The 72,089-nt window shown below is 35.0% G+C and overlaps 3 protein-coding genes and 1 long non-coding RNA gene across 4 annotated transcripts; 2 read left to right on the top strand and 2 right to left on the bottom strand.

Moving 5' to 3' along the window:
- The first annotated feature begins 27,078 nt into the window (after window positions 1-27,078).
- LOC128548549 (uncharacterized) lies at window positions 27,079-36,515 on the top strand. The gene is made up of 3 exons (XR_008367156.1): window positions 27,079-27,347; window positions 33,677-33,786; window positions 35,457-36,515. It is a non-coding gene; the product is annotated as an uncharacterized LOC128548549 (long non-coding RNA).
- A 5,544-nt stretch (window positions 36,516-42,059) lies between these two features.
- On the top strand, window positions 42,060-47,188 carry LOC123562849 (perlucin-like). The gene is made up of 5 exons (XM_045355445.2): window positions 42,060-42,186; window positions 42,447-42,544; window positions 46,126-46,207; window positions 46,663-46,879; window positions 47,033-47,188. The coding sequence occupies exons 1-5, from the start codon at window positions 42,153-42,155 to the stop codon at window positions 47,052-47,054; spliced, it is 453 nt and encodes a 150-aa protein (XP_045211380.1). The 5' UTR covers window positions 42,060-42,152; the 3' UTR covers window positions 47,055-47,188.
- Window positions 47,189-50,973: 3,785 nt separating this feature from the next.
- On the bottom strand, window positions 50,974-58,584 carry LOC123562303 (uncharacterized). Its single transcript, XM_045354944.2, has 11 exons — window positions 58,411-58,584; window positions 57,266-57,469; window positions 56,459-56,571; window positions 55,981-56,110; window positions 55,107-55,306; window positions 54,295-54,394; window positions 53,497-53,698; window positions 52,689-52,870; window positions 52,160-52,315; window positions 51,804-51,949; window positions 50,974-51,557 (listed from the first exon to the last, which is right to left on the bottom strand). Exons 1-11 carry the CDS (start codon window positions 58,582-58,584, stop codon window positions 51,116-51,118), a joined length of 2,049 nt encoding a protein of 682 aa, XP_045210879.2. The 3' UTR covers window positions 50,974-51,115.
- A 2,274-nt stretch (window positions 58,585-60,858) lies between these two features.
- LOC123562302 (uncharacterized) lies at window positions 60,859-62,699 on the bottom strand. The gene is made up of 5 exons (XM_053526749.1): window positions 62,520-62,699; window positions 61,874-62,004; window positions 61,482-61,590; window positions 60,987-61,181; window positions 60,859-60,888 (listed from the first exon to the last, which is right to left on the bottom strand). Exons 1-5 carry the CDS (start codon window positions 62,697-62,699, stop codon window positions 60,859-60,861), a joined length of 645 nt encoding a protein of 214 aa, XP_053382724.1.
- Window positions 62,700-72,089: the final 9,390 nt, after the last annotated feature.

The raw sequence follows: 72,089 nt of genomic DNA, 5'->3' as shown, positions 1-72,089 counted from the left end.
CATTGGGACAGCCCTTGTCACATTCTTTAATCAACTTCCCAAGGATTCTTTTTCATCTGCGGTCTCACCTGCCAGGGCTGAGTTGCTGTAAAATAATCCAAATTGTATACATTGCATGTGGTATGTAAAACATGTGGGAACTATATGTTGACACGTGCATGAGTGACTTGAAATGCGTATAATTTATCCCCAACTCATATAGAAGAATTCTCATTGTGAGCCTTATTTAAAGTACTAGATGATTGGAATGATATTCTATAAAATATGTCAGCAAAGTCAATCGCATCGAGAACACTATTCTGATGTGTAAGCATATGCCATAAATGGGGTTTACAGGAAACCTTATATGTATATCTGAAAATACATGTATAATTTTGTGTACACTGTTATTAGTAAACGTACCTTCTTTTACGCTTCCCACTCTCTTATATGAATTCTATTATGACCTCAGATACATCTTTTTTCTTCTTTGACTTCTTTACCTTTGGAGGCAAGGCGGGACTAGTCTTCCTCTCGCCGCCTTCTTTCAAGATACCCAAGGAACCTGACTCACCAAGCGCCACCTCCAGCTCATCTGTTGCATCTTCCTTGTCATCAGTATTTATATGTCCGTAGGCAGCTGAAGCAAAGAAAAGTTCATTAAATACATGTATATAATTTGCTTTTGAAGCAAGGAAATGTTCATTAAATACATGTATATAATTTGCTTTTGCAAAACTATATAAGCTAGTTATACACGTGTAGAGATCCCATTAGGACATTGCCATTGTGCTGGCAAATGTTTGAATACGCGGGAGAAAAACTGAATATTCCCTATATACATGAATACATGGATAGGGAATCACCATGAATATAGCGAAACTGTGATACATTGTACTAGCAAATATTTCTATATATAAATTAGAGCGGTGATCCGGTGGTATGACGTGGCGGGCTTCGTGATCAGAAGGTCCCGGGTTCGAATCCGTCAGGGGCACCGCTACTTTCTATATCCTCACCCTAGGGTTTTAACTGGTGCTTGATGGGATATAAAAGTCAATTAGCTGTGGCTGCCACAGGCGTAAAATTTTAACAGACGACTTGCGAGTCGATGGTCAGGGCATTTAATGAAAAGTCGGAATGTCTGAAACGTGGCGCAGTGGTAGCGCGTTTGCCTTGAGATCGCAGCGTCACGGGTTTGATCCCTACCACCGCCATTTTGGTAGTGTCTTTAGGCAAGACAGTTTAATTCCACAATGCCTCTCTCTTCCCTTCCAGGTTGGTTCCAGCTGAAATGAATCTCTCTGTTAACACACGCTTTCTCTTCTATACCCCGAAGTGACCAGAACGGCCGGTTTATGCTAGAATGTTTGTTTTCGGTTTAACGCCGTTTTCAACACGGCGGGCAGTTAACCTTACCAGTGCTCTTGGATAAACAGTACAAACCTGTTCTCTGCAAGTATCTACCAACTTTCCCACATGTATGAATCAGAGGTGGAGAACGAATTGTCTTTTATCAAATCGTCACGGAGAACATACACCGCGCCCGGGGAACGAACTCACGACCGTGCGATCCGTAGATCTGCGCTCTCTCTGTTGAGCTAAGCGATTGGACTTTATCACAAAATATCACCATGGTTATATATAGAGTATAACCATGTTTTTAGAATATTTATAGTGAATGAATGTAATTAAAAACTGTAAACATTTTGATGCATTTGAGAAAGACTAAAACATAATTGTATAATACTTATTTGTTAAAGTCTAATATACCTTTAAGGCTTTAGGAATACGCTATTTTATGAAAAATAATGTTGAATGCTGTCGAAATTTCATTATTTCTAATACTATTTTGCAAATCACTTGAATGTTATATTATATGTTCATGTGACTGATAACACTATTCAAATCATGTGTTATGTATTAAATAATATTGCTTTACCGCTTATCTTTGGATGCAATGCAGTTTGTGCTTGCTGCACTGCAGTTGTGCCAAGTATAGTCATTATAAAATGCCTGGCGGTATCACATTATATTAGAATTGCATGTGGCTAAGCCCCCCATCACACCAAACTAGTTCTCAAAACGTTCCAGCCCGTCCTAAAATATTGTAAAACGGGCTGCGATCTGGCTAGAACGTTTGAAATTTGGCAGGAAAATATCCACAACGCGATCATAGTTAGTTCTTAAACAGTTCTCGATACGTCCACTGCGTCTTTATCCCGTCTGAAGTACGTTTATAGTAAGTTCATTTCGGAAAAAAAGCCCGTTCACCTCATGTGAACACCGTTTGTAGGCAGTCCAAGTCCGTCTGTAGTCAGATTGAAGAAGTATGTAACTAGTCCTACTTCGCTTTGAGTACGCCGAAATACGTTCTAAGTAGTTGTTAACTCGGCCAACTCGTTCACAGACAGTTTAACTCGTTCTGGTTACGTCCTTATCTCTCCCTAGTACGTTCAGAACGTAAATTGCAATCACGTTCTGGCCCGATGGCTATTAAAAGCCATCACGTTTCGCCCAGTTCTCATTCTCGTTTGTCTCTTCAACCTGTCAAGACACAAAAAACTACAACAATAGGCAAGTAACAATATGACTCCAAAGAAAAGTGAAGCCAGACAGACAGGGTGTAAAGTGTTAAAGCAGCAAAAGACCAATGCCGATACAGTCTCCTGAGTCAGTCTCTGAACGTGAAAGTCGAGAGGATGAGTGTCGTAATATATTCCCTGCACCTTCTGACGACTCTGTCTCCAAGTCCGAGGATGAAGGAGGACAGAGTCCGAAACCAAAAGGCATAAACTTGGCTAAACCTTGTGCCCAAATCTTGAACCTGTACGACAACGGCATGTATTTATACCCTAACTTGTGTTATTATACTTCAGACGGGATCGACGTTGTAGGAACTGTGAATAAACGTACTAAAGGTACTAAAAACGTGCGGAGCGTACTGAGAAAGTATTGTAAACTCTTAGAACTGTTTTGAAACGTATTGCAAACTTAGTATTTTATTTTGATCGTATTCAGACGGAATAACGACGCACTAAGGATGTAATGCGGTCGAGTTAAGTCTTTCTGTGAACGGGTTAAACGAGCTAGAAACGGATCCGGTCGGTGTGCACACCTACTTAAATTGACCCCCGATCGCATTACGTCATACCACGTCTCTAGTACGATCGAAGTACGACGGTTCATTTTTTAGTACGTCCATCTCGTTTTAAGTACGCTGTCAGTCCGTCTAACTGCAGGACGGAATGATCAGCAGAAATTTTTGGGTAGGCTCAAAGTTCTGGAGCACCATTCCCGTTCAACCCCGTCCGAGCCAGTCCATAAAGTTCTTAGACAGACTGTAGAACGTCGCTACTACGTCTGTTCCGTTACCACACAGTTTGAGCCCGTTCGGTTACATTTTTTAGAACGTACTGAAAACGAGCTTGGTGTGATGGGGGTAGTCTCACACTTAAATTATCTTGCTTCATCGTTCGCGCAGAACTTTGGACAAAAATACAAATGTAAGTGATTATCAGAAAAACTTTAGTATTTGGCAGAGGCAAACGAGAGGGTCAAACACGATTAACTCTACATAAAGCATAGCTATATTAATTAGTATTTTTGTGTCTATAAGTAGGATGAAAGGTAGTTAAATACCACCATGATTAAAACAATGATTAACCAGTTGCATTATTTTTTGTCTTATATCTTTTGAATAAATTCTTTTATGTTGGAGCGTACAAAGGTATTCTTGATGAAAGCTTTTTATTTCAGAACATCAAAGAAAGCTTACTGGCTCACGTTCGATTAATATGTGTACTGTACCAGTGTTCAATATTATACCATTCAGAAATTGAATTCAATGAATGTGTAAAACCAACGTATATCAGACGAAAGATATTACATGATGAATTTTAACGGTAATTTTTGAAGTTTTATTTGTAGAAATGGAAAGATCATTAATATTAGGTGATGAGAAAGTAATCATGTTAATGTTTTTTTTTTTGTTTTTATATTGTTTTTATTTTTAAATTGGGACACTAGCGTGCTGTTGTCCGTACGTCCCATAATCTTGTGTATCCAACTCCTCACACACTATAAGCATGATTTGCTTCAAACTTTCACAGCTAAACAACCTTGATGTGCAGATGACCATAAAGGAAGAAACTGTTTTCCTTGACTATTTTTACTATGTACAGTTATGGCCTATGATAGTTTGCTATATGGAATATAGAGAAAAATCTTGTGTGTCTAACTCCTCCCCACTATTAGCCTGATTTGCTTCAAACTTTTACAGATGAACAAGTTTGATGTACAAATGATCATAGGATGGAACTTTCCTTGACTGTTTACTGCAGTTATGCCCTTTGTATTTTGCTTTATAAATAATAGAGGAAATCTGTGTGTAACCTCAAACATATGAAAGGATTTGAGCACCGTTATTTGAAGATGACCGTAAATAGTGGACTTTTTTCTGCGGCTATTTTTCTACTTTCTTAATTTCATAAAATAGAACATAGTGAAGAAATGTGGTGTGTACAACTACTCATAGACTTTTTGAAGTAATAAATTCAAAATTGCTCAGATGCACAACCTAATCTGAATACAAATTTCATTTCTTCAAAGTTTTAGTTGAACATTCTTCATGTGAAGTTGGTCTTTACTAAAGACTTTGCTATTTAGAGGATGGTACACTATGTGGGGACATCCGTGTCCAATGGACACTGTTCTAGTATTTTTTAAAGTTAAAATCTATAGTCGTTACATCTTTTTTCATTTCTTTTTTTTTTTTTTTGCCTTTAAGGCCAGATACTAACCCGAGTTTTATGTGATTTAACGAACGTATGGTACGGTATCATGGAATCACATTCATCGGTACTTTCTTTAAACTGTTGAATATTTCATGCGCTCTATTTTTATCAAAATACTTTTTGTTTTGTTGACACTTTACTTTGCCTGAATAAGTCCGGGACACATAATTTGAAAAAGACATGTGTATATAGTTTTAGATGTAAAGATAAGTTATAAAAGAAGTTATGATACCTGCAATTTTAAAAGAGAAGTTTTAGACTTAAATTGATTATGTCTAAGAGCTCCGATCATGTCGCGAGCGGCAAGCAAGCTCAAATGAAAGAGCTGTTAAACTTCAGTTCACGAAAAAACTGAATCCGATTTGGTGTATCATTTGGAATACTCTGTTTTATAGGTGTGGAATTGGCTCTCTGTATTAAACTTATGTAATTAGAAATAGTCCGTCTGTCGACCTGATCTTAGTATATGATTCTCATTATTTCATCCCGGCTCGAGTCAACGACACATCTTCCTTAGCATTTTCTTATTTCAAAATCAACGAGTCAAGCTTCTGACTTAAGTCCATTCAATATTTCTGAACACCAAACAATCCCACGTTCTTAATGACCTAAAAATGAATGTGTTTACGTTTCTGATAGCATATGTAGAAAACCCATTCCGACAATCAATTTGCTCTGAGTGCACTAGAAAGTGCCATAAGTCTCGAGCAGCACGGATGAAAAAATAACCTTCGATATTATTCTCACACCCTATAACGATATAACGTGACACCAGATCGGACAACGCGACACTCTAAGGAGATTGTTGTCGTTTTGAAGTAAGTATTTTCAATTTTTTCTATACACAATGTGAGTCAATGAAAACCAGATTCCTACCATGTTTCGAGGATAGAAAGAGGCATCTAAAGGAATGCTTTCTGAATTGAAAAGACCACCAAATAATCATACAGATGGCTTATCCACGGCCAGATTTTCATTGTTTTGGATATTGAACCGAGGATTTTTTTCTCATTTCTGAAGCAACAAGCTTGGCATTTCCCTCAATAAAAAGTCCAACATTCTCTCTCTTTGTCTGCCAAATATCCCGGCGAAATCTCCAGTACTTTCGAAAATACGAGGTGTTAAAGTCGGATGGGTAGACCAAAAATGTTCTGTCTGACACCACATGATTCCCATGGAAGGTTCTTACTGACACCAATTTTTTGTGATAAGATGTTCTGTCTGACACCAACATTTGATCATACATTATTTGCTTTTATTTCGCTCGGTTTGCAGTATTTTATCGAATATGTAAATGTTTACACCATAAGTTTGACAACATCGTATTCAGATTTGCTTGAAATTTCTTCAATTTCTTATCGGACAGTGCCAATGAAAAGTGACGTGAGGACGATTTTACTATACACTTTGAATCGCTCTTACAAAACACAGCATTTCATGTGCGTTTCTATTTTCAAACAGATTGACAGGTTTCATTATATCGTTCAAAAACTTTCTGTAAAAAAATATATCACATTTAGCTCAAAATTATCAACACACATAAAGACTTATGTTGCGATTTTTCTGTCAAAGCTAAAATGATATGCATGATGCATGGAGTATCCTTCAATGTTTAGAAATGTGTATGATTTTCCTAAAAGCCATTACTCGTACTTGTACTATCCATCGTTTATCATTAACAAAATTGCAGGAGAAATATCATCTCTGCATAGATTCTGGCAAACGCATTCATTACACAAACGGCTTAATTATTGTACATTAATTTTCTATTCAACTTGACTTTCACAAATACGGTTTTTATAAGAGTAGTAATTTTTGAGAAGATTTGTACAAACATAATTACCACGTTAAAACCTTCAACATGGAAGTAATTCGTGTTTTCTTGATTGCATATTAATTCCTTTAAAATACCGATTTATTTTTTATATCCCCTTTTAGTTCCGATATTTCAGATATGTTTGTAGAAGTGAGTCGTAAAAAATCTTAAGTATGAGCACTTAATCTGGATTAAAAGAACTATGTAATCTGTTGACATGCAAACACTTATAACATGTAATTATCATATCATTCCCAGTTATACCAGACTTTTCCGCATGTTACAAGAAATAGCAAGGATATAGAAATTTCTTCATTTCGCAAGATTCTTATAAGAATAATTTGTTGATTTATCAGCAATATATTTGTTGCTTATTAAAAACATAAACAGACACTCCATTTGGAATGCGCGAATTTTTCAGGTTCACAAAAAGCACGTGTATATTGTTTGGTTTAAATACGTGCATGTGTATGAGTGTGTGCATGCGTTCGTTTCTCATGACACAAAATGAAAAGTTTTTCTTCAGTTGTAAGATAGGTGATGGTTGAGATACCTTAGAATTATTGTAATACGTATTTGGTATTCACATTTTATTATCCATATATTTGCTCATTTGATAAATTCTCAATATATGTATGAAAATATGGGATTTGTTTTGTCTATATTGCCAGGTGATTGGAACCACTGGAATTCTTACGAGACTTGGATAGAGAAAACGACAGTTAGTCGACAGTCAGTTCTTTCACTGTTTTAATTTTATGAGTTGTAAGATACTATATAGAAGATCCTTCTTAAGAAAATGGTACTAGAAGGTAGAAATAACAGAAAACTCTAAACTAGGACGTCAGTCGTCTTTTATCATTGTTTCTCGCGATCTTTCAAAATTACTTTATCTGTTCATTCTTCATATGAATTGTAATTCAAATATTAGATATACTGCAATGGTTCATACTGGAATGGAAAGGGGTCTCTGTTTACTGGCGGTTATAAACACAGGCATTACCGTTTATTAAACTGCTGATCTCACAGCAAAGACTCGTTAAAATATACTAAAGATATTGTACACACATGACAAACATGATTCCTGTGCTTCGATTCCTAGAGATAAAGGTTGTCCGTTGTTTGCTTATGAAATAGAGAAGATTTACTGTAAAACCAAGGGAATGCATCAAAGGATCAAAAGATTTAATCTCTGTCTGCGGCATTACACTGATATATAAATAATCCTGATACAAAATTGCCCAGTGAGGAACCGTCCGAAGCAAATAACAAAGAAGGATGAACCGGTAAAAAATATAAGATCATATCTGATATATCAATTACATATTTACTAGTTTAGTGTAAGCAAGGGAAAGACTGCCTCCTTGAACGGAATGACACACACTCTCGCAGAAATCTTAACAATTTCGTTAAAGCATGTGAATTATTTTGTACGCTGTTATAAAACAATAGAATTTGTTTGAGTCATGTATTTTTCACCATCACTCCTCTAAACAAAGAATATGTTTAGGAAATATGTATTCACATGCACCTGAGTATAACTTCATCTGCAAAGACTTCGTAAAATATTCACTATAAAGCACCCTTCTCCATTTGCCTCTCTAGAATCTAGAAGGGAGACGACTGTTAAAAGTGTTAAGATGAGCTACCAAAAATACTTACATTTCAGTTAAATGACAGCAAAGGCAGATACTGTAACAAAACAATTATATAAACATTGCGAAACGTTTGTATTCAACCACAAATGTTTTAGATTTATATTATCCTATGAAGCAAGACGAACTGGCAATTTAAAACGTAGCTGACTGTTGTTATAGAGTACTACATACATATTTTTTCACGATCTTATTTAAATATGAATTTGATTTACGTCTTGACGTATTCTTCAAACTTGCAATGCTGTGAATCTCATTTCGTATTGATTCAGTTACATCCGTTCTCAGTTTTACAACTCTGAATCAATTAAATACTTTTTTCAACTGAAAGACGGAAATCGAAATCGCCGTCTTTAGATTTGACTAAAGTCTTTAGTATCAAGCTCATTGGTTATCACATTTGTCAGAAAGAACACTAAAGTGTTCAGTGCAAGCAACCAACCGGTAAAGATTTTTTTACTTTAAACGATTAAAAAGACTTTGTAGAGACAATTCTTGGAACAGATGCAAAAAATGTCAATACAACATTTTTATCTACCATAGGTGTAGATAGATGGCAGTGCTCCCTCATTTTAATTGTGTGACAGATGGACAGTTTCAACTCAATTTTAAATTGAAATATTATATCTGCAAATTCAAGATAATCGTTTTGCTTGCTTCAGTAACTGCATATGATAAAAATCAAGCAAATAGACACATTCATCTTTGATCTTTCTTCATAATGTCAACGAATATACGAATAGAAAGAATCATTTTCCTTGCTAATATTTTGTTATCTGCTCTACATTTTCCGACCCCTGGCATGTCGCTGCGTGGATGGGTTTCAGCAGGGTGGCCTTCACAAATCCAATTAATATGTTCAATATATATCACCAATGGAAAAGATAATAATTAATTCATGATTAATTATAAATACTATAAACAGTACGTCTGTTAAATGTCGTTTTACTCTATGATGCATGCTAATTGTTTGTTGTTTTCTTTGTTCAACAAATAGAAACTTTTTATGTGCCATACTATTTCAAAGGAATACCTGTCCACAATGTTGCCAAGCTGTATAACATCCCATATAGCACGCTTAAAGACAGATTTTGGGGACTCATGCAATCATCTCCAGAAGGTGAAACATTCAAAATCAAGCCAAGTCCTTCAACTACATTATCTTTGGACGAAGAAAGTAAACATTGCAGCTGACTATGCCGTCAGTCTTTGAAAAGAAAAGTGTATCTAATCCACCATTTGCGCAGACGTGGTATAGTGGCTTTAAAGACCGACATCCAGCAATAATTCTTACAAACCCGCAGCTGTCGCTCGTCCGTGCTAAAAGACAAGGATAAATATCAAACAGGGAAGTCCATTTCTGCAGAGGCACTGAAAAACTATTTCGCTGCACTAGAAAATGTCATGGAGGCAAATGTCTTACTTGACAAACCTGAGAATGTTTGAATTGTAGTTGAGACAGGCCTGTTTATGGAGCATTTTCCAACAAATGATAATTGCCAAACCGGTACCAATCCACAAGGTGTTACATCAAACCGGGGTAAGACGGTCACTATTATTGCAGCTTGCACAAGAATTCCAACATTTAATGTGTTTCCAGGCAAGCGCTGGAATGAAAGACTTCTAGGTGGTACCTGCCGTGGTGCTGCCGATACAGTGTCAGAGACAGGGTGGTCCAATTCACGTGTGTTTATTGACTATCTTGAGAAGCATTTCATCAAGCATGTCTTAAACAGTGACTCTCCAATTCTACTTCTAACTTTGACTCTGAATGTATTAGTAGAAACTTATCATACCACCCCATACCTTACATGTTACACAACCCCTGGACGTAGGTTGTTTTGGTCCTTTGAAGAGTGTACCACAGTAAATGTTGCTGCAATATCCAGCAAAGCATTACAATAAAGCAATGACTCTCATCATTTCGCAAGTCGGGTACCCTTTCTCTTCAAACAACGTTGATCAGCCCTGAAGAGACACCACCAGCAGGTATGTATACTGAAACTGTATTGTAAAACTGTAAAACAACTGTAATGAAATATCAAACGATAAAACCACTCAAACAGCTGAAAAGGAAATGAATGATGTCAGTTTTCTTGGCCAAAGAAAAATAACCGATGTTGCTGAAAGTGACAAGAAAAGAAACGTGTCAACCTTTACTGCAAGGAAACATGATGTGACCTTCAAACCGGTCCCTAACTAAAAAGCCTGAAATCTAAACTGGAAACAAAGCTAACAGATTAACAAACTAATCAACAGACAAAACATTTGTATCATCTCCATAACTATTAACGTCAGGGCTGAACAGCCGATCATATGGAACTCTTGTTGATTCTGATACTGAAATCAGGTTGGACGATGTGGTTGTCACTGGTTGATGAGAGTGAACTTTGTTGCGTGTGTAAGAAATTATCTCCTGATGCTTTCAACAGTGCCTACATCGTTGCACTTATAAACTGGTATCAGTGTGACAAGTGTGAAAGATGGGTGCACTTGAAGTACTGTTCCTCAGTTAGAGTGATCAGGCATGTTACCAAAGTCTTGCGGCCATGTTGTGACAAGACAACATAAAGGCCTGAAAGTGATTTAATGAGTTGTATGTTATGACAAATGCCATACTGCCTGGAAATTTTTCATTATAGTATTCTGTTTTAGTTGACCTTGTTTTCAGCGCTCTGATTGGTCTGTTATTACCAGTTCGCGGTAAATTGTATATTAGACAAAAACAATGACGGACCACACACATTTGTACGTCCAAGGTTTATGACTATGTTTATATAATATTTTATTTTTTTTGTAGAAATTAGCAGGAAGGTCAGATTGCATTGATTTTACTTTGAATTTGGTCTGCTCTTGCTTAACAAAGACTCGCGGTACCAATCATGTTACTTTATTCATAAAAGGTAACCATAACTACGTAACCGTGTATTTTAAAACACTGTAGTAATAAACAGATTCAACTCCATAACCAGTGTGGAAATAATAAGAACAAGATCTTACAGAATTTCAATATGAACTCAAAATACTAATATATTTACAGATAATCGAAATATAATCATTATGCTAAATAATTGTGAAAACGCAGCAATAACCACACTGTAAAATGACACTATTTTGCGTATTGCATACTTTAGCATAACTGAAAAATGGAAATAAGACCATGAGAACAAGGCCCAAGTGAAACGAAAAGCAAGATCTAGTTAAGACAAAGTCCCGGCGGAATAAATGAATATTTTATTAACATATGATGAAATTACTTGACAGCTGTCTTATGAAATTCTTCATGCACGTTTCCGTTTATACAGAATAGACCAGAAAACTGTTCACTGTTCACAGACTGGGTCTCACATAACCGTTTTATGATACTTCGGAACAGTTAATTTCTGAGATCTCTGTTATTGAAACAATCATATATTTTATGAAGAACAATATTACCGATACAACTGTTACACTTCTTACATATTTCTGTTCTCCCATTTGAACACAATCGATTTAAACAATAATAGCAGTATGCACACAGTTTTAAATGACAGTTGGTCAAGACATCGCCTCCGTACAAAACAAGGCTTACCATACTATCCTGAATATATATTCAAAAATATCTCTCATCGTCGTTAGTTTAACTGAAAAGTGGGGACTGCAGACACTTACCTTAACATTAGTGCACCAACAATCTTTTGACGGGGAGCAACCAGATGCCAGAAAAATATTAAGACTAAAAATCAGGCCATATTTATTTTAAGGTTTGTAAATGTCTGACAATGTTCAAATATCTAGTCAGTCCGCCTTTCAGATATTCGGCAAAGTTAGACAAAGAACTGTATTTTTATATCGACTACTGACTCAATTGTTCAGATACCTAGTGCATCAAGAACAATGGTTGTTGAAGAATACATATGCGGTCCAAGCAAACGTTTCGAAGAAAGTCTATCGCTTCCAGCCTGAAGTAAACATCTCTGGCATAGGGAATTCAACCTTTCGCAACCCTGGAGAGTTTTAGGAATTACGACTGAGTTATAGATTGTCAACATTAGAGCCTTGGACGATGCCAAGAAATGTCTAACATAATTTTACATCTGCATCGCGAGTTTAAATGTTTATAACAGTGATAAAAAATAACTATATCCAGATCCAAAGCGGAGGAAACTTATATCCTATATCACTGAGTCATTATATGTTACCAAACAGCATTTGAAAGCATAACACTCAGATGACGCCATTTTAAAAAAAAAGTAATTGTAAAATATACGCATTGTGTCCTGAAGCCAAGATTTAAGATCAAAAACCAGAACCATGTCATCTGACAAAGCTGGATAGCTCGCATGAATATTAAATATTGTATGCACAAATAAGAAGTCCATTAGATTTCCGTTCATTATTGAACAGTAGATAAGTGTGAGAGATACTATCACCGCATGTCTTGTTCACTGAAATATGTAAAATTGTAAAACTTTGATAAGGTATCAAACTATTTCAAGCATTTGATATTGATCTGAAAAAAATAACCAGGATCAAGTCATATCTGGGCAGTATTCGTTTTGTTTAAAAAATACTAGTATTTTCTTCAATTCCATATACTGCGTTTGCCGCGCTAAACTATACAATCAAGGATAAAAGTCCAACAAGAAAGGCCACTCATTTTTATAATATAAACGTAAAATATCAACTCAAATATAATATAGCAATTTATTTCATTTTAATATTTATAGGAGTTTCCGTTTTAAAGTATTTTTTGTCTTAGGCATATCTAGAGGAATACTCTTGTAAAAACCTGTGTTTCTTATGTTTTTACCCCCCCCCCCCCACCCCCGCCGAAGGCGGAGGGAGATAGTTTTGGCGTCGTCCGTCCGTTCTTCCATCCGTCTGTCCGTCCGGAGCCATATTTAGGAAGTGGTTTGGAATATTTAAATAAAACTTCCTATACATGTTCACCACTATAGGGAAATGCGGCCTGTCAAGATTCAGTCTGATTGCCCAATTAATACTAGAGTTATGGCCCTTAGAAGTTTCTAGTGTTAACTATATAGGGTACTATAATTATGGCAATTTCTGCTTCATATCTTGTGACATATTTGAACTAGAACTATGAAACTTACATTCAGTTTAGATCATCGTAATGTTGTAGTGAACACACAATTCCGTCAGGATCTCTTCAGTAACTTCAGAGTTATTGCCATTTAATTGTTTAAAAATCCACATATTTATATATAACAAACTAACTAATTGGTAGAATTTCATTAAACATCTTTCTTTTTTTTTCATGAACATTTATTATCAACATGTGAAGTTGTGTACTCACACCCGGTCACTCCCACCGCCCTGGTCACACTCCCTCCCCATCCCCACCCTCACCCGACAATTTTGTTTTTTCATTCTAATTTAATTTTAAACTTCCATGAATATTTTTCATCATGTAAAGTTGTACCCTCCCCACACCTCGCTCCTCCACCCAGTCACCCCCGTCAACCCTGCACACCCCCAGCCCCGCATTTTTGTTCTTCATTCTTTATTTCCCAACAGTAATTATTATTAACATGTGAAGTTGTACACTCACCCGGTCACCCCCCGCCTTCCCCCCACCTCACCCCCCCCCCCCCGCCAAAAAACAATTTTTTTTTCATCCTTCAAACCTTCCATGAATACCTATCCACCCCCGTCACCACCCACGTTCCAGATTTCTTACTTGATTGTGCTCTCTTAAGGACTTATGTTCTTTTAAGTTTAAATGTAATGAAATTATTTGCTTCTAAGAAACATCCTTAACATTTTGCCGGATATATTTCTATGCCATTCCTCAATACAAACCTATTGGCGGGGGATACCAATTCATCGACTTTGCTTGTTTCGTTTTCATTTTCATCCTCTATATTTTTCGTTATGTATTTTTAATTAGTTATCTGTTTAATGTGTATCATGTTTCGTTCACTATGTACGGCTTCTTGTAATCCAGTTAAATTCTCACAGTGTCAAAAAAGCTAAAAGCAGAAAGCTTAAAATATCCCTTATTCTTGATGAATATTTTTATTTTTTGATGCGCATCATCGTCAAATAGCTTAACCATCCTTAATCAACAATCTGTAGAGACATTATGCCAGAAAGTCTTCCGCAGGCTTATTGCATTTTAAGATGAAAAATAGATCCGGACAACCTCATTTATTACACAAATGACTTAATTGGATCTGTTAGACCTTTTTTTTCTATTCAAGGAGACTTCCACGCGTATGATTTGATTATGGGATGAAATTTTCGAGAGAATTTGTAAAAAACATATCAATTCAAGAAGTAAGCTGCTTCATTTGAATTCATTCATCTTTCCACAATTGCATATAAACTCCCCTGGAACCTAAAAACCAGTTTTGATAAATCATTTTAGTCAAAACTTTAGTTTTTCTTGTACTTTATTAATAACTGGTCTAAGAAAACAACATAATTTGACACTAAAAGTTGTCAGGATTCAGAATATGCATTACCTATCGACCTATACAATCTTACTAGCAAGACATTATTATTGCGTTGATCTGTTATGCCTCTAACATATTTTAAGTACGCATATTAATGCCTGAAAGCATTGCAGCCCATGGAAAGCTCTCCTAATCACCATGAGAGACTCCAATTAGATACAGTGTATTTGAACAACACTTTGCAAACTAACCAAGTAATCATGTATTTTTGGTTTATATTTTTTATTCGTTAGTTTATCCTAATGTTCTGCTTACACCTTTTTAGGTATTTATATCATTAAACTCGTGCAGCAATATTTACGAAATATTTGTTATTGTTTATAATGTTGTCAATGTCTGCTATAAAGAAATAGTGCTATATAAATATGGTAAAATAAAAATGATAATAATACCTACTGAAATGTAAATATAGAACTCGTTTAAACTACTTTAAATCAACTCAAATGTCAATGCATGTGGAGTTCTGAAATATTGATGGTTCACAGCATACTGGAGCTCCTTGGTTTGGTTTGATTCTTTTTTTTTTTGCTTTATCTCACTAACGTTCACAAACGTTTTTAAGATAATAATATTGATAATTTTCATGTTTCTGAACACACTGAATTGACTTTTAATGCAATGGTATAATGTTGTTAGCCGGAGAAATTTATTTATATTGCTTTCCTTATGTGATACTGACATTCAAACTAGACATAAATATTACTAAACCTGTGTATGACGGCAAATCTTGGTAGAACTGAAGAATTGTATTTTCATGCATGCAGGTGACGGTTATTTACACGGAACATTGTACAGCAAACATTATAGAAATAGAACTAACCGTGGTATCTGCTTACTGGTGACAAACTGGACTACAGCATAAATGCATAACCGTTCAACCAGTTTGACGCTAACGCTTAGCAAAAACTGACCAAGCAAAATATATAGATGAGATGATAGGCTTGCTGTGCTTTAATTCAAAAGGATATACTTTGTTCCTTGCCAGCCAGGACATTGGGGTAGATTTACGTGTAAATTCCAAGAGAAGGGTTAAAACGATCGGAAGATCAAATTTCTGTCTGAAAAATTTCTCTGATATGCAAAGGGCACAGTTATCGACAGTTTCGATCAAATATTTCCATTACTGTCGCAGAAGATGTATAAATACGATTGGTTTATTTTCACACACACCTCCGATTATCATTTTATAATGACGTTGTAAACATCACTGAAATGTATGTAGGCTGCGGGACACTTTTATCGACAGGTGGCTACAATTATCGACATACTTTGGAGGGTCGAATATTTTTTATTTAATTTTAAATACAAGGTAAGTTATATCACTAAATACGAAGAAAATGTAATCATAAATGTGTATAACATGTTTAATAGTATTACTTGAGTCAAAAACTTGCAAATACTTACTTTTATGAAATATAGGACCGTGTATTCTGTAAAAATACTATTATATTTGAAGTTTTTCAGTAGTCATTTTCAAAACCTCGACATGACGTTCTGTTAACTTATCAATTAAATAACATATGACTTGCAAAACAAACAAAAAGAAGACAACAAAGCAAGGAAACAACTGTGTAACGTCTGTACTTTATTTAATGCACATGCATATCAATATATAATTCAACTTAAGAATATAAATACGATATATTTATACATGCAGTCTTTCATAGTCTATGTAATATGATACGATTTGACTGTTGTATACATTTATATACACGCATGATTTAACAGGTAACATATGATCATAAAATACTGTTCATTTAAAACTGTTGTAAACAGAAGCCAGAAATTGAACAGACTTATTCACACAAGTAGCACACAAAGTTACATTCTGCAAGATCGCTAGCCTTTATTTTTCTAAGAAGGCGTCGACCTCTGTACACTCTATGTGCCACCAGCGCGGACAATGTTCACAACCTATCCACTCTTCACGTGTACCTGCACTTGACTTACAACCTTGACAAAAAACACCCCCTCATCACTGTCATCCGTGAATTTAATGATTTTGTCATCGACCTTTACACGAATCTGCATGTTTAGTTTTGGTTTTTCTTTCTTTTAACATTTTTTTTTACTTCTCTTGCTTTCATCATTTTTACCTCTTCTGTTTCTCGTTCTTCCTTTCTGATTTTTTTCTGCCTTCCTTACCTGTTTTGCTTCCTCTTCTTGCTGCTTCTTTTCTGCCCGCTACCTCAGCATCTTTAAAGCAACTGAACCTGACAAGGCTTTCGGCAATTTTCCCCTCAACGTATTGTTCTTTTTTCTTTGTTTGGGCTCGGGAACCTTTAATTTATAAAACGCAAGGGACACCTATTGGGGATGACGATGAGGGGTGGGTAGGCGAAATGGTCTTCAAAACGTTGAAATTGCTAAGCCCTGGTTTTGCAATATCATCATCCAAGAAAGACTAGGTAGCCTGTACATTTAAACTGCAATTTATTCCCGCTGGCTGATTGGTCAGTATTTTGTGTTGCTGGACATGGGCTCGATACAGACACCTTAGACAGATCATTGTTTTGTGATGATAGACAAGACATTGAGACAGACAAACGGTTACTGATAGGCATATATTCTCATTTACAGAGGCAGTAGATGCAGAACTCGCGACACCAGATGTTACGGTTTGTACGGGCGCAGATGACGTAACAGGCGTTTCGGGCCCAGCTTGCAAAGTCATTTTGGACGGGGAAAGCTTTGATATGTCAACCACTCTGATATCAAGAGGATAATGGACAGACCGTTTGGAAGCATATACGTTGTTGATAAGTGTCGCAACACTGTCCTAAGTCTTTTTGAAAACCATAGGGAAGTGGTATTTTGACAACACTTACCCAGGGTTTTCCATTTGCCATGCTATAACCTCTTACGACCAGCGACTCTTCATGGGACTAAAAAGACCTATGTCACACGGTTGCAAAATATGTGCTGCATTTTCCAACAGGCAATACAAAATAATACCCCTTTGGGCACAATACTCCGCGGTTGGCAGTGATATACAAATGTATGGGCGCTATGACCGTCAACAAATGATATACTGGCGTCTGAATACGATTTTTATCAATGAAAGTTCCAAATTCATACACAAATCCAGGAAAAGTTCCGCATCCATCCAACCGTTAGCAGAATAGCCATATATAGCATCCGGGAACCCAGATAAAGCAGGTCAGGGACCACCAATTGAAAAAGGTACAGGGAACTTACTGGGAATGAGGTACGTTTATACCTGGGAATAAGGTAGCGTCTGTGCGTTCTGATTGGTCAGTCAGGTAAACAAGCCTAAGAAGTAATTATTTTTTAAATGGAAAATTTTTACTGCATTTACAGTATTTCATTATACATTTTGACAAAATTTGCAACATTTTATGTGTATTGGAAAAAAGTTTCATCAAATGAACTTCTCCCACCATGACAACGATGTAAACAGGGGGTCATCTCATTCACACGAAAATTACTTAAATAAAGTATCACTATTCATATATTTTTCGTCCGATATTTTGGTGGAACTAACTTAAGATAGTTCTTGAAAACAATGTGATTGGATATACATGTTTCGATTTATGGAATGCCGTACACGCCATAAAATTAAAATGGAAGTCTATGGGAAAACAATTGGTGTTCTCTAACCTATATAAGAGCTTAAACGTGATTTTATCGAAAGCCATCACAGGTAATCGAGGGCTGAACGCAATACTGTAGTAACTCCTATTAAATAAAGAAGGACTTACGACAGTATTGCGTTCAACCCTCGTAATGTTAATGGTCACAAATCTGTTGTAGATGATGATGAAAGACGTTTTCGTACAACAATAAGCGGGGAATTTTAATATTTATAAAGTTTTGGCCTCTTTGTTTGACAGGGGTGTCCATTTTCATCTGAGTTTTTGGACCAGAAAGGCTCATTCTTATCTCTGTAATGTCAGAGAATGATCAAAATTTATAGGCTTAATTTCTATTTCTTACGGAATGAATCATATTTCAGCTTCCAAACAAAATCCTATGCCGATAACTTAAATTTTCGCGAAAAATTACAATAAAATGACGACAGGGTCTGAATCTGGGCCTGTAAATCGACAGGGGGTGACCTTAGTAAACTGTCTATATCTTTCTTAAAACTGAACATTCCTTGATGAAACTTTGTAAAACAATTGGTATTGGATCGTGCTTAACAATAAATCTGTAAAATTGGAAAAAAATGAAACGAAACATTCATCTAGAGGTCAGAGACCACCAATTAAAAAAAGTACAGGGTAACTTACTGGGAATGAGTAAGTGTATTCTTGGGAATAAGGTAGTGTCTGTGCGTTCTGATTGGCCAGTCATGTAAACAAACCCAAGAAGTGATTATTTTTTTCAAAATGGAATATTTTTACTGCATTTACAGTATTTCATTATACAGTTTGACAAAATTTGCAACATTTTATGTTTATTAGAAAAACAAACGTTTCATCAAATGAATTTCTCCCGCCATGACAACGATGTAAACAGGGGGTCATCTCATTCACACGAAAATTACTTAAATAAAGTATCATATATTTTTCGTCCGATATTCTGGTGGAACTAAGATAGTTCTTCAAAAAAAATGTGATTGGATATATACATGTTTCGATTTATGGAAGGCCGTACACGCCATAATGTTATAAAGGAAGTCTATGGGTCTATGGGAACAATTGGTGTTCTCTAACCAGCAGTATCCCGGAAGCGTTGTCCCGGATAGACTATTAATGGAGTCTTATAAACCCCGCATGCATTCATACATACCATCACAGTTATCTGCGTTTTGTCTCCTGATAATACCTGATAAACGTCCCTTGCCCCTGTTGATGCTAACACGCGTTTAGACTTAAACACTAAGAAGAAATCCTGACTCATCTGCATTGAATAATCTCCTAGGATTTGACACCAGACACATAGTCTTTAACTTCATTCCGTAGAAATTTAATAAGCCCATTATACCAGCCTGAAAAATTAAATTTAACGAAAAGAATTAAATGAAAATAACGTTAACAGAACTGTCTTGTCCAACTTTTAGCATAGCTTATAAATCGTCACAGAAGGATATTTGCGATTTTCTCGTCGGTACAAATTCTGCCCAAAACTTGCTGAAAAAATATATTCTGTCGTGAACAGAAAAACAGTTGAATTGTAAAACTGTTTAGAATGCTTAGTATTAATTATGTGTGAAGAACTTATCAATATAAACATACATACCTTCCACCATTTCAAATAAAATGAATGTTCTCTGTCTTCCAAGTGTGGCAGGAGTGCTAAGTGATACACTTAATTGGGTTTCTTCTGACGAAAGCTTTATACCAGCCCAGGTAGGTTGTCTGTAAACCTGATCTTTCTCCCATCTGAATCCATTCTCATCCATCAGAGGTTCGTCAAAATCCCGAGACGAACCTCTGATTTATTTCCATCGTTTACTTGGTGAGCATGCGCACTCGTAATTACTATCGGGAGTGGTTTCAGCCAATCATTGTTCGCCATTATTTGGAACTCCGAATTGAAACTTCAAAAAATATGTAAACAAGATACTTGCTTACGATGGATAAAGGCTGTATTCCATGATTGCGATAAATAAAGATTTATTCCTGTAATTCGACGTTAAGAGATTTACATCAAGAAATAATAATATTCGTCGTAAATGGACATCGTATTCCCTCGATAATACGGAAAGGACGCGGTCACGCATTTCACGGACGATTTTGATTGGTTCGCTACGATTTGTCGCGAAACGACGCTGATTGGCTGAAACGTTTTACCTGTATTGTAACCAAACCATAAATATCGGCGAAATGTGCCAGAGGTTCATCCGGGGAACCACGGTAGACCTCTGGTATGCGAGAATGATCTAAATCAAGAATTCTCTTGACCTCGTATTTAAGTTCTTTTTTTAAAGACAATACCCTACGGACAATACAATACACCTTAATCATATTGGTTTTTTATTCAGAGAAAGTTCGTTTTATATGAAGTTTCTACATAGATTAGATTTATACATCAAAAAATAGTGTACACATAGTCTCTCATAGGTAATAAGGTATACAATCATGCACTTGCAAATTAGAGAAAACCTCTACCTATTTGTGACATGAGGTTTACATAATTCGCAGTTGTTTTCTCTTCTGCATCAGTCAGCTCAGGCATTGGTCCAGGTCTTGTTGGCTCCAACGGAACACGTACACTTTGCTTGTCCAATAGAGTTGTCCTGGGGATTCCAAAGGACTGGGGTGCTCGATGTTTTGATAAAGTCCTGCTCTGGACAGCCTGCGCAGCAGCAGCCATTTTTGAAGGGCTATAATGTACACTTTTCTTAGCTTGAATTTGCTCAGACATCTGCATTAAAGAGTTTTGTGGTAATAAAGTGGGATGTTTCAGACACACACATTCAGTAACAATTCGTAATTTGTTTGTATATTCTATGACATATCAGTTACATTTAAAATAAAATGAAAACAACATGAGTAAAACACACAATGTAGACGACGTCGATAACTATATCCGTATCTTCTGGACTAATTATCGACACCCCCACATTACCCTCTTTACACCGAAGATGTATATTTAGAGGTCTTAAACCTAAAGAGGAACATCTATCACCCGTCCAGGCCGTAAAAAGGCAAAATAATAAAAGCGAGTTTTATAGTAGTGAAAATATCACGAAACACATTTTCTGAAATAATAAGTAATAAGTAAGCGGCCATAATTTGGCGAAACAGAAATGACAAGAGAGAAATAAAAAGGCAAAATTTTACTTACATTGTTTTTTTTTGCTTAGCGGAAAAAAAACCGAAGGAATCCGAAATAATTTTCTCGGAAAGTATAACGTACATCGGTAGTATCTATAATAATATCTATACAGTAAATATTTCATGCAAATATTAATTAGGTATAGACTGTCGATTTTGCTCTATATGTATCAATTCTTTTAGATAATCGTAAACAAATTTCCTATTATTTATTATCTGAAGCAAATAAAGAGAAATTTTGAAACTTTCATTCATACAAAACCGTACCCGATGCTTGATATTTATAACAATATTAAATGCATTTATGTTGTTCGATGTTTAAGAAAGTTTTTGCCTTGTTTCTTTAAAAAAAAAGGCAATATTTAGTATGAATTTCAAAGAGAAACATGACTGATGCCGTGTTTCCATAGACATCTTAACAATTATATGATTACAGATACATGTGTACATTATTCTATAACCATTAAACAGAATTAAAAGCTATTTGTGTTTTATTATTTCATACATGGCGACATTTACCGAAAACAGGAGACACATTTTATACAGAAACTGTAAAATAGCGCTTATTAGGTGTGCTTAGATGTTCAGCGATTAATTCTGAACTTTTTATAGACGTCGATTAATTTATTGCTAGATTTTTCTCCCTCAGTTGCGTTTTCTGTCAGAACCGAATGAAATATGTATAGGTTAATAAATGGGAGAACGGTGCCTTTGAGTGATAATGGCCCTGGCAAGGTGATAATAGCCCGAGGGCTTTAGCCCGAGGGCTATTATCTTCTTCCAGGGCCATTATCACTCAAAGGCACCGCTCTCCCATGTATTTACCTGTTTATTACATGTTTACCTATAATATAGTAAGAAATGTTTTTGTGCCATTTTTGTGGGTATTTGCATCTTCTGGCACAATAAATTTCAGCTTTTCAGTTTCTATATTATTTGTATAAGAGTCTATTTACTGTATAAAATCAAATACCTGGATACTAAGTTGTACTTTCTTGCTTATTGCATAATTTAGGGATAAAAATACAATATTTCACGAAGAATACATGATGTTACGCTCAAGATGGTAAAATAAAACGGAAATATTCGCTGTTTTACCTCCACGAAACGCCATGACGTCATTTCTGTTTACGGACGTTAATTTCCCGCGCTAACGCCAGGGCCATTATCGATAATGGCCCCGGGGCTTATTATGATAATGTGATAATGCATGACGCAATGCGATAATGGGAGAATTTTCAACACAAATTTGTTACTATTTATAGGTACTCATGTAATAAGTGATATTACTGCACGATTGGATTCATTTTAAAGCATATATATACCTCGCAACAACTATTGACTGGGATATGAGTGATAAATGAGTCTGGTACCAACAAGAATGGTATTTTTATGTTGACTTTCCTCAGCGAAAATGAACATAAAATATTTGTAGTACTTAACTTATGTTTTCTGTACAATTTGTATTTTTCATGTTGGCATTTTACAGGATGGCTATGTTCTGGAACCGTAAATTGAACGAATAAACGGCAAAATATCAAAATGTTGGAAATAATAGCATATATATTCTTAATTTTTATTTGAATTAATGATATAATTATAAAATTAGAAAAATAACAGAAGAATACACTTTATAATTATAATAACTTAGCTGTTGGAATGTTGTGAAGAAGTTAGTATATTAGACGTTTCGCGTAGATAGTTACCTACAATAACATCAAAATGTCAATCTGGAAGTAATAGTCATACTATAATAGAGCTTTACTACATACAATGATTAAGCGCTGTCATTAGACAAGTCGGATCGATTTCCGATAGAAGCATCGCCTTATTCTTATTAAATCATGCCTCATATTTACATTGCATTGCATTTTATATTTACATGAATGTCAATTTACATATTATTCTTATAGGGAATGATGGACTGATTGATAGGTTTCTTTTGATATCTGTAAAGCCAGTGTTTCATAAGTGTCAGGTAGTTAGAGAGAATTATGTTGTGCTGCAAGAGTCCAAGATGATGGACTTTGTACAAGTTATGGAGAATATATATCTTGCAAACACAGCCGGTATACGGTACACTCTATCTGAAAAAGGCGCAAGACAGTTACGAGGAAATGGTGGACGCAGTTTACATTTTGAAATAATACAATGACGTCACGTCATAACAAAAAATACGGGAAACGTCGTAAAAAGACGTTGCGGCAAACTTCAAGAAAGATGTATAATACACTCAAGAATACCCTGTGTACATGCACACAAAACTTGGCAGAAACAGATATTGTACCATTTAAAAGGGGGAGTTAATAACTGTTGTTAAAACATATTTATGCTCGATATATAAGTTAAGAAATAATATCAAGATGATTACTTAAAATGTAATAATAGCTTAAAAATCAATTATGGGAACTGTAAAAAGAAAGAATTGCTCAAATTACCCACTTGTTCTTAATGACAAAAGTGGTATATAGCCAACTATAGAAATAGCATCAAAAATTAAAGGGAGGTAATAAAATTTAAAGATAAAACTGTATTACAGGAAGGAAAAGACAAAAAAAATAAAGAACAAAGCAATGGTAGTACGTTAAGTGTACACATTTGATAATATTAATTTTTAAACAATTATGAACTATCCAGTATTATTTTACGTGTAAAGATAAATGAGCAAGCATATATAAAGAGAAGATTCTAGTTACATTGCTCATATACAATACAATTTAAGGAGCTCGCCATGCACGCGGGCCTGAACAACTATTGACAAACTCTATTAAGTTCTGGTTTCAAAATACTTATAAAGTGTAGTTCCTTCTCATCTCTGAAACTGTCACTGTTAGTCATATTTTTGTAAAGAGGGAATATTTTAAACTTCCCACCAGAGCATTCATGGATATGTTTGTTTACTTTCAGAATACGTAGTTCATCGTTATTAGTTTGTTGAGCAAAGGTCACGATAAGTTTTTGCCTTATAATCTTAAATCTAAAAAGTTCCAAATGCTAAACTGCAAGTGTTCAATACAATTTTTGACCTTATAATATGTTGATATCAATATTTATCACTTCTAAAAAGGCTATAATCACCGAGTCGTATATATTTTTAATGATTAGATTAGATGCAGTCACATATTATTATTATTATTATTATTATACCAGATTTATATAGCGCCCTTTTCATGATCAATTTCACGTTCAAAGGCGCCTTACATAGTTCAAATGCAGCCACACAGGGCACATAATTCATCCTCTACTAGTACAGACACAGGGCGATCTGACCAGAGGGACAGAGTGAGACAAAGCCCCCACGACAGAGAGATCAGAAATCAGATACAGGCTTGTCCGGCTAACTTAGCCTAGCTCGTTTCGAATAGACAGCCTAGTTCTTTAACGTGCCCAGAAACATATATGTTTCGTTAAAAATGATTTTTTTTTGTAGTTTTCAGTGAACGCTGCTGTTCAAACACAAATACGAAAAAGGAAGAAGATTGAAATTTCAATTTTATTTTTTCTTATTTATTTCAGTTGAACTGGAAGAACTGCAGAGGACAGGTTTTGGTGTCTTGAAAAAAAGTCAGATGCAGTGTGTTGTTTTTCAAGCTGCCTGGTTGCCTGATAGACTCTGAAATTGGTCCGCACATGTCATATCTGAAGATTGCGGGACTAGATGTAGAAGGGTACAGCGCACTGGTCAAAGACATGTCCAGGATGAATGCTGAATTAATACAAATTTGTAGAATCTATCACCCACAATCAGCAATGATGGAAATTTAATTGTAGATATTAAAAAATAAAAGTATCAAAATGTTTATTAATAGATTAATGTTTTTTGGTCTGTCAACATGTCGACCTGTCAACCTGTCATCCTGTCGACCTGTCAACCTGCCGACTTTTAAACCTGTCATCCTGTAGACCTGTCAACCTGTCGATCTGTCGACATTTAAACCTGTCATCCTGTCAACCTTTGAACGCCATTATATTCACAGATTAATGTCTTTAGATTTTATTAATTACTTCCGAATTACTTTTTTAATTGAAACAATAACTATTAGGAATTAGGGCTGTAAGATTTATTTGTATTCTGAAGTATATAGCCTTATAATACAATTCAGTAGCCAAATTAATCATTTATTACACCAGAATTATTTTTTGCTTGTACTATACCATTATTACAAATTGCGTAAATATTTTACTAAATTTCATTATCGTAATTCTGATTTAGTTTTAAAATTCAATAGTAATTTAAAGACACTTCTTCGAGAAGGTATTTCTAAACCCGTTTTTATGGGGATGTGGTTTACAAACTTCGTAAGATCTTGGGTCATGGTAATTTTCCAAATGTATTTGAAAAGATTATCAAACGTTTTATTAAAAGAGGTTACGACCCAACTGTTTTGAGACATACCGCATGTTTAGTGTTCAAAAAAAACAAAGAGAAATATCAAACAGGGAATGCCACGCACCAAAAGCGCAGCCTCCTCAAAACGAACCCCCCAGGCAAACGCGTGCACCACACACACACTCAAAGCTTACACATCAGGACAAAACGAACAACACACACACACACACACACACACACACACACACGCGCGTGCACCACACACACACTCAAAGCTTACACATCAGGACAAAACGAACAACACACACACACACACACACTCAAAGCCAACACATAAGGACAAGACGAACAATAAGCATACACACACGCGCGCACACAAAGTCAACACACAAGGACAAAACGAACAAACAAAGAAACACAGTGGGGCACCGCCTTGGAACGGTCAGTGGCAAAAACACCACTGGGGAGCTTAAACCGGTTTATGGTGCGCACCCAACCTCACTCTTACCCCCACCATGTTCCAAAGACATGGGACAGTGTAAATAAAAGTAATCCCCTCCAGGTGAATCTCTAACACACGTAATGGAAACAAAAAGGCATGGCATGTAAAACACAAAAATGCTCGTGTATAAATATATAAAAAGCAAACCTTAAGAACCAAAAACGTATGTACTCAATGCCTTTTCAGAAGACAGAGCAACAAGAGAAACACCCTTAAGGGCCCGACGAAACAGGTCAGAAGACAAATATCAAAACATTTCAGTCCTGGTAGGATTTAAAAACTGCTCATCATAGAGTCATCCCCCTCTTCCGTCAGACGCAAACAAAGAGGGAAGCGTAGTGTCCAACTGTAAATGGGTTGAACACTAAACATGCGGTATGTCTCAAAACAGTTTTCATCACATATTTATCTTACTGCAACGTTTTGTATTCTCATCAGAAAAAGGTTTTTACAGGTAGTGTACCTTCCGTAGTGAGATTATTTGAAACTGCATCTGTTGGACTCCAAACGCAGACCAGTTTCCTGTATGCCAGCCGAAATCAAATCAAGTATTCTTGCTTACCTGGCCGGGAAAGGACACATATGTCCGAGTATGCGCAATTTCTGTCTTTCCCTAGGGAAAATCCTTGTCTAAAATAGCGTGCATTTAGGTGACGTCACATGGTACTTGCACTATCATGACGTCATAACCTATATCAATAATGCCAGGAAATACCCAGATCTATTTATCACCACGATCTATTTTGAACGTGACAGACAAGAAAAATGATCTAACATGTCTGCCTGTGTTTTCCCAACCGTCGGGACAGCTTGGTTTTTCATTCCACACTGTCCCTCGTGTAGGGAAAATCCGACTTACACAGGTAGGCCTGTAAGATCCTTATAGTCAAGTTACAGACGAACAGAGTCACCTTGGCAAATCAAAGATGCCAGAGTTGTATCTTTAGCTCAAACAGGCACCTGTAGAGTTAGGTCGGCCAGCCAAGCAGAAGGCCGTTACGTCAGCTAGTCAACGGAAGTGAATCAAAACAACCAGTCGGAGACATCGGTCAGCAGACGGAGGTAGGTCAGTCCACAGAGAACCAGTGAGTGAGTTGGGTTTTACGGCGAATCGACACAAAATGGTCATATATCACCGAGGCACAGAGAACCAGTTACGCTATTTGGTAAAATAGATACTTAAACTATTGTTCCATACCGTACTTATCTATTTTTTTTTTCAGGAATACCGTTTATCAGGTTTGGTCAGTCAAATGTTGTTAAAGGCATTATTTTGTTCACTAGTTTAATATGTTTGTTTATAGTCCCTTCCATTTTATATTTGAAAGTACTGTTTATGGTTGTCGTTATTTGTATTTTGTTTTGTATAGTTAAAAGCCACACCGTCATAACATAGGTCGTATAACAACTTTCCAGCTTTTTGAGATGTTTACATTATTTCAAAAATTGGCCGGTACACTAGCATAACCACCTGCCTTAAGTATATCGCTGAATGTATTCAACACTAAATCTGAGGATTTGATCCCACAGTGATGAAGGCAAGTGATCCGCCGATAGTGCGTTGCTTTTATAGTTATTAAATACTTTTTAGTTTTGTATTGTGTTATGACATTCTATCTACTAAATGCTTACAGTTGCAAGCTAACATTTTACTGATTATAACGGTACTATTAATACTAAATTGCTTATAAAGGGGTCAAGTCAAAGTTGTATAGCCAGTCTACGTAGTTATTGAAATTCCTCGTACGCCTAGCAAAATGCACGCATGAAATAAACAGAATGTGTTAAACAAGGTTTTGATCTATACTACGCTTAAAATGCCATTAAGACAATGTTGAATGCTTCGTTAGTACGGGACAAATTTTCCCGGATTTTTTCTTCGGTGTTGGAAACAAAAAGACTTGCAAAGGTGTGGAATGACATTCATGTTGTAAATGACGTAGAGCTATCAGTTACCATCGGGTCAGATTATCAGTTCCGCACCTATGATTAGTAACATATTCTTATTATGTTAATTACCGTGATAATTGTCATTTGATATATATATTCACATATTGTTTTCGGTCAGTGATAGGTCATGTACTTAAAGAAAGTTGCATTCCTTTCACACTTAGGCTTTCGAATTAGAAATTATTCAAGTGCAAAACTGACATTTCAGCTACGTATGTTTACCTCATACGCGCGTGTTATGCTACGTTCAGAAACTCTACGGGACACTGCAGTCTTCAGAACAATCTGAAAAGCAGATGTCAGTGACATGAATAAACTAGCACGCTGAATTTCATTTGCATGTTATCTGAGTAAATTTGTATAATTTCGTCAGTTATTTGTCTATATAGGAAGTGAAACCTTGGAAATCATATAAAATGGATATTATGCCACACAAGAAGTTTTGATTTGCGAGACAAGAGGCTATAATTTCTGTTCGGTCGTTCAGTAACCTTTGTTGTAACTCTTTGTTTTTCCAGCATTTTTACACATAAATTATCGGATGAGAAAATATATTAAATGGTTCTTTTTTACCAATTACGATACAGCCCGCCCGTTTAGCTCAATAGAGAGAGCGCAGCTCTACGGAACTCTGGGTCGCGAGTTTGATCCCTGGGCGGGGCGTATGTTCTCCGTGACGATTTGATAAAAGACATTGTATCTGACATCGCCCGTCCTCCACATCTGATTTATATGGGGAAGTTGACAGTTGCTTGCGGAGAACAGGTCTGTATTGGTACAGAATCCAGGAACACCAGTTAGGTTAACTGCCCGCCGTACAGTTGACAATCGGCGTTAAACCAAAAAGGAAAATACGATACAATTACTAAAATTTGAAGCCTTAATTTGCAAACTATTATCATTGCAATCAAATACCATTGACGCTTATATTAACATTACTTTTTCCTAAACAATCTGGTAAATAGTTATACTTGCTAATAAACTGATAATTAACAATAATTGTGGTGTGCGATATAATGGTTCAGTTATAGGTTGGTACTAACTTTCATGAAGGAGTGGTCACTAGCGTGTGAACAACGCATTCTTCTATTGATTTCAGGCAGCCTGTTAAGACTTTCAAGATTGATATAACTGCAGAATAATGAGATAGCAATAAACAGTTTTTGTATTATAAGAAATGTGCAAACATATTGTTTATATTTCGATCATTACTGTTACATGCATACATGATCAGCTTAGTATGATAGAAGGGCAAAAGGATTTATTATCAGTTCACGCAATTTTGTTATATATTTTGGCATATCAAAAGCACCAGATGAAATGTCGGGAGAGTAAATTGTTCAGAACAAAATATTAATAAAGTATATCAGTCCGTTCATAGTTCACAGGTGACAAAAGTCACTTGTCAGCATCTTTCATTGGAACTGAGGGAAATACTTCTTATGAGTATGAATAAAATTACTTCTATTTTGATTATTTCCAGCCGGTTTAAACTAGGGAGTCAGTGGCACAGTGGTTAGCTGGTTGGTTTACAACACCAGCGATCTAGGGTTGATTCCCTGTCGTGGCTTATATCCCGACTAGTGTTAAGTATTGGGTGATACACTTCTGTTGGTACTTACACCAGCAGAATCGGCCTAGAATGAATGCTGGACATATAAACATGAATACTATCCTGAACTTGGCTTTATCCATTCAAGATTGGGACTTTCGTCTACTACCCACGCTGAACACAAGCAATCTGTGGATGTTTTACAAAAGCAATTTATTTTCTTGATCTGGCAATTGTTTAAAGAAAAGGTATTATAAAGATAAATAAAACAGTTGAATTTAATACAGCATTCGTATGTTTTGTGTATTGACAACAAAATTAAATAATTTGCATAAAAGCAATTATTTCGGATGAAACTGAAAACCAGAGATCATCACCTGTATTATTAATTCCAAATTGAGAAATGCTTGTCAAATTACGAGTCGCAGGGGAATGTACGAATAAATGAAATTGGAAAATAATAAAGGTTTAGTGCAAATGTCTCAAGGGTATAAAATGTGTATGGAACTCTTGCTTATTCTTTGAGAACTTGAAGATTTATTCGTGTGCCTAACGATAAAGACGATTTTATATCTCCAGTCTGTAATGAATGAATCTTCCTCATCAACAACTGATGTTTCTGACCCTGAGTCTCTACTAACTAAATTATATTATTGTAGACACCTGATGTACATGGTACTGGTGAGAGCGGTTCAGACCTTTTGCTTTTAGGTTCAGACTTCCTTTTTCTTTTAGGTTCAGGATTCTGATAGATTTTTCACTTGGAGCAGTAACATTTTTAGGCGGATCTAATGTCACCAGTAATGGTTGGTGGTACTTCCCTTTTGGGTGTAACACTGGGTACAACATTGATTTTCTTTGAATCAAGGAAGGTGCTTTTCACATTAATACCATTGTTGTCACCCCAATTATAAATTGTTGCTGGGGCTGTTTTCTGGCAGCTTATTTCTATCCTGTTAAGTGGATATATACCTGTCTTCTGAATGGTGATATCAGGTTACCTGCATTTACACCCTTTTTATAAGCATTCCCAGTCAGCTCAGCAATTTTGTACCTGTTGTAAGAAAATTAATTTTATAAGCAAACAACATGATAATAATTTTTGTATAACATGGATGTTGGCGGTTCATTTAACAAGAGGGATTCAGTTAAATGACAGTTATGTTTTATTCAATTAAACATGCTAAACTATGTACCTGGTCACTTGCATTCATGGATTTCTCCGCATGAACGTCTGGCATTCTTTTGTTTAATTCTTCATGTTAGGAAGTTATCCAGCTGGCATATGGAAAGTCGGTGGTCGGTGGTTCTACCCTGGTGCCCGCTCGTGAAATAATGCACGGAGGGGCACCGGGGGTCTTCCTCCACCATCAAAGCTGGAAATTAGCCATATGACCTGTAAATGTTTTGATGCGACGTTAAACCAAACAAAACAAACAAACATACTTAACTTTGCACGAAAAAGAAAATGTTTCTGATTATTTTAAATCAAAATGATTAATTGTAAATTAAAACTTTGTTTACATAGTGATGCTTTGTGAAATTTTTCAAAAAGATATGAAATTGTCAGACAAAACAGTTATAAAATACGTGATTAAGTGTGATAAATATGGTCTTAAAAGCTCAATCCTTCACACAGTGCAGAGGATTTTGCAAAGAAATGATATTATGTGGTGGTTGTCTTAGCGGCTATCACAGATTTCACATATGGCAGTACAATTGAGACTATCACTTCGATTTCCTTGCACTTTACAACTACACAATGTTTTAAGGATCGATCTCTCAGACTCACAAAACATCCTCTAACCATCCTGTAGATATTGTAATACTAAGGCATTTATATTTTTATATTTCGATTGTTTTCTGAAAATAGGCAATAACCCTTAATCTTACAAGATGATACATTAATATGAATACGGCACTGCCGCAATCGGGAATCGATCAGACTTCAACTTATCCCATAACATTTGAAAACATTTGAGGGCCCCCGACAATGTTGTTATAACTTCTGGCCCAACCCTTTTTTTATATTTACATTGATGTAGTTATGTATGATTGTATATGTGAGTATAGAATATGATTGTATATATATATACAATAAAATATGATTAAACTGATTAAACTAAACAATTGAAAAGAACTGTCTAATGACGGCACGGACAGGACACATTTTTCAAATCGATAGTAAACATAAATATCTCATTCGGTATATCGCACGTTACCGTAGAGGGATGGATCCCGATTTTCGTCGCCTATCAATTCAAAGGTAGATTTTGGAATAAAAACAATCCATATTTGTACTGATGTGCAAGACGTTGCGGTTCGGACAAATTATGTGAACGCTTATTAGGCACAAGGCAAACGCGTATTCTTCCAAAAATCCGAAGTCAGACGCTCTGTGCACGTACCGGAAGTACACATTTTTAATTCGATAGTATTTATCTCATTCGGTATATCGCATGTTACCGTAGACGGATCGATCCCGCTTTTTGTCGCTTCGCGACGAAAATCGGTAGGATCGATTCCCTAATAATTAATAAATTTATACTATTCTTTTAATTATTGGTATGTAGATTGATTGAAAATGATTTGTTTGGTCTGGCACATTTTAAGATGAATTAAACATCTAAATTAAATAAGACATCCATATCTTGCCTAAATGGAATGGAAATTATTTGAATTTGCAAATGAAAGTTGAACTTGAGCCTTAGAGCTTCATATTTTGTCATATTACTATTGCTCTGCAAAAACGATTTGAGTAATACAATCTATTAATTCCAACATTTGTCGAGTAAGATTATTCGCTTAATGTTTCAAAGAATATTCATACACACCTTACGTTATGGTCTGTTCAAAAGAATACCGTTTAGGCCTAAAATTGTGTACTTACAGTACATACATATATGCTTGGCATATGCTGTAAGAACATATTTCTTCTACGAACAAACAAGGTAAAATAGAAGAGAAGCTGCAATCTTAAACCACAGCCTCCACAAACCATTATCTATACTGCGGGAAGTAACACAGTTAGATACCGCCATAGAAACGTCTCTCCAAAACATCCACTGGAGAGCTTATGATTCGCTCCTAACCACACTCTTAACCTTCACCTAGCTACACGTACTGTCCGAATAAACGTTATATCCGCCAAGTGAATTCCTAACACACGCAGTGGCTCGGCATGTAAACATAAATAATGCTCATGTTAATATAGAATGTATTTAGCAAGCCTAAAGAAAAAATAACAAGTGTACCCAACGCCTTAGCAGATGTTGTTTGCCACATGTGGCACTTATATGAAAAGAAGCCAGTATTATTCGTCAGATAGGAGGCAGTAAACAGTTTTCAGCTGTTAGTGTCGAATTGGCCAGGGTCAAATTTACAAATAAGATGCAATTTACGAATTGAAGTTTAAAATAATAATAATTGCTAGATTTGAAGTTTCAGTGGCTAGAATTGAGTTTCACTTATTCAAAGAAAATTAGTTGAGTAGCCTTGATCTTGAAACTATGACGTAAAGACTTGCAGATGCGAATAAATGCCTCCGCTGAGCTAGCTTAAAGTGGAATTGTCATTTTAGCAGGGACTTCAGGAAAACTGGAATAGTGAAAACACGGTACGGATGACACATATATTTGAGCTTATTTTCAGATTTTACAGTGTTACCGGAGTATGGAACAGTGTAGCAGTTGGGGCTATCATTTGCAGGGAATTTTCCACAGCGATTTGAAAATTGGCAAATTTAGCTTTTTTCGTCATCAGTTTCCGCGACCGGGAGAGCACAAAATTCAGGTCTTGTAAACAGAAAACTAGATATTAGAGATGTAATGCAGATGGTTTGTAACGATAGACATACAGTGATGTTAATGTTGCAATATCTTTATTTCAGGTGTGTGGTTACAGACTTTTGTTTGAGATTTTGAAAGTTGGGTAGGCGACTCCAGGCCGAGAAGCTCTGAAAACGGTTTACTGCCTCCTTAAGGGCAAATCTTGAAAATTGTAAGTTCTTGCATGTGCATTTATTTGATGTCTTAGAGGTTTTTCAGTATGATTTGTAAAGGAATATGAGTTTAAAAGTTTATTTTGAAGCAAAATGAGTATTTTTAGAGCAATTACTAAGGGGAGATAACCGCGATTCAGACATGAAAGTCAGCTTTACAGTGTTTTCCGAGCCGACATAATGAAAGATTTGTCTGTTTTGACACCATTTTGCTTAAACCGATGCTTACTGGGACATTAAAGTCGTCAATTAAGGCATTTAAATGCAAATTCATTGATTTCTATTAATTCAGTAAGTGTTTTAACAGCAAAATAGTGGCTCGGATTGTGGAACAGGCCCCAGGGGTACTTTCAGCAGTATGTCCTTTGAATCGGTATTTCATCTTCCGTTTCAGTTTAAAATTTTTGTACATACTGCATATAACACAGACACCAGTCACAGCACTCAAAGTTTGGAGAATATACATTTTTCTCTGAAATTGATAGATTTTGAAAGGTTTGTCTGAAAAATAACATTTTTCTCATATTTCATCACTCGCGAAAAGTGATCATTATCAAATTGACGTTTAACATAGACTCGTGGTCTGATGCAGTCAGTTTTATGGGTTGAAAGTCATGTACATCATAGCTAAACATCACAGTGCAGATAATTCTCTTCAAATAGACACCATTTAGTATCTTGAGATAGACAAAATAGCATGTAGGGGTATTTTGTGAAACATTGAGACGATGGCATATGGTGCTCATGCATGTGTTTGTAGCTTCCTGGAGCAGGTCCAGCACAGTACCAGGGACTTAAAATTACCATAAAATTCAGCCAGTTTGGCAGCTGAACATATCTAGATACTAAACACATGGCTGAGATCTCATTTTTGTATGCAAGGGGCCTTTAATGAAGCTATGACATTACTAGTTAATTTCAGTATGCGTTCCTGGTAGAATCTTTGCATACATGATCTATTCCAGTTGTCAAAATTTAAACAGCATATGTTGGATATGTATGAAATTGTGTTTCTTTTGGTCTGAATTGATTAAATTACAAAATAAACAGCAAATGTCATACTATGTGGATCATTTTTGTCTCTCTTAAGAAGGCAGTAAACAGTTTTGAGCTGTTAGTGTCGAATTGACCAGGGTCAAATTTACAAATAAGAGGCAGTTTACGGAATGAAGTGCATATTTGAAGTTTAAAATGATAATAATTGCTAGATTCGAAGTTTCAGTGGCTAGAATTGAGTTTCACTTATTCAAAGAAAATTAGTTGAGTAGCCTTGATCTTGAAACTATGACGTAATGACTTGCAGATGCGAATGCATGCCTCCGCTGAGCTAGCTTAAAGTGGAATTGTCATTTTAGCAGGGACCTCAGGAAAACTTGAATAGTGAAAAAAAACGGTACGGATGGCACATATATTTGAGCTTATTTTCAGATTTTACAGTGTTACCGGAGTATGGAACTGTGTAGCAGTTTTTGGGGCTATCATTTGCAGGGAATTTTCTACAGTGATTTGAAAATTGGCAAATTTAGCTTTTTTCGTCATCAGTTTCCGCGACCGGGAGAGCACAAAATTCAGGTCTTGTAAACAGAAGACTAGATATTTGAGATGTTTTGCAGATGGTTTGTAACGATAGACATACAATGATGTTAATGTTGCAATATCTTTATTTCAGGTGTGTGGTTGCAGACTTTTGTGTGAGGTTTTGAAAGTTGGGTAGGCGACTCCAGGCCGAGAAGCTCAGCAAACTGTTTACTGCCTTCATATTCTTAGACAGTTTGATTTTTTTGTGCTCAAATAAACATTTATCAGGAAATTCTCCAACATATCAACAGTTTGCTTTTTTTTATTTCAAACATATAACTACATATTTTAGATGCAGGCAGTGTGGCTATATTTTTAACTTGGAGCTGACTTTATCGATCATTTGTGATCCTTAATACCTGTAAAAGTCTGCTTCTACAAGACTACAAGCAACCCTGTCACTAATAATTTCTGCGCATTGAAAAGAGTCGACGTTACATACTAGTATTTCACATGTGTATTCAAATCTTTGAAAGGCCAGTAACAACGTTGTAAATAATAAATATTGAAATATGACAATGTATATGTAGAATAATGATGAAATCTAAAAAAAAAAACAAGTAAAAATTTGTTTGTCAGACACAGTCAGTGTGTACATATAAGTTGGATATAATTATGTATGTTTTAAGCAGTCATTGAAAATCTTAGAAAAACTGAAAATACTGTCATAAGTAATTACAATGCCTCTATCAAACTTTTATCGGTCAAATGAAATTGTGTTTGAATTTAGACATGCAAACTTATCTTTTGTTATTATCTTAATTTAATGTTTTTGTTTAGGAACTCAGATTAATAATCGTTTCTTAATGCTGTAATTAATCTTTAATTTGTCAGTTTGTTACAAGACTATTTTTATCCCATCTGTGAAGATCCTGTTATTAATTTCACCTGTTTCTCTTTGTACAGTATCGTAAGTATACATGTACTATCTTAAATTTAATTTCAATTTTGACTGTAATTAAAAACATCTATTAGAGAATAGATGTTTTGGTTCCTTTAAGCATTTTGTTACATTAAATACTAATAAAAATAGTTTCTAACAAAAACAGTGGTAGTCCGAGCAATTGAAATTTTATACTGATTTATTTTGTGTTTTATTAAAAAAATGTATTCTAAAGTTTCTCTGAATAAATATACATGCTAAAAATTATTTGTGACTGATTATTTCATTCTAATTATTTCACTCAAGGCTAAATGTTCTACACATTACAATGAAGTCACACATGCACCAGCAGAAAACACCTGGAGCAGTTTATCAAGTAATATTATCTTTCACTGGCAGTGGTCAGCAATTAATGGCCAATTCATGCTGAGAATATAACAGTACTTAGGAGATAAGAGAGAGCACAAAATTGTGCTCTATCCTGGCAAAATTCCTTAGACTGGTTAGCCACTTTATTGCCAGATATACTCTCTGTAAATTCATTTTTTTTAGATAGTTCATTAAAACTAACTATTACTTTACAAATAAGTGATGTCTGAGCAAGATAACAATGATTAAGTCTGATGCAAATCAAATGGAATGTGGTTCTGGTAACACGTGAAAAAAGCTATTAAAGGCCGACTTTGGTAGTCCAGGGGAACTTTTGAATGATTGACATTAATTGCTAATTAATGGCACACTGTCCCAGCAACCCGACCACAAGTATTATCTCCATAAAAATGTGTGAAATGTCTTAGTTTCAAGGAATCCTAAATGATTCCTCTGAATGTTTGATAAATATAAAACACCTGTTCAAAATCTTTTAATCAAAGCAAGGAATATATTTTGCACTTGATTTTCCTTGTACAAATGCAACATGTATTTTCTTTATAAACATTTTTAATTTCAGAAATAACATCAAAGCAAAAGCATTACGCTTTGAAATCCTTATGGGGAAAATAGAATAATAATTATATAGATTAAAATAATACTTTATGTACTCATTTCGGCTTCGTGATGTTTTCCAGCAATAAACTGGAAAACATTATACTATATGGCACATTTTAGCTAAAAAAACATTTGCCAAGCAACGAACATCCCCTGCTGTAAGGAACATATATATTGTAATCAGCTTTAACCAAATGTTGTTATTATTGTTGACAGACATACAGAAGGACTGACATACAAACTGACACAGACACAAGCATACAAATTACTCCCATTTATGGCTCATATATGGTTGTCCAATAGGCTTTGGATAATCCTTTTGTAAATGATAACATACATTCAGGCATTATTTCACGTTTACAGTACACAACATTCTTATGCTGCGCTAGTTCTTTTTCTGGTAAGGTAGTAAATTCCATCCTCCTAAATTATCGATAACTCTCCAAAACCGATTATAAATACTTTTCTGAATCAAAGGATAGTAATCAGAGGGTTCAGAAATATGATGAATGGTTATACAGTAATGCAAGAAAATGTGTTATCTGTTTTCGTCTAAATTGACAATAACGTTACGTTTTACCGTCGCAGTATGACTTATTCAAATCATTTGATCTAATATTGAATTTGAATCTAGCAAAGCAAATCGTTTCCATTAATAATCAGATTTTTTTCTGTGCTCTGTTGCAAAATATGCTTTAATATCCACACGCATAGTCAGGAAATGAAACTGCGAAACCGGAGGTGCTCGTAAATGATTCAATTCTAACCCTACATCGTGGCCTGTCTACTTTTGAAGAGTTCTCTTACATATTTTGTGAATTAATTATTTGTTATTCTTTACAATACTGGATACAAAAGCATGAAGTAAAAGCAAGAAGCCAGTGGGCCTAGATATTACCAAAGCCATTTCCTGATCGTAATGTAGAAAAATATTGAATGTCATTTGTGTTTCAACAGATAATATTTGTCCTATTCCCCATGCACATTACACTAATTTGTCCATTAATCATTTTTCCTCTTAAACGTAATTCTTAGATGTCTAATGTGGTAAACTTTGACCTAGCGTTTTACATTCTCAATCCAGTGGCGCGTTGAAATGATATCGAAGAATATCTATATGTTTTTAAACGTTTATATGTATAAAAACAGGAAATGATGCGAATAATGGTCTTATTTTGATAGTAACGTAAAATAAAAAAGTAGAAACCCACAGGTCGCCCAACTCTATATAAATGGAAGTGTTGCAGACTCGGTTTGATTGAGCCTGTTCATGGACGGTAGTGGAAATGCAAGCTACCGTCCACGCCCTCTCGCCCCGGGTTGAGCAGAACTCAACATTTACACATGTTATAAGTAAAACAATATAATTTATGTATTCATACGACGGTGCACATGGAACCTTCAATGATGCACAGAGTGCAATTCCATGAAAAGCAGCGTATGGTCCCTAGATAAAATAAAGGCTTTGCCCTAAACGAGAAAACAATGGGCAGAACTAAACCAAACTGTAAAGAGAGGAGAAACTGAATATCTGTAGTTATGGAGCCTGCATATCACAGAAACTGCCAGAAGAAAAAATTAAAAAACGGGCACCATATCCAAGGGGTGAATAAACAATACCCAAAGTTTAAAGTGCGAGTATTGGAACCGCCCAATCCGAAATGTTTAATCTGAAAAGTTAAACAGAACACTAACACAACATAAATGTCATGCTGAACGATCTGAAGAGATCGAAATATTACAGCTCTGATTGAAGGTACGGGGAGACTTTTTACGGCCGCTACACGGCACAAACAACGCTGCTGTGATAATAAAATAAAAAAGTGGAACCCACTGGTCGCCCAACACGATATAAATAAATATGTTGCAGGTGCGGTTTGACTGAGCCTTTTAAATTATCAGTTTTCGTCCCAATGGGACTATCGTGTGCAAATATTGCAAAATCCTTTGCCATCTCCTATGGCTTTAAACGAGCATACATCAAAATAAATTGAAAAACAATATATTAGGACCTAAACAATATGTGCAGTGTAATGGCATTCTCAGTGGACCATTTCCCTGAATTACCTTTATTTCGCCGTTCAAAAAAACAAAAAGAATAATACATCTACATCATATTTTCATACACCGCAAACATAGTTTTCTTTGAAGGCTTTTTCATTTAACATGACATAACTAACCTGCTACAGATTTCAAAGAAGACACGTAGATCTATTTGTTTATTTTCAGTTCAAAATATCGTCACATGAAAACATATTTATAATGCAATATATTTATCTGTGTTTGCCGTAACTGAACCTAAATGATGTAACGTGGAAAAAATAAAAATACTTTAATTTCAATTAATGTTTCAACAATAACAAATATGCATACAGTTTTACATAATTTAATTCTGATATCTCTAAATTGAACATGTATGATACCGATATTAATAGATGTATTGTAGCTTTTTAAGTCATCATATGCACAATTGTTACGAATTTATTTCGGAGTCAAAACGATAAATGTAGAGTCCCTGGAAGCTTTGGCACGTCAAACGCAACCAGAGCAACATGCAGAAAACCAGACCACCCACTCATCGCCGAAGTTTGACATGGTTCCTTGGTCCTATCGCCAATATTTTAGTATTTTTATTTGTAGAATATAGGTTTCAGCCATGGCGTCGAGATGTTTCGTGGAACCTGTTACTAACTGGTACTGTAGCGAAACTATGAAATGATTGATGCGTTTGTTTTGCTTTGTGTTGACAGCTGAAAAAAAATGTCTATCTTGTTCGTAATTACAATATCAAAGAAACTGCTGCTTCTAACTGATGCCTTACGTGTCTTGTGTCCATTTTTTGTCAGGAACATTTCTTCTGCTGTCTGGGAAATTGATTATGCTGGAATAATCACACCAAGACTGAATAATATACAGCCTGATATCCAATTTCCTACTGCCAATATCAACTGATATTAAATATGTGTTTTGATACGTAAAGTGGAACGGCAAGTTGAACCTTTAACCTAAGCTATAACATTTTCTTTCATATTTTTTCTTTTTGTCAACCTCAAAGTATCTAGCCTTGTTTGTCCTTCAAAAGTTCAAATTGTTACTGATTCTGTACATGCATTATAAAATGTATCCACTGTAATAACCTAATTGTTTGATTTCGTACTTATAAAATATAGATGTCATATAGATCTGTGGTGTCCTATCCGCGATTTATTTTTGGTTTCATCTTTTTTTAAAGTTATCTTTAAATTTGTCTGGTTGTTAGTTTTCTCTGGAAATATTAGAAAACTAATGACATTTCATTATTCTTGAAGGATTATTTGTTATTTAAACAAATTTTTGGATTGCACAATTTCATCGAGATATCACAATTTGACAAACTATGTTCATACTGGTGCTGACCTTAGCACCATCTCGCCTGGTTTGCCCAACAGGGTGATTACTAAAAGAATTATGGTGGTTACGAGTTTGATCACAGGAAAACATAACCAGTCTACTTCAGATGATGTATAGGTTTTAATGTAAGTATTAAGAGGTAATGCACATTTAATTTGTTTGTTTGGTTTTTAAATCAGTGGCTTTTTCAACAGTAAGGTGGACCGTTAACCTATACAGTGACCAGTACTAGCATGTTCTCCGCAATTAACCATCAACTTCTCCACATGACTCAGGTAGAGGACGAATGAATGATTTCAGACAGAATGTCATTTATCAAATCGTCATGGAGAACATACGCCTCGCCAGGAATTCAAACTCACGACCGCGCGATCCGTAGATCTGAGCTCTCACTATTGAGCTAAGTAGACGGGCTTATAAACGTTAATTATTTAATCGATTTTCAAGTCATAACGTGCATAAATTAATAATACAAGAACACGTTACCGCACGGAAATACCGAGTGTCATAACGTGACTAGCTTGTCCCACAACAGTCACAGTACCATCGTAATTAAAGAAGTTAATCATTGATTACCTGTGAATTATAGGGTACAGTACAAAGTTCTGACCCACGCCTAAAAAGTTCTACATTGAGTCCCGATGCTGTGTTAAGGATATGATAGAAGAGTGCACACAGTCGGAACTTTTCGTTCACTTTTCTTGGGCTTTGGAACTCTCCCTCCGTCAATATTAGGGACGCTGGCACGTTAGCTATTTCCTAAGGCTAGCGTGATTCATGGATTTGCCGATCCTATTCTGTCGTTCATTTCGCATGAACACCGAAAAAAATAATTTCATTTCTTAAATAACAACTTACTAGTACGATTTCGTTTTAAAGAAATAGGATATCGTTATTACGATATAAGTTTTCGATATAACGAATTAGTATTTCATTAATGAGATATAAAAATAAAAACGTATTGATTTTGTAATTGCGCTGCATACAAATATTATCAATTGATCAGGGTGTTTGCGTGTTTTGCTTGGTTTCGTTTTGTTGTTGTTATTTCGTGTGTGGTTACTTTTTTTGTTTTTTGTCTAATTTCCACGGGTCAGAGGGGAACTGAATCGCGATTACACAAACCGAAATGGTTACATGAACGATGAACCATGATAAATCGGAAGATAAAAAAAAAAAAAAAAATATGTATTTTCATTCTTATATGCCAATTAAAAATACTGATATAAATTTTGCTTTGATAAGTGGTGAATCTGACGTCATTTGGTATTATTTTGAAATCATCGGTCCGCGCTTCAACCATTGGTTTTTTTTCACAGACATACATTCATGATGTTCCTTCCTCGCCCATCTGGGATACAAATCGAGCAATGTTAGAACAGCAAACTCAAACAAAGCAAAAGTGGACAAAAGAACGATTTAAACAGACATTATCATATTACTTTTCAACCTTATCTTTAACGTCTGTTATCTTCCTAAGGGGTGACAAAGTCAGACAGAGTCAACAGGACAGTCAGTTTTAAGATAATGATGAAACTTTGGATTATTTCTGTTTACGTTGGTAAACATGTTTTAACATACATCTTATAAGTGTTTAAATATTACTAGTACTTGTGTTGGTGTACTGTTTCAAATTTTAAACTTCAGCAGTTCGTTGACGCCGTGATACAAGAATAGTACAGTAACTTACACAATGTCAAGAATATTTAAAATTACAGAATAAAAACCGGACACAAAAACTGCTTTTCAGTTTACATTGTACACTTTTTATTGTAAATGCAGATACATGTAATTGCATATAGGTTTATTTTCCACACACAGTAAGTGTTGTATATGGCCAGTGTCCTAATGGTTGGATACATCACGATACGTCCTGTTACAGACTCCGGTCGGACACAGAAACTTGGATAAATGCCAAGGTATGTTTAGGTTGCGGAACAATGAATGGTATGTTTAAGCAGATACCGGTTGGGAAATAGATTTTATTTTTGTGTGCTTTGTTGCCAAATAAAACACGGTTTTGAGTTTAGATGCGTAGTAATCTAATCACGAACGCCGAAGGCCTGAGTTATAAATTACGACGCATCTAAACGAAAAGAAAGATTTTTCGATTAGATATTAACCTAATTTTGGCTATTCCGCCTAAAAAAAGATTCCATTTAGATATTAATCTAATTTTGGCTATTCCGCCTAAAAAAAGATTCCAAATTATTATCGAACGTGTTAGAATGGAAATATATTTTAGTCTGTGGGTTTCTTGGCAAATAAACACGTTTTTGTTTATATTAAAGAAAATCTTAAAAGTATTAGAATAAATGACAAAAAATCGCCTTTTATAAAATTAGTCTTTTCATTGCCTAAATAAATCGCCTAGTATGGAAGCCTTGGGTTTCATTTATTTTTCTTTTATACGACATTTTGAAAATGAAATAAAAAATGTTTTGGTTTTATCCTATTTTATACTCCCAAGAGCTATCATTTTTTTACTGCTAAAAAAAACGATTTCGCAACTTCTGACCTATTTACAGTTATAATGATCGACTGTTAGTACATCGCAATGTTTACAACCCAACAGGCATGAACTTTTGGCTCTATGACATTCTTTAAAACACATTTAAAGACAAGTCAATCGTTTTGGAATGACTGTCGTTAAATTAACATTGCTATGACGGAAATGGAACTTAAATAACGAGGATAGGAGGGATAAGTAAGGCTGTAGTTATTAGGCATAGCGTCTCCTTGATTGTAAATAACACCAGAATATGACATGTTTTACATTTATAATACAACCGACGTCAAACAGCGATGTTACACCTAAAAATGGTAGCAACGCATTTTGGTAGTCACTACCAAAATTCGACCGAAGTTTGGTAGCGACAAAATGCGTTGCAAGGGTACAAATGATGTGTTAAGGATCATGGAATGGAACGTATTTTGGTAGTTTTCTACATCAGGGGCTGTGCTCATTTTTACATTACGCACAAAAGAGAGAAATAAAAGGAGGGAATGTCTCCTATAAAAATTGGCGTGGGGTGGTGGGGGTGGGGGGAGTTCCTATAGAGTTTTCGTATAAAAACAACCAAAATGTAGATTCTTGAGCGAACGAAAGGGGCTTTAAACGACGCTTCCTATGCAGTAACATTGTATTGTATTGTTTTGTTGTTTTAATGTGCTAGTGAATTTCCTGAATTTTAATCTCAAACATTATATACTTACTTAAGGGCGTTTGTGAAAGCTGTCCCAGGGCCATGCGAACGACCCATCAAATAATTGTGGTGAACAGTTGTGCCAAGTTATTTCAATATCTCTCGATGTATGTCAAAGCTAGAGTTGCATTGACCTCTCTCACGTGTGTTCTAATGGTCCTGCTTGTCTGAATATAGGGCCTTTATATTTTCAAGGTCAAAAGGTAAAAGTCGGATGAGCGACAAAGTTCCATCAAGACTCTTTTTGAAATAATATTGTCCATTTGTCACTAAATATACTTTTTGTAAATCATGAGATTATTATTAATACCGTTTTGCGTTGGATGTGTACATATCCAACGCATTTTGGTACTGTATTTTTGTAAACCACCAAATTGTGTGAGTGTTAAGCATTTTGGAGGTGACTTCCAAAACTCGGCCGAATTTGGTAGTGACTACCAAAATGCGTTGCTACCATTTTTAGGTGTAACAGTGATTTTTCAAGTAAGTCCTTATTCATTTCACGTCAATTGTCATTAAAAGTAGACACAGTTGTTAATATAGGCGATTGTCCCGTTCAAATGAAAAAATGAAAAAAGAAAATATAAAAATTCTCTAATGTTATTGAATGTGGAACTTATTTAATGGCACTGACCTCCAGGTCGTACGACAACAAAAGAAATGTTTTTTTAGATGTCAAGAAATTGTTCCTTATATTTCTTAAAAAGGCTTTAAAACGTAGTTACTGACAGATTATATGTTTTGGAAACACATAAGTATAAGTTTGTTTTTACTATTTTTTCCAATCAAAATTGGGCGTTTGTAACGGGGTACCATAGGTAAACTGCCTTTGTTATAAATCTTTATATTTAACGGTCGTTAGGAACGTATTCCTCCGTGGTGTATGGGTTGAAAACGCGGGAAAGTTTTTATTACCGAGGCGGTCCGGATGCGATTCCGGACTCGGGCATATTTTTTATCTCGATTGGGCTTTTTAACAAAAACTTATGTTCTAATGTTCATAACATGGCCAAACTTCAATTCTAAAGAAATATCCAAAAGCTGGAGGTCAGTGCTTTTAAATACGTAGATATGAATCTTTAAAAATATGTACCAGGAATATTAGACTTGGCAAATATGACTTGGAATATGGAAAAGTTATCTATTCTTATAGGGTTTCTTCTTTAAATTGGCAAGATGACCCAAACATTTTTCTTGGCACGTTTCTTTTAGCAATTAATGAAGTCTATTAGTCCTTTGTGAACAAAAAATGTATCCAAACAAAATAATAGCATTCTCAGATTCATAAATCAAGAATGCTCTCAACATTTTATTTGTTGCCTTAAACAATATTACACGCGTCGCAATGAATAAATTAGTTAGCAAACTTGAATGTTGACTTGTAAACATATAAAAAAAATAGCATCACAAATTACACCCATTCCCGGATTCAAAGACAACGACAGCACTTTTAGGCGTTTAGAAATTACAGGAAGTTGAATTAAGATGTGAATGGTTAGTTCAATTAGTAAATGAAGCAATCGGAAATCCATGCTGCGACTTTTGGCATTTTGTTTTGAGATACTCTCAGTAAAAGGGAAAGCAAAACAAGAAGGGTATGAACGTTGTCACGTATTCTCCAAGGAGAGAATGGAAAAACTATTGTTGAAATTGTCCCCTCCCTACAGGATCTTAATGAAGACGCTTTTGTTTTATTTTTCATTCGTTTTGCCATTGTTTTTCACAATGTGCGTGAATATCGTGACTGATATGTCAAACATATTCGAGTATGATTTTTATTGTAAGAATTTAAGTTTACATGGCAACTTTCTGCAATGTTTGTTGGCGGCTGAACGATAAGCTGACATTCATTTACTATTTACTCTGTCACAAAATAGTTCTATAGTAAATCGGTTCTGCTATAGTCTGTCCTGCCTGTCACTTATCGTAGCAGCAACATATTATTATACAGTTATTGACTTAAGTTGAGGTCAATATGTGCTTTTACGGACCTGTAAAAATGATATAGACCGAGGACGCAGGTCAATATCATTTTTACAGGTCCGTAAAAACACATATTGACCGAAACATAAGTCTATAATTGTTATATTATATGCCCTTCTCAAATATATTCATTTGATTGGCCGATATTTCATACACATAAGAAAAAGTGATATCACAAGAGTCATTATCACTTTTACAGGTCAATATCGCTTTTTGCGGACCCGCGCGTGCACTCATTTCGACCAATCAAATGAGCGCATTTGAGAAGGGTATATAATATTACAGTATATTTGCTTGAATTTTAATTTCAGAACGTTTGTGAACTCGACAAAGCATATTTAGCGGAGATCGGAGATGAAAGAGAAAATACATTTATCCATGGGCTGATAACTGGTAAGCCATACGCGTGTGTTCATGCATGCAAGCGTGATGTATTGTTGCCGAGTTTGCAGACCCAAAGTTAATGCACAAAGAATATAATGTGACAGTAGAGGCAATGCTTACATTCATAAACGTTTCGTGTTATTTAGTATACATGTACTTCTACATTGTCAAATAACCAGTACACATAGTTAGTAGTAGATGACGGAATTTTTGTTGGGAGGTATCACATCTATAGAATCCCGAGGCGAGCGTGTTGAGGATACTATCGATACTGGTACAGATATGTTAACGCTAATTTTGCATAAAACGTGTAAAAAGTCTAACTCAATACTTAAAATAAGCATTTCCGTTGCTTTAATAAAATGTGAGGAATAATAACATAAAACGTTTGTTCCGACTGTTATTTTGTAGGGACGTTTGTGTCTGGTACATAATTATTTTATGTATCTTTTTTCGTTCTTAAGATAACTTGAACGTATGGCTTGGTGGAACCGACTTATCAACTGAAGGCGAATGGATATGGATAAATTCCCACTCGGATATGACGTACACAAAATGGCGTCCTACCGAACCAAATAATTCTGCGCATGACGAAAACTGTCTTGAAATGGATAAAAACGGACTTTGGAATGACAGACCATGCCATTATGTCCAGAAATATGTATGCGAGAAAGCATTGTCGTAAGTTATGGCTACCACTTTTTGTTTACAAAATGTTATTACAAACTACTGAACCGCTTAAAAAACATACGAATTTTAAATAACTATATTCATGCCAGTTATTCTACCAGAATTCATGTAATAAGTTAATGAACCATTCTTTGACTTTTTCAGAGACCAAGAAATCGTCGGCTAAAACAACTTGAAGATCTTCTCGCTTGATTTGGAATAAGAATTATATCTAAAAGTAAATTCATTTCCAGACAGTCAACATTGTATTTGTATAAAATTGCTTGATAAAAAATGCAGAATTAAATTATTATGGAAACACTCCTTTCTTATCACACAGCAGTATTGTAAGGGAATTTGTATATTTTCAGTCGACCGTCCTGATGGTTCAAATGTAGTATTACATGTTCAAGGCCGGAGTTTTTAAAGTGAAGGCATGTTTGTATATTTATAAATACTATCACAAGGAATATGAACGACCTACTCTGTCCCAAATAATGCTTGGAAAACGATATTAGAGGGATGTTATGCATTATCGTGATTCCTTATGATTAACAAAATGTGGAATTTTGCCCTTTAAATAAATAGAAAATAATCTGTAAACATAGGTATAGTTGTTTTCTTTGTGTATTTATTTCGTTCAATTATAATAAAGTTTCTCGACCAAAGGGTGAACATTACAGTTTTACATCCGTCCGTGCAAAACAAAAGAAGAGACGTGAGAACCGAATTAAATTGTAAAGACAATCTTTTTATGATAAAAATTTGTTCAGTCATAATTTAAAGAAATCCTAATTTTCAAGGATATTCAATCAAATCCCCCCTAAAAATGTGAAGAGTTGTGATAAGAAATGTAATGAAGTAACTACAGAGTGCATTTTGTTATATTTTGTACTTCTATCGCTGGACTGTCTACTTAAACGATTGCACAAATTCTATACTTTAAAGACCTCAGTCCTTTGGTGATTACAGGAAGTTGATTTAGGACGTGTATGATGGCTATGTTGTTGAGATAATGTAGCGGCCGGAAATACACACTGAGTCTTTTTTGACAAGAAAAAGAAAAAAACTAGGAGGAAAATAAACTGTTTGTCTTTAAACTCTTGGCGTGAAGTCAGTCTGTCATGAAAGGTATCACGTCCTCCAAAGTTGTGAACAAAATGTATAACTTTTCTTTGCAAAATCTAAACAAAGGCGAGAATGTTCATAGACACCTGATGTATGAGAAGTATTTGCTTTGTACGCGTGAAACGTGACAGAAAAGCAAAACTTACTTCATTAAGGTTCGTAACCAGCCACCATTAGACCGGTACATTTATATTAGAACAGAACATAAGTTTATTCATATACACTAGCTTGATCACGGTGGTTCATCGTCATGCATAGCTTTACACATACAAATGCATGCATTCAAATACAGCGAGAGTGGATACAATGAGTGATTGAAGATATTAAAATTAACAGTTAACAATTAATTACAGTAAATAGATAAACACAGGAATATTTGCAAAAACTAAACATGCATACGTCTATACGGTTAAAAATTAAGCATATAATTTATATACAGTCGACATTCGTTATCTCGAAGTCTTCGGGACCTTGAAAAAAAAGTCGAAATAACGAAAACTCGAGATATCCAACAATTCCGTCATACATGTACATTTTTATAGTGGTTCCGTGAAGTATAGGAATCGCACTTCGTGAAAATTACCTTAACGGGGATTACACGCACAAATTCTGTTTACAGTTTCATTTTTCGAGTTTTCATTATCTCGATATTTTTGAAAGATTATTCTGTTACATCAAAACAAAAAACAAAACAAAAATAAAGAAAAAATGCAAGATTTAGACGATCAAAATTAACCCCTCATGCTTTCACACTCGGGACTTGGGACAATGTTTATTTTTTATTCACAAAAAGAAATATCATGTGGTTCATATCTAACATTGGGCATACATTTGACCTTTCATGGACCTATCGGGGACCTCCATGGCCGAGTGGTTAAAGTTACTTGTCCCTCATAGTGTGGGGGTCAAGCCTCATATTGGGTGTAGAATTCTCCATGTGAGGAATCCAGTTGGTTTATGAAAAACGTAGGTGCCCGAAACGATGCCAGAAGAAGCATCTGAAGTCTTCCTCCAACATGAAATGTTGAAAAAGTCGCCATATGCCTAAATTGTGTCGAGGTGACTCTAAACTGAAAAAAATGGACTTTTATTGTCAGTGCCTGATTGTGCGCTGATGAAATAGTTTAAAATATTTATAAAATATATTCTGTTTTGATTTTTAGTCATCTCACTGCAGTAAAAACATCATATACTTATTAAATAGATTCCCAGTTAATAGTCAAAACAATTGCCCTAAGACCAAATTACTATAGACTGGCAAGTAACACAATCTATGGACCCTTATTTCTCATGAGCGCTGTTTTTTTTTTTTTGTTGTTGTTTTTTTTTTTGTTTGTTTTTTTGTTGTTGTTTTTTTCGGAACTGTACTACGACTTTAGTATTTAGATAAAGACACAAATATATTGGAGTAGTAAAATAAAAAAAATTCACATAGACCGTCATTTCCGAGTGGTTAAGATGGCAGAATCACTTGCTCCTCACAGCACTGGGCTCGATGCCGCATATTGTATGATAATTTAATATCTGTAGAACACACAACTATCAAATAGGGTCTCTGGTAAAAGCAATACCATTTATATATACTTGGTTCTTCGTATAAGTAATTGCAAGAATGCATTAATAATTGCGAAAGAAGTCAGCCTTTTACGCATTTTTTCAGCAGCAAAGAAAACATGGTCTAGGACACGAGAACATTTTCTCATTAAATTTGTAATCAGAGTTTTATCTTGAAAATAAATAATTTGGCTCGATTGTGTACCCTAATTTCGCCCGGTATCGATTTAACCAGATTTGTAGTCTCTTCAATCGGGGTATTTGCGCGAGCGTCTATTCCGTATACATGCGGGACTGGCCGAATAGCTCGATCAATATAACATGCCGCATGTCGGTATTCAAAAACTCAAGACAGATTTACTGTTGTAGTTGTTATTATTGTTTTTCCTTCTTGTTCGATTATTAGTATCATCAACAAAATTAACTTATATGGCGACCTTCGAGCTTTAATGGTGAAGGTAAACGAGCTGGGCTGGTACCTGGGTAGAACCACCAACCTGCGGCAAGTCAGCTTGGAGGCTTCCTCGCGGAAAAATAAAGGTCCGGCTTTGCTTTTAGTAGTATCTTTATAGTATAATTCTAGTAAAACTTTTTATCAATCAAAATATGAATCAACTGTCGTTGTAACCTACACTACACATGATAATTCCATTTTTACTTTTTACCGTCCTTGCAGATATGAAACTTACAGATATGCACGTAACATAAACATGACGGGAGTTTCGAAACAAATTTTATAACAATATGAATAATGCTTTGCGTATAAAAGTAGCTTACATAAAATGTATGCATCTTAATTACAATACAGTATGATAAAACTTAAATTATAGTCTGACATGAAATTTCTTTACCTTTTCCGAAAATTTTCAAACTATTATCATCCAAAACAGAGATAAATTAATTCTGTTTACCGAAAAGAACCACTAATTAAAAAAAAAATCATTTCGTGGAGCGATAAATTGAAGAGCTTCGTTGTAAATATTTACAAAATAGATGCATTGATACTAGTTGTTAAAACTAGTATTAAAATTACCTTTCCTTTTCTTCCAACCAGCGATTTGCAGTTGCGCTGCTTCACCGCATATATATTTTTTGTATTCTATGTAGGATGATGCAACAATTTTTATGAAACCTTTTGCATTTAACTAAAGGTAAAGTAAGTTTTGCGTATCCAGTATAATGTATCAACAAGGCCTTCGTCTGTCATACTTTATTAGTCAATTCAATAAATTACATTCGAGACGAACTTTTGCTTAGTAGTAAAGACACATTTTCTGGCAAATTTGCGAAATTTAAACTGCTTGATGCAAAAGTGAAAGAAACAGAAAATAACGTAACCCTTAAACCAAACGTCAAAAAATCAAAGTAACACAAATAACTAAGTCAGTACCATTATTGTTGTTTATTTACTGAAAATTCCGCTATTATATGTACCTTTCTTAAAAGTTCACACATTTTCCTGTAAAGTCATCGTCCATTTTAGATTTTGCTATTCAACACAAAAACAAAATTTAGATAAAATATAAATAAATTTAACGAAAGTGGAAATAAAATATTGTGTTCAACTTAGAAATTAAAAACTATTGACAGAAGAGCAGCAAGCAGTAAAACAAGTAAAGGAGTCTGGATCGCCACAGCTGAAGACTCCACGGTACCACCGGCAGCTACAAGTGCATCAAGTTTTGCCGTTGAGAGGCCGGACTGCTGGTCTGAAGTTGTGGACTGTGCTTGCGCAACGCTGAAACTTGAGATCTGGTCCACAGTAAATCCGACAAATGATGTTGATGGTATCTGAGCAATACTTGTAGGGTCAATGGCGGCAATCTGGGAGGTTGTAAGTGTGCTTATTTCATTGGATGTGAGACCACCAATCACAGCTCCGACAGTAGAGACCACGGACGTATCCCAGGAGGAGATTGAACCGAAAGCTGTCTCTGCGAGGTCGGCAAAAGCTTCTAGCTGGCTCTCTGTACAACTTGTTAGCGCTCCTATATAGCTTGCTGCAAAGCTGTTGAAATATACAAGGGTTGACATTCAACTAAAGTAAACTCCCAGTAAATATCCCTTCACAAGAATTGTTACTTTACTAGTATATAAGACATGAATGAATACCCAAAACATTTAAAGTGGTTGTTCTTCTTAAATTAATCATTTCAGATAAGTAACGGCTGATGTATTGTTATTAATATTCGATTCAGCCAGTGTGGTTTCATTAAAGATTTTAAAAAAGTGGCAAGCTATAAAACTTTGTTACCTGTATTCGGTACTAGACATACTTCCGATATGGCTGGTCGTCGCACCACAAGCAAAATGTCCTAGTGCAATAAGTTCACTTGACGTCACAGCAGAGGCGTCATTTCCCTTGTTCAAATCTAACCAACGAGAAAATCCGGATCCAAGCTGGAAACAGAAGTCATTGTTCAATGTTGGTATCTTCTTTTGTTACCGGAGATTTTAAGCCCGTTTTCAAATTATCAGTGTCATATGGATCGCTGATAACCTTTCAGGTTGTTATTACTGTATATAATTAATGTTACTAGCTACTATAAATATAGAGTTTCTGGTTTTGCGGTGCTGTATAAGAATTATCTAAAACAATTATTCTTTTACCTGTGTTTCGCTCCAACCCTCGTGCTGTCCAATGGAAGACATGGCATCCAAAGTGAGATCAGTGAGAGACTCGATCTCGGAGTAAGTGAGACCTTGAGTGATTATGCCGGCGTCGGTAACTTGATCGGCCGACCACCCAGTGGCGGTACTAAATGTCTGCAAAATAGTAACAGCTTTGCTAATATATAATCCTTTTTGAAAAACTGTAATGCAGTAATAATATATAAACCGTTTAAGTTTTTACCAAGCACAAAAAATTCAACGACTCATTGTCTAATTATTCAAAACAAGGGATATAATTTGAATATTATAAACAAGAGATATAATTTGAATATTATGTCTATGCTTAAAGAAGTTCTATAACGGTGATAATATAACCGTTAATATTTAACCTCTATCAGTTTGATCTTTGAGTTAGAGGTGGGGATCTTAAAAGCAGCAGATTATTTTTTGAAATCCCACAAGGAATGGAAAATGTCTTGGTGCCCTTACAACCACTTTTATGGTTGGGTCGTAAGAATTAGCTTACCCCAGCACGTGTTGCAACAGTAAGGAGAGACGACAGCTGGTCGGTACTCCATGTAGAATATCCTCCTAGAAAACTGGCACAGTCTAGGAAATCCGAGTCTGCCATAGCCTCAATCTCGCTAGTGGTTAAAGCAGTGACGCCAGAGCCCAATAATTGCATGTCGTCACATGATAATGATGACACTGCAGTAAATGGAAGAACTGACGTCAATAAAAATAAGATTTTGTAGTTTCTATATTTTGTCTAATACGATTTGGCATATCGAAATATGTTTAGGGTGTCTTCGCAGTTATTACAAGAAAAATACACTCAAAATTAAATCCAAATTAGTAAAGTTTTCCTACTAAATAATACCGCCTAGTTAAATCCGTTCGTTTACAAAACAAAAGCTTTGCAAATTAATTTTGATAGATAACTTTCAGCAATTCTTCTACGAGGATATTACTGATCGTTTTTTTACATCGGCACAGTCTTTATCTGTGAGAGCGGGATTATGTTTGCATTTAATGTCTTAAGGAAAGCAGCTTACATGTGCATCCGCCCCTAAGCAGACCTACTGTATCACATACAACTTAAATATCTATAGAATAAAACAGCTCTTAAACTGCAATAAATACTGGTACCTGGTGCGAAATCTCGTTAAAACCACGTGACGACCAAATGAGATCTCGTTTCCGGATAAAAGACGCTTTCTTCGAACCTTATTTCACATGCATATAGATGTTTTGATATAATGACCACGGCGATGCGTGATTTCACCAGAAAAGGGTAATTTGTTACACAGCATGTTATCATTTCTGTACATTACCTGAGCGTTTTCTCCTCCTCCTTGAGGTATCCTTGAACGCTGTGATAAGTCTCTCATACACTTTCTTCTCTTTTTCATCGCTGTCCTTTCGATCTGTATCTTTAACGTCATTCCCAAAGCCCTTTTGGTCACGTTTCTCAAGTTCTTCTTTTTTGTCTTTGAACTCATCGACGATGTCCGACCCAATGCTTGACATAACATCCTGTTACCAGTACTTTGATATTAATATCATATATATAATATGTTCATATTAAATGTAAGAAAGACAACTAAATGTAGGCGTAGTCAAGAAGACATTTTGGAAAACTTGACTGATTCAACAATTCTTTTTATTGTGAGGGTTTCGGTCAACTAAAGACATCGACAATCAAGTTTTTCCTCTGCATAAATCATCGTTCATTCGCTTAAATTCCTAATTCAAATAAACTGATTAAAACTATTTCACTCTTCTAGTTCAAGAACAAATACATCGTTTGGTAAAGTGTGAGTAGATACCTGATTAGAGAGAACACGTGTTTCATTGTATTAATGAAAACGGTACTAGGGTCCAAACAAAGTAACAGCATGTACAGATGTATATTACTACTACTAGCAACCCTAATATATCAGGTAGCAATTATTAAATTCAGCTGTTAAGAAAAGGCGGCACTTTTCCGTACCAATAGGCACTCGATTTGACTGTATACAAAGGCGACCTTTCCTGAAAATCAACATTTTTCGTCCTTGAGTTTCTTGAAGAAAAAACAAAAAGAAGTGAATAGACAATAAAGTTAACTACATGACACAGTAGTAACCTACGTTAGATATTTTGTCAAGATCTGAAGAGCCCAGTTCGGCCACAAAGGTTCCTAGCTGTGTCAAGGTCACCTCATCAGCGTCCGCTATCTTGCTCTTTTTCCTAGAAAATGGTAAAGAAACGAAAGTATGAAACAAATAAACAAAAACAACGGTAAACAATCGAATTCAAGAGAAACATTTTGTCGTAAAACAATATTTCATTAAAGTCCGTTTCATACAGTTTTATGGTACAATTTTTTTCAAAAACGGAATCTCAAAATACTTGTTAAGGCATATGTAGAAGCTATAAAAATCATCTATTCAACCATTTATAATTTATACTAATTATTTACTTTATACTTTTTATTTATAAGAATTTAGTGTGCACGTCAAGAATAGTTCTTGCACGAAGAAAGTCATGATTGAATTTCTGTTTTAACATATTCCATTGACAGAGATGAAAGGCAAAGTTTATGTTTCGTAATTTGCAAAAGATACTGGTAATAACAATAACATAACATGTAGGGAGTATAGTAACTTATGCGCAACAAAACAGGAAGTAAAAATAAAAAGAATATATTTTATCTTTTGAAAGCATTTAATAGTAATGTTTTAATGTTACAAATTAATATCCCCTAAAATCAGCTCAAACGAAATATAGAAATTTTGAGCAACTGCTACATACAAGACGTGTACGACTGACCTGGGCGTCTTATCTATTGGCGTGTACTGGTCAGAGGAGCACGACACAGTGACCTCAAGCAGTAAGAACGTTTACCTATCATCTATGGAAGAAAATCAGTTTAAATTGTGCACAGAACTTTTTTTCTTACACATTTAATTTTTTCATCGATTTATCTGCCCATGTTTTCCTCTCTTTGGTGCTGAACTGTGCACATTTGCTCTGCACATTGTTCACGACGTCTTGCATGGCGTCGTCGGCAATGTCATCGACTCGGTCAGTGCTCAAACCGCAGGCGAGGTCACCCATAGCAGTCATATCGTCACTGCTCAATTCATCCTTAGTATTATTCTAAAAGAAATGATAAAAACATAATTCTTAGTTAAAATATCGTATCATTTATTTTTATAGAAAATTTGCTTGAAACTAATTTGTTTAAAAGCGTCATGTTCCAATTACTTTTTTCGAAATTGATTCAAATCCATTTGACAGTCTGCTAGCAATTCGAAACAGATTCGTCAAAGCCGTTTGACAGTCTGTTAGCAATTCAAAATAGATTCATCAAAGCAATTTGACAGTCTGTTAGCTATTCAAACATGATACGTTAGTCTTTTAGCTATTCAAAATAGATTCATCAAAGCCATTTGACAGTCTGTTTGCTATTCGAAATTGATTCTTCAAAGTCACTTAACAGCCTGTTAGAAATTCAAAATAGATTCATCAAAGCAATTTGACAGTCTGTTAGTTTTTCAAAAGTGATACGTTAGTCTTTTAGCTATTCAAAATTGATTTATCAAAGCCATTTGACAGCTTTTAGCAAAGTCTGCATTAATTACAATACTGTGTGAAGCAAAAGTGAAGCTTTTCCGTCATCTTGTTGGCCATATCAAAACTTGTCCTGTAGTTGCCTGTGAATCTACTGTTTCATCAAGCAATTCGCTGCCTGGTTTTTCGTGAAAAATATACACATATTAAGTATTCCATTCAAATGGTTATATAATTAAATACTATCGTATACTACATACCACACATTCTTGGGCATATTTTGAAAGTTTTTTGAGATCGTCACTTTTAACGTTTGACAGATCAGCAGATCCCAGTTCTAGTGAAATATCTCCACACACACTCTTTCCCAGGCTATCTAGATCATCGGTGCTATAAACATTAAATTGTTCATATTAAATTAGAAAATATGTCTAAAATGTAATTTCCGCTTGTGTTTGAATATACACCTGAAATGGACGAGATTGTATAGAAACATAAAGTGTATCCAGAACTTAGAAAGACTGCATCAGTGTATAAACTTGTGTTGTTTTGAAACAGGTCTATGGTAGCCCGGATCACGGAACGTATCAGCGAGATCGAAAATATTTAAAGGTATTTTAGATCAACCCATTGCTCTGCACAACAAGTATTGCAAACTTTGCTTTAATTAACAAGAACGATGTTAAAAAGTTTAACAATACTACTGAGAAGATTACATGGCAGTTTGGAAAAACTCACTCGAAGTGTTTAAGCAGTCCTCCGAATTTCTTAATATCCTGGGATACAACGGTGCGCGGATTTCCACTGAACAAACCAAGTCGGTACTTCAGCTTCTCGGCCAAAATTCTTTCCTAAAATATATAGGTAAAACACTAATTCTTCATACATTTTTGTTCCATAAGCTCATGACAAATGTCAAAAATATAAACTATTCAGTTTGAAATATCCATGACGTAACTATTTATTTTTAAGATCATTAAACCTTTCACTACAAACATTATAATATGGTCTTAGTAACTTACATTTTCGGAGTCCAAATCTAGTTTGTATTTATCATTGTTTCATACAGCGGCTTTTAAAATTATTTCTTCAAATAACTACACTATCTGAATTTTACTTTTACAGTATTATCGCTGACATAACACACACCATCAATACAAAAAAGAAACAATTTAATTTAATTTAATAATACCATATTATATACAGACAACAATAATTATAACTCAGTATCAGATTATTATTACGTAATGCAATTCTGAAATCATAACCAGTTTGCAGAGCCCTGAGTGGCCGACAGGTAAAGTTCGCTGACAACGAATCAGTTGCCCTTTGAAATCTCTCTTGGTGTGTAGAATTCTTCCATGTGCGGAATTCATCAAGCTGCCTTACAAAGGACGGTGGTTCTATCCAAGTGTCCGCTAAGCCAGCAATAGTGCCAAGAGGGGCACCTAGGGTCTTTCTATAACATCAAAAGCTGGAATGTCACCTTATGATATAATTGTGTTGGTGTGACGTCAAACAAAACAAAAACAAACGCAAATTAACCTGTTTGTCTGAGAGACATGCTAAGCTGATCAAGTGGCCCGCAATATCCTCTAGCATCTTTGTTGCTGGTATCATTTTCAGATCGTCCACAGACATTCCGCACATGACTTTTCCAAGGTTTCGGAACACTGTCATCGTGTAATTAGCGTTTTTGATGCCTGGCTGACCAATGGTATTGTTAACACGCTTGTACAATTCGGGACACTGTAAACCAGTAAAAATGGTAACTCACATGCGGAAAGAGCTTAAGACGGAAGGATAAGATTTCAAAAGGACGAACGCAGTTCTAACCATAAAAAAAGTCACACACTGATGTAATTCACAAGTCAGATAACAGTGGTTCTATAACTGGAACATTTTAAGGACGCATTATAAAGCAAGACTGCGAACAAAAGGATATATCAAACAAACATGAGCAGACAATAAATGAAACAGAAACTGAACATTACCCCCTGAAATAAATGAAGATGCATATTGTAAGATAAACCTGGAATTGTAAGACGTAAATGGAAGACAGTCGATGACCATTAGAATGAAGTACAATAAAATAGAACAAAAACAATGTTAATGACAAAATTAAGGAAAATAACAAAAGAAATCTACAGATCAGGAATGCCGATTGATGGCTACAAAAATATGAGAGGACGAAACGATCAAATGAAACAATCAAATAAATTATCAATGACAAGTATAGAACCTAGTTATGTAAAATATATTACAACTCAAATGTTCCGTGAATTGTGATTAATTAAACAAAATCCATAAAACTAGGTGGGAAAATGTAAATTATTCAGAATATCATATATAATATAAAAATACAAATCCGGAAATAGGAGTAATATGGATGGTTAGAAAATAGTGAGAGAACGGGAGGTTAAAAATAATAATCAGAATTACAGATAATAATTTAAAAGACCGTCTAAGGAATGTCCAAAAAAATAAAAACACATGACATAACAAAACATATGTACTTTTTTAGTAATCATATAATAAAACATTAAGTATAATGGTGAGCATTTAAGAGAAAGAATACATACTGGTAAATCAAACTAGTAAGAAAAAATAATGTCAAAAAAGAAAATGTCTAAAATTTACTTTAATCAGTTACTATCTGGTTTAGTGTTTGAATTCACAAAATTGCTTACTGTATCTTTACTGCAGTTCAGTTTCCTTTCCGTCTGACCTGACATATCTCCAAAGTCTCCATCTGACAATGCCTTCAGTTTCTTGACAGGGACTTTCTGCAGCAGACTTCCCATCTTTTCCAGATTTCCTCCAAGTCCACCAGTTGCTGATTCCACCTGTGGAAACATTTTCATATTTCTTTTAATTCTTCTAATATTTTAACACGTGTTTAAGATGAAGATATTCTTTAATTAAAATTATACTGAATAAATGGCTTACCGGTTGATGATAAAAACTACTTGCTTTAAGTAAATAAATTTTACTATTAACCAGTAAGCCAGTATTTTATTCAATGTTATCAGAAATAAATTTCAAAGCTTTTTCCCTCAAGTTTGGTTTTCATTTTAATAAATCTTTATTAAACTATAGACCGGTCAATAGTACATACTATGGCCCGACGTTTTACATAAGGAAACAATTAATAAAATCAACCTATTATTAGTCACTGCTTCTGGTACAATGCTTTAATCGTGTCGTTAGAAAGTAACAGACATTTCAAATGATATTTCTCTTGACTGAAACTATTCTGTTCCATTGTTACCAGCAATGTCAAATAACGGAATATAGAAGCGGTGGTGTTGGGGAAGAAGGTAACTAAAACTAACGTAATTTTTAATATTGACCTAAGAATAAATACGCGTGATCATATTACATCTAGTTACCGCAGAACATTTCATTTACAGAAAGAACTAATTCGATTTATTTATTTATTTATTTATTTATTTATTTGGGTTTAACGGCGCACCAACACAGTATAGGCGCCAAACAGGACTACAAATTTTGGTTCCACATCTCATTTACATCGAAATAAAAACATGAGGTATGGAAGGAATCAGTTCAAGATAGTTAGTCCGTATCTATTTTTTTTCTCCGACAATGTTGTTTTAATATTTTGAAAATTGTATGCCATCATTGTTTCTTCGGAAATTGATAAATACATTACCTTTTGAATCATACTGTCTAATGTGGTTTTGTCCATCTCGTCAACGATTTCATTGATCGTATCCTTCATGTCGTCAAGAGCTGTTGCAAGTTCATCTGCACTGATGCTGTCTACATCGTCCTTACGAAGACCTTTTACATTCTTACCAAGATTTTTGAGATCTGTCTGGTCGAGCTGAAAATATAAAGGTAATCTTTATTATTTGAGATAATGTTTTTCTTTGAAAGTTTTTGTTGTTGACATCCGATTAGATCTATTAAAGAATTAATCTGTGTAAGTGGCCATCTCTACTTGTAGAGCAAATTAGCCTGTATTAGGCAACAACCTGCCTTAAAAGGCATGTTTGTCCTTGCTGTTGCCTGCCTGATATCTTTTTTACTTATCTAGTCTCAGTTATTTAGATATTTAATTGTTTTAAATCTGTATGTTTTTCCGTTTTATTTATTAAACAATAATTGTCAGGATTTTACAGAACTCTCATCTAGCTGTAAATGAAAAAGCAGATATAACTCTGCATTCGCTTACAGGATCAAATAGTTTTTTCTTGTGTTTATGTATGAATAACTAAGAAAAACAAGTGTTTGTTTCGTTGACAAATAAGCATCTTTCTCGCTGTTTTTCTAATATCAATGCTATTTGACACTGATGCAACGTTGAAATACGCGGCGTACGAACACAATGATAAACAAGTGGTTCATCAATGAGTGAAAGTCTCGACTACACCAATCAAAATGCTTGATTTAATATATACCAAAATTATGTTTGTAAGCTTCATACGATTCGCTTACTTGTTCAAAGATTTGTGGTCCTAAAGCATGTTTAAAAAGTATGTAAACTTCTACATTTTTGCCGTCGTTTATATGACTGAAAAATTGTTGAAAAAGACGTTAAACCCGAACACACACACACACTACATTTTTGACGTTGGCGAAACAGAGAATATAATATCAAACAAACGTAGCAAGCAATTTGTTTGAGTTTTGTACAGTTAAATGTAAAACTGGATAAAATTGCAATAGAATATAAAGCACAGAATCTGGCCAGAAGAGCGATATAAGCCAGTAGCCATACAATTGTAGTAAAACCTGATTTCGAGATAGAAATCAGTAGATATCAAATATGAATTAACTTACAGAACTCTTTCCGGAATCCGACAGTACTCGTTTCACGACAACCCGCGACTGAAAAAAGAAACGATGAAAACCAAATAAAATTAGGATTATAACAGTTCATAGTTTACTAAATTTCTTTTTAGTTGTATTTTATTGTGCATGCGGTATATATGTATATGCATCCAACACAGACAATCAAATCGTTCAGAGCAAAATTAAGGACTTTATTATCTTCCATAATTAGCATGTTGATTAATGAATATATACAAAGTCTTTAAGTTTACTTTTAAGAAAGCAATCAAAGATATATTTCCGAAAGTCTGTTTATAATTTTCATTCATGAAGCAGATTTATCAAAAGTCAACATATCCATAAAGAAGAAACTACATAAAAATTAAAACGATAAGCTTTTATTTTTTGATAATGCAAATCTGTATAGAAATATACTCACTAACGTAACAATGATCGGAAAAATACTTACGTTTTCTGAAAAGTCAATGTCCTTCAAATCGCCAGAGCTCAGAAGTGAGCCGAAGTCAACATTTGTCATGTTCTTTACAAACCGTGGTGAGAAACCTTTAGCCAGATTTCCAACCTCCTTGAATTTGCTTGTGTCAAAATCTCGAGGCTCGTCGTAGTCGGCGGACTCCTTGATCTTTGACACCATGGTCCGTGCCTAAAATATAAATTCTTATATCAGAAAACAATTAAGTAACCTGAAGGTACCAGCAAACTTAAACGTTTTTGTTTTTGCGTTATAAGTAGTTATTGAACGCAAAAAAAATGATACAACTGAAGTATATATACTGACACGGATTTGAAGAAGCTTTAAAAGGCGTTTTAGGTTTGATGTTGGGGCAATGCTAATACATATTGAAGGTGGTTAAAATGTTAGCATTCAACTAAAAATGAATCATTATCAAAGCTTTTCAATTTTTTCTATGACTTAAAAAGCCCAAATGGAACCAATACTTACACTTTTTGGATCCATGTCTTGTTTGCTAAGGTTTGTCATACCAGATATCAGTACATCTTTGTCGATTTTCTTCATAAGGTCCCTGTCCCGTCCAATGAAAGCTGCTGCACTGTTCACCAAAAATAGGGATACTTTTCTTAATGTTACATGATTCCATGATTGTGATAGGTTTGAAGATTTAAACAAACATTGTCAAAGCATTGATATTTAAACAGAATGATTCTGATACTACTAAATTTCCTTTTTCATTCACAAGTACAATGATGTCTTTCTTTTTAAAAAATAAGAATTGCGCTATTGTTTCATATATCTAATCGCAATACAAACAATGGAATTCAAGACAATATATAGTTGTAAAGTTTACAAAATATAAAATCATTTACAAAACTTACTTGACAACGTCATCAGATGTCCAGTTGCCGGCCCCGCCCACGCTGTCTCGCACAGTTTTTCTCAACTGCATTTTCTGAGCACGGTTCATATCTTTAGCATTGTCGCTGAATGTACTCAAACTGCTTCGAACCTATCAATAAATATCAATAGTTTGAGTCCTGGTGATTTTTAAACATTTTATAGTCCCTAGCTGGCCTCGTGGCACCTGTCTATTGAATGAACGGCCGACACTGTAACTATGCCTTTTACTTTACAGCTCCCATCCCAGTAATTGTTTTACTAGAATTTAATCAAGTTACTGTATGTTCCTACCTAATTGTGCCATTGAAATCCAACGGGAACCAAATGTAATCATATACACATGTATGAGAAATTAAAAGGTACCTAGGTTACTCGAGCTTTCCAGTCTGTAAAAATAGTTCAAGAAGATATGAACTCCGGACAGCGCCATCATCCCATAACTTAACAATAATATATCTATTATAGGACATAATTGACAAAATGTCCAGGTTTAACATGTGCCTGTTGATTAGCGTAAAGCTTGGTTCATATTTTATTGAAATATTTTTTTTCAGAAACGTTCACTGGGGATGTTTAGACCAGAATAACTCGACAAGAACAGGTTACTAGTAAAATAAAGCTTACAGCAGAAGCGTCCAAATTTTTCATCTCCCTGACGTTCATGTCTTTCACCATATCACCCATATTGCTGATGTCCGAGGCGGACATCTGTCGGGCGCCGCCAGCGGCGTCCTTGACCTTTGACATTACCTTGTCCTTTAATTTACTGTCCATGGCATCTGAAAGCTTCGTCAGGTCACGCATACTAAAAGGATATAAATAGATAAATTCTATTTATGATTTTTCTGTCCATACTCTATAGATCAGTGCCTGTTACAGAGTGTGATGGATATGCTGACGATCTATCTTATTTACTTTGTTTGGTTTAACGTCGCACCGACACAGTTTTAGGTCATATGGCGACTTTCCAGCTTTGATTGTGGAGGAAGACCCCAGGTGCCCCTCCGTGCATTATTTCATCACGAGCGGGCACCTGGGTAGAACCAACGACCTTCCGGAAGCCAGCTCGATGAGGGGCAAGTGATTTGAAGTCAGCGACCTTAACCACTCAGCCAGTTAACGATCTATCAATGAAATATTGGATTACATTGAATTTAAAATATGTTGGATATTACCGAGTAGAGATTTATGATTTGGATTATATATATTCATAAATGTAAATGTTAAAATCGTGTAATTATAATAGAATTATAACTAAAGTTAAAGAAAATTTGCTCTTCATTTATTTTGCTACATATTACATGTATTTTAAAAAATTACTAGACGTTCGTTTATCAAATCTTAATTTAAAATAAAAGAATGTCCATTCTCTGTATTTAATCACAAAAAACAATCATAATTCTCATGAAAAGGGCTTCTTTTGCATAAATTTAGGTTTTCAACTTTAACCTGATCTTTGAAATTCTGTTCGACTTTCGTGGATTTTACTAGGCCTGACTTGGGTTAGATCATATCATGACCCTTTTACTATACACCTCAAACTAATGTTTTGTTTGATATAAGCCAAATATATCTCAACACTGCTCTGAAACAAAGAACTATCTATTTATGGAGTCATGAATATTAATAAAAGTATAGTCACGGTATAAGCCTAATGCCAAGTCTGACTTACGGAGTTTGATTTCTGTCAGGTCGTATTTATTTGTTTACATGTTGTATCACGATATTTCTCATTATATATCTGATGCAGCCGTTCTGCGCATGCCCGGAAGTGATTGTCAATTTGGAGTGCACGGCAGAAATACGCAAATTGTTGCATGTCCGTACGCATTTAGTGGTTAGTATCATCATGGTAACAAAATATATACATGTACATTTAAGATCCTTTTCTTTAAAAATTACTTGAATCCGGTATCTACCGGAGTCTGTAATATATCACAGGCGCATCAGATCTGTTTTTAGTCTTTTTAGTTTTAGTTTTCTTGGTTAACACTGAACATACTTGTCTTTGACGACTCTATTTGGACATCTATCGATGACACCATCAGGAAGTCCGGCAAACCATCCTTCTTTGATCGCATCACGCCATTCTGTTTGAGACCACAACTTTGGATGTTTGACCTCCATTTTACTACTTGCGATTGCTCGAGCTAAGCTTCCTTTCGGCAAACCCTGAATTAAAAATTCAGAAGCATGTTTTGCTACTCTAAATATGAAATCCAGTGTCAGTAAAAACATGTTTCTCTACTACTTTGCGATCGTCGTGTAAAAAGCACTTCAAACGCAGAATCTAGAAGTATGTTATTTTGCATAATCATTTAATATGAAACATAAAACCAGATCCAGTTAAAAAATATAATTTATTGTTACGAGATGTTGAGAACTGAAAAAGGGAAAAACTACAAGGAAACCAGGCATTGTTGTTGATGCGATTGATGCGTACACACTAAAAAGATTTGGTTGTTGCCTCTAAATGAAGCCTTTATTAGTACACTGTTTTGTTGTTGTTATCAGTTTTTTTAAATATTGTAAGTATTGTAAGTATCATTAATCAGTGGTGTTGTTGTTGTTTTTATCATCGTATCACTTGAAGCTGGCGTTTTAAGGCTAAGCATTTTTATAAATGAAAAGCAGCGTATATCGACAGATACGTTATTAGTTACAGACCATAACAACATTTTGTACAGTGTTCATTTAGCAGCGTTCCTCTTGCGTAAATGGGGTATCATATTCTATCTGTCGGGCAGCATTTGGTACCATTTTGCTTTACATATAAGAAAATGAAAATCATAAAGTATAGGCTATAAATATTGGGCGTATAATTAAAGTTCAATAGGAAAATCGTTCATGTACAAGCAAATCATTTTGCATGTTGAACAGAATTGAACAAACCTTTATTGCCAGGAACCCAAATTACAGAATATCATTTCGGAATAACATACGCGCACAAACAGGTATTGGCATTGCTGGTATATACCTGTTTTGTTTTTGAGATAAGTTTGATGCTCTACATAATTTTATAACTAATGATCATCATCAAACTCACCGCTGAAACTGAAACTGAATAATTTGATTAAACGCCTATTTTTATACAATGATATATTCAATGGCGTTGTACATAATAATAATTATTATTATTATTAATAAATTTATTGTTTTATTTATGTGTTTATTTATTGTTATTATTATAACAATCTTAATAATGACAATAATAATAACAACAGCCTTATTGTAACAAACAGTCATGACCGCCCCCTCCCCTTGAGGTCATTTTACCCCTTTTGCAAATACCAGTGCTTAAAGCATCACACGGTACGCCCAGACGAGCCTGCATATAGAGGGTTCACACCCCTCGGTTAATGATGCCATCATATACTGTTTAAGAAAGAAATACTACACACTACCCTACCCATAGAGCCTTACCAACAAGTGCGTTTAATTAAACAAACCTTGGAAATATAAATGTTGAAATGTAAAACCTTTTACAAAAATTTAAGAACTTTCACCTGCTGTTTTCGCATAATAAACAGTTATCAAAAAATTTAAAACAATGCCGCGAAATCTCTGAAATACAGTGTCTTAAGATTTTTTTTTTAATGTGTCAAGTGATTTACTTTTGCGTAGTTCTAACGGCAGTTCATTCCAAAGTTTTGGACCAATAGTACCGAAACTTCTATCATTGAATGTTTTGCACTTGTTGTATGGAACAACATAACGGCATTCAGAATTTTCAGACAATCTCAAACCTTGTCTACTAGGAATATACTCTGTAAGCAATTCTGTTAAATACAGAGGTGCTCTGCCAATGTGACAGCTATAATACATGAAAGAAAGTATCTTGAACTCGATACTTGCTTTCACATGCAACCAATGTAAGTGATACAATGCTTGTTTAGAACTGTCAAGAAATGCACCGAGATATCTAATTGTGCTTTCACATTTGACATCATCACCAGCAATGTTAATGGAATTTGTAAAACATTTGTTCAATTTTGGTCTGCTACCAAACATAATAAATTCAGAAAGAAGAACTTACACCAGATCTCTTCAGACTATCGGAACAGTTTAGGCCTTTTGCAATTCTTTTAGTTGTTTCAAAATCGGTTTCGTCATTCTGTAACTTCTTACATAGCTCATCTTGAGCTCCCTGGGGAAACTGACCCAGCTTGTCGACACGCACAGAATCCTGCAAAAACAGTCATCAACTTAAAAGGTTACTTCAAAAATATGTCGTCTGTAAATATGTCAATTTGTTAACAAGTTATCCTTTTACTTAACCTTGTGGAAACCGTTTTCACTTTACAAGGAAATGCTTTTCAATAAGAAGTAAATACGTAACAGTTTTCTGACGTTTCGCTTTAAATGATTTTGAAAATAAGATGGTAAATTCTTAGAAATGGACATTTCTGAAAGGACTATGCACAGTCTTGCATGACTTTTCTTATTTAATATAAAAATGCTACATATAGTCAAAACAAGTAACAGTAAAACATATGCAAGATATAAGAAATGCATTTTTGTTGCGAAATATGGGGATAAGAAATTTGTCTCACATTGAGGGCTCCAATAATTTCCAGTGGCAAATCTCTCAGATCGGAGGTCTGCACTGTTCCCGGTGAGTCGTACATTTTCTCCAGCTTCGTTTTGTCCATGTTGCCAAACTGTTGAGTGAAAAACTGCACGTCTTCTGGCATAGCGTCTTTGAAGAGATTACTCAGGTCAATAACTGAGAACAGAAAGGGAAAGCTGACATTACTTTCATTCTTATTAATGAGTCAGTACGACGAAGCAAGTCGATGGCCGTTTACGCCCAAAAATTGTTACAATAGAAATTACAATTTCTAAATAAAATGGTTCAGTGTTTTGTCAAACAGTTGATCCTTATTGAAGTCATCAGTTTGTTTACGTATGAGAGCTGCTGACACTTATGTGACAATACTTTTTAATCGTTCTGTTTTAAATAATTGTGAAGGGCCCGTGTTTCTTTCACTAATGGTATTATTAAAAATGCCTCAGATCAAACAAAAAATAAAATCAGAATTGTTTATCTTGGGACATGTAAAGTCTGGAGATTAGACTGTATGATACAAAATTTTCAATTCACTTTTCTTATAGAAAATGACAACAAGTTGCACACTGAAATGGAGCAGCAATCTTGTGAACGCAATGGTAGATCGTAGATTACTGTTTAACGTGGTAAAACTCATAATAGAAGCTTCTTACCGTCTTTCCAGTCGTTCTGCAGTTCCATGATTGCTTGTTTCTCATCACTGTCGAGAATATCAAGAAAATCGTCCGAGATATTGCCTGATTTTGTGTCAAACATGGAATGTCCAGTGAAAATAACCGTTGAACTTGGGTCGAAAGCGCTGTTGAATTTCTGTTTGTCAGCTTTGTCCAAAACCTTTGTAACTGAGAAGACAGTATATGTGTATATACTCAAACAATGCAACTGTTAAACTTGTGCTGCAATGTTAACAATTTTAATACCGCAGGGAAGACTAAAAGTTGTTTGTTTTACAGAGGTTGTTGTTCTAAAGAAATTAATATTATAACACTCTGATCTACAGGAAGAGAAAAGTTCTGCCTTTATAGACAGATGTTTGCTTTGTACTGGTGTCTCTAACTGGAGTTAGTCTGTACCCGCCACAAGTTCAATAAATATTCCAGACAGAGGTAGTTACTCGATTAACAAAACAAACAGCTTTCTTCACGCAGCAAAAAGAAGTTTTTTAAGCTGTAAAGCTGATAGAAAGGGGCTGTGGCACAGCAGCTCTCATGTCAAACCTGGCAAAAGTAATTCAAAAGTACTCGCTAGGATTACTGAGTAACGGGTTATTCAAAACTAAATAAGGTCTAGCATGTACAATAAAATGGTTATATCAAATATCAATGAACTTTCAACCGCTGTCGTTCCATTGGGATTGGGCTTGTGCTTTATTCTTTTCGTCAAAAAGCTGTATCTTCGTATAAATCATAACAATAGCATTGTTTATATGGACATAAACTTTTCTGTCATTTGTTCTTAAGATATTACATCTCTCATTGCATGATGTGGCGCAAGTGCTTATTTTGATGTCTACAAGTATTATTTTACACTCGGGAAGTTTTAGGTGTACGGATATCAATGGAAATTTAATGGACTATCCCAGATATCCCCTGTCATAACTGTAATGGTTTTTCAACATCTTATTTGTGTGTTATAATCTTTTATTCATCCTACATGTAACACTTGTAAAAATGTGTTATAGATAGGTGTACTGGGCATTTGAATTCAGTGGAATTTAGTTTATTATCTTGATCTTGTTTCTGAATAAAGTTGAATTGAATGAATTGAAGTCTGGTGTTCAGTCGATGAAATAACGTTTGACCTTTGAATAAAAAAGAAAATCGATAATGTAGTTACTGATACACTAATGATGTACACATTAATTATTCAAATATTTGTACTGGAATTGATCTTTACAAAGTATGTGTTGCGGGAAATGACATGTATTTGTTGTAACCAAAGTGATTAATGATGTTAAATATTAAAAAGAAAATTTGTTAAATGGCGGAATGCCTAGTGTATACATTTAAGTCACTTAAGCAATACAAACATACAACTGATTATGTCCTAGCAAAAGTTACCTACTGGCTGATAATTGGCAAGGTTCCATGTTTCACTCGACATTTTCCAATTATAAAACAATGTAAATAATATTCGAACAAAATTTCTCATTCTGAAAAATCGACTTTCTTCGTCCGAATTCGTTCACGACCGATGATGGTGAAAGCTTTCGCTGAATTACGGAAATTCTCACGGACACTCACAGAATATGTCAATTTTGAACGATAATTACGGATTTTCAAAAATGCTTTGCAGATATTTTGAAGGTAATAAGATAAGTATCGAAGAAATGTTTACCCCATGCTACAACAGGCGGTGTTGTTCTTTGGCGAACTGGCGGTTTAGTCGGTGCTGTTTGTCTCGTCGGTCGAGTACTGGGTGGAGCTGTTCTACCTGTTGGAGCTGTTCTACCTGTTGCTGTTCTACCTGTTGGAGCTGTTCTACCTGTTGCTGTTCTACCTGTTGGAGCTGTTCTACCTTTTGTTGTCCTTACTGGAGGTCTTGTCCTGGATGATGTCGGAAATGTTTGAATACTAGGTGGCGTTGTTTGTCTTCTTGTCGGTGGTCGTGTTTGTCCACTTGTCGGCGGTCGTGTTTGTCCACTTGTCGGCGGGCGTGTTTGTCCACTTGTCGGTGGTTTTGTTTGGCCCTGGGCTGAAATTATAAAACTAAGAAATACATGCTTCAAAGGTGACTAATGTAAAAAAGGTGCAATTAAGATAAATTATGCATGCAATAACAACAATGCAGAAATATAAAGTTACAACAACAAATCATTACAACAGTAACATGCTCGAAAACCTTGTTCTTCCTTGAATAAATACTAAATATATATTATTTTACTAGACCTACGATATGTGAAATATACAAATCTTAATGTAGACCTTAACGTCATTTTTATTATAGACACTTCTTTCTTCTCATAAATTACGGTTGCTTCCTTCATGTAGTATAGGCATTCTCCGATTGTTTAAAAATACGTACACTTCTTCCTTAACCATATAATGGGGCAACAGAAACACATTAAGTTAAAAATAATATACTGAGTATTTGCTATACATGTACCACACTCTGAAGCTGGAACCCTTCATTATTTGTTTTATCATTGTTCATCAAGGGGTAAGCATTCCGACAAAGATAGCGAAGTATTTGTTTACGTATTTTTACGATCAAATTTTTTTCAACAATAAAATATCCTGAATCTTTTTCTGTTTAATAAAACACAGAATTCCTATCGAAGAATCATGATACAATTTCTAACAAGGTACCAATGTTTCAGTTAATGCAAAAGAAACATTTAAATGATGAATGTAAATATTGAACTTTTAAGCATTTATTTCTCAGCCATATATCTGTGTGTAACAGCTTGTCAAATTATTAAAATTATGGCTTTCAATTGATTACTATTAATTGAAGGCCTACAAGAACGTTTGTTTTCTTCAATGATTCATTTTCTTGCGGTGGTTTTGTCCTAGTTCTGCACTGTCCAATTTTCTAAATGTTCTGGCTAAGATCAATTTACAGTACAGCATGCATGACTGTTCCGAGAAAAGCGATGTTTATTCCTGGCTGTAATTGTCATTTTTTGGATGTTTTACCAAATACTGCTGTAACAGAGCTTACTAAATACTCCACGAAGACCTGTGAACATGGGGATCACTAGGCTACTTGTTCCATTTCTCATAAACAGTTCAGTATTATTTAACCGGCGAATAAAGATAAAATCAAATAAAAATCACTTTTTTCGTTCTCCCTAGTTAGTGAATGTAGAAGGAAAACTTACATTTTTGAGATAAAGTCAATTTATAAAGTTATCAACAGGTTTCTTCTTTTCTACTAGTGACCTCATGCATTTGACCAAAATAAGTAAAACTGGCGTGTAAAAGAAATGTGAAAAGATATTTTTGACTAAAAGAAAAAAAAACTTGCCTGTTGAAATAGTATTAGAAACATTCATTCGGTTATACATGTACTGAAGGTTTCAGATATTGGAACAATGACATTGCCCGAGTAATATGACTGACACAGTGTCCATACAAATTACATGCGAGATAATCTAAAAAAACATAAACAGTCCAACATTTTGCTGTTTTGTTCATGTTTTACTTAAAGCCATTTTACCAACACACCCCTTTAAATGCGTTTTAGATGATTTTAGTACGTGAAGGAAAGACACTTTAATGAAGTAGACCCGTAATGGCTATAAGCCATTTCCGCGCAAGTACGTATACTGGCATGTAATTTCGTCACGAGCATATGTCTTTCCGTGACATCCGGGGAATACCGATATAGCACGCAGATCTATAGTACGTTAACGCACGGAACTTGCTGATAGTCATTACGGGTGCACTACTTTAAATACATGCTTTTTGTAGTTGCGATGAAACAACAAGTGATATGTTAAGAGAATACCACAGATTGACTTACACAAAAGTCCGCCAAGCTGGGATCCCTCTGAAATTTTAAATATGCATGTGCATTTTCAATTATTAAACTCAAAAAAGGATAAAAGTTTTGATAGACATGCAGTACCTGATCAACATTTAGAGTTTCAAGTAGAAAAATTATTCACATTTTATAACTGTTAAAAATTACGAAGAATATATTACAGTTTTCAGAAATAGCTTATATAACTTCTTTACATTACTGGGTATTTTTTCCGAAAATATTACATTATTTTTATAATATTATGCTATTATTCTTGAAAGCTTATCACAAAATAAAACACTTACAGAAACAATAAATACAACGTGAAATTACTAAAAAACTGAAATGAGTTTTCTGAATTATAAAGTATAAACAAGCATCTCTGTAAAAAAAGAACTTCAAAACGTGAACTGTTAGACTGGATCACACATAAACTTACGCAGTATATTTTGAATGATTCCATTATTCTTGGCCCCGTCTGAAAATTGTGCGGATTTATATTACATACATGTAGTTGTGTATGATACTATCAGCTAGATAAATTGATACTGGAATTACAGTAGCATATTTAAATTTTCGTTATCGGTGCGATTATCTACGTTATAGTTTATGAATCTCTGTTGTATAGACGTTCCATTCCACTTCAGAAGTTGTATATTGAATTCCTTGCGAACCGTACAATTTATTTCCATTTAGATGATGAGTGTAAAACACTTACCAAGTGGTACTACCACCACTGAAATAGTAAGAAAATAAATTAATGTGGATGGAAGTTTCAGATCTGCAATCATGCACACAAATTTCCCGTTCAGTTTACTATTGGTGTTCAAAATAAAGAAAGCAGAATAAATTATGTTTTATAATGAATTACTTTTAGCTTGATAATTGAATTCATAACACCATTGCTATTTTATAGAAACAGAATGATATTTGTTTCAATCGAAAATGAAAGTTTAAATAGGACCTCATTTAAAATTCGTTTAAAAAAATTCATACCTGCCAATACAGCGAATGCAAGAGCGACCCGCGCCATGCTTGCTTCCAGAAATGGTTATGACTTTAACTTTGGGCTGTTGACCAGTTTAAAATGTTTAAAGCCCAATCGATTTAACGTTACGGTCTAACAATTGACATTTCTGGTTTTGCAAACTAGTATT

This window comes from Mercenaria mercenaria, chromosome 2, assembly GCF_021730395.1.
Source record: "Mercenaria mercenaria strain notata chromosome 2, MADL_Memer_1, whole genome shotgun sequence".
In the NCBI taxonomy this organism is placed as follows: domain Eukaryota; kingdom Metazoa; phylum Mollusca; class Bivalvia; order Venerida; family Veneridae; genus Mercenaria; species Mercenaria mercenaria.
The sequence above is the reverse complement of the archived record's forward strand: the minus strand, read 5'-3'. Positions and strand labels throughout refer to the sequence as shown.

Excerpts from the sequence above, each read along its gene's own strand:
- LOC123562302 (XM_053526749.1), bottom strand. The coding sequence starts at position 62,699 with ATGCGTGACCTGACGAAGCTTTCAGATGCCATGGACAGTAAATTAAAG. Across the intron at positions 62,005-62,519 it reads AAAATTTGGACGCTTCTGCT|GTTCGAAGCAGTTTGAGTAC; the intron begins GTAAGCTTTATT and ends ATTTATTGATAG. Across the intron at positions 61,591-61,873 it reads ACATCTGATGACGTTGTCAA|TGCAGCAGCTTTCATTGGAC; the intron begins GTAAGTTTTGTA and ends TTTGGTGAACAG.
- LOC123562849 (XM_045355445.2), top strand. The coding sequence starts at position 42,153 with ATGATGAAACTTTGGATTATTTCTGTTTACGTTG. Across the intron at positions 42,187-42,446 it reads GATTATTTCTGTTTACGTTG|TAAGTGTTGTATATGGCCAG; the intron begins GTAAACATGTTT and ends TTCCACACACAG. Across the intron at positions 42,545-46,125 it reads AAACTTGGATAAATGCCAAG|AACGTTTGTGAACTCGACAA; the intron begins GTATGTTTAGGT and ends TTTTAATTTCAG.
- LOC123562303 (XM_045354944.2), bottom strand. The coding sequence starts at position 58,584 with ATGAAAATGTTTCCACAGGTGGAATCAGCAACTGGTGGACTTGGAGGA. Across the intron at positions 57,470-58,410 it reads TGAACTGCAGTAAAGATACA|TGTCCCGAATTGTACAAGCG; the intron begins GTAAGCAATTTT and ends ACTGGTTTACAG. Across the intron at positions 55,307-55,980 it reads AATATGCCCAAGAATGTGTG|AATAATACTAAGGATGAATT; the intron begins GTATGTAGTATA and ends CATTTCTTTTAG.